Genomic DNA, 68,871 nt, shown 5'->3' with positions numbered 1-68,871 from the left:
CAAGACATTTCAGCTTTTCATTTTCTATTAATTTGTAAACATTTCTAAAAACATAATTCCACTTTGACATTATTGGGTATTGTGTGTAGGCCAATGACACAAAATCTCAATTTAATCAATTTAAAGTTCAGACTGTAACGCAACAAAATATGGAAAAAGTCAAGGGGTGTGAATACTTTCTGAACGCACTGTAATTACAGGCTTGATAACATGTAAGCTCTGTTGTCAAACCCCTCCTTTTAAAGGTCAACCAAAACATGAAGAATGGTCATTTTCATTTCACAGTGTTCATCAATGTTAATATAGGGTTAATTAGGGTTAGTGGTGAGGGATATGTGAAATAGGACTCACACAGGCCACAGAGGTGGAAATCTCAAACAGACCGGTTCCCAAGGCAACATGGCGCAACTGGTGGGTGGGGATCCTCGTCATATGGAACTCGTCAAATTAGTAAAGGCACATCTGAAGAGGAGCAAAATGACAAAGTTCATCACTCAGTCAATCAGACATACTGTATCTAATTGAAAAAACGTAAGATTCTAGGTAGGCTTTGATCAGAAAATGACATGACCATGCCATTCTACATTTGTATACCCTTTTGCTCACTCTATCTCTAAACACACTGATCGACTTCATGCATCAACTCACAGCATTGAAGGTGACGAGGACGGCGAGGAGTTGCCAGTGTACGGCCTGGTCCAGGATCAGGTCCACCACAGTGTGGCTGTGGACCCCCTTCAGGGAGGCGTGCTCCACTAGCATCTCCTCCACCTCCACACTGTGGTCTCTGCTGCTCCACAGCCTGCGGATGGCTACAGAGGGGAAAGGCCAAATAAGATACACAGGTGGAAAAGGACATAAAGACAGCTGAGTCAGGCATAATGATGATTGTGAGGATGACTATGATAACACTAATTGCAAGTACACTTTTGGTGAGGTAGTTTTCCTTAGGCAACCTGTTACCTGTCCATTTTCCTCACAGAGCTCCACCCAGGTGCTTACCTTTCTCACAGCCCTGGTGGTCGCCCCGGTCCAGCAGCAGGTATCGGGGTGACTCTGGGAGGAGGGACAGGGTGGCAGGCTAGAGAATGGCGGTCGCACCACTGAAGCCCAGCAACCACCTGTCCTCTGTCCCCAATAACTCACTGCAAGGACAGAAGGCTATCACATAGTGTTCATTCACCACGGGTTAAACTGATATAAGCATCCCTGACTGACACACTAGAACCGACAGCTCACCTGATCCCCAGAAGCTGAGAACTTCCCCATAGACACAAACCACCATTCCTCACAGCCGTTAAAGGGTACATTACATCACCACATTGGGTGGAGACTGAGGCTAACACCTGCAGCACACACTGGAAAGGACAAACCATATCACAGACACAGTTTGTCAGCATAATTCCTCTAGTGAGATATTAAAAGACAGGTATAAAGATGACCTTGTTTTGTGGCCTACAGTAAAATAATGATATCAATTCATAAGATGAAAATCAGCGAACCTGCATTAACGCCATAGAGGAAATGTCCAACCATGATCATCTCAAAGGACATGGCCGTTTTGCACAACAGCATCATCACAGCACTGCCAATGACAAACAGGTTGTTCAATAACAGGCATCTCTTTTTGGAAAGTGTGGTGGACAAAATCATCATAATTAATGTTCTACTACATCAAATAGTAACCACACCTTCAAATAAACAGAGACCTCTGGAGGACCCAGATGCAGACGATGAAGGACCAGATAAGTCACTTCCCACTGCTCCTAGGAGATCCTATGCTGCTGCCGGCATGTGGTGTTCACCAGCTCCTTTATGAACTGCAGTAACACCAAGAGGGTGGCCGTGACGCTATGGAGGTTGGGTCAGTCAAACATTTATGGTTCTCAAACCATTTCTCATTTTCATTGGCATGTATCCAACTGAAGTTGTTAGTTTGTTGAGAAAAAAAAGTTATTCAGAGCTATTACACTAATTTCCAAAACAATAAGGTAACAATAACTGCACTTGTTTTGTAAAGCCACATTTATCTGTTAATACTGACATGGTGGTCTACTCTTGACATTTTAATACTTTTGATGTGGATTTACAGTACTCACAGAAGTGAGGTCAGGACAGATACACAAAAAATATGTGGACACCTGCTTGTCGAACATCTCATTCCAAAATCATGGGCATTGATATGGAGTTGGTCCCCCCTTTGCTGCTATAACAGCCTCTACTCTGATGGGAAGGCTTTCCACTAGATGTTGGAACATTGCTGCCGGGACTTGCTTCCATTCAGCCACAAGAGCATTAGTGAGGTCGGGCACTGACGTTGGGCAATTAGACCTTGCTTGCAGTCGGCTTCACAATTCATCCCAAAGGCGTTCAAAGGGGTTGAGATCAGGTGTTCTGTGCAGGCCAGTCAGGTTCTTCCACGCGGATCTCGACAAACCATTTGGACCTCACTTTGTGCACAGGGGCATTGTCATGCTGAAACAGGAAAGGGCCTTGCCCAAAATGTTGCCAACGTTGGAAGATTGTCATTGTATGCTATAGCGTTAAGGTTTTCCTTCACTGGAACAAAGGGGCCTAGCCCAAGCCATGAAAAACAGCCCCAGAGTGTTATTCCTCCTCCACTAAACTTTAGATGGCACTATGCTTTCGGGCAGGTAGCGTTCTCCTGGTATCCTCCAAATCCAGATTCGTCCGTTGGTATTTTAAATAATAAATAATCCCACAGAGCAGCAGCAGCCCCCCCCCAACCCCCCTTTCTAGCCAACTTTGCTGATAGCTACTTGGAGAAAAAATGTACTTTATATGACTGTGATGTGGTTGTCCCACCTAGCTATCTTTAAATCGCTCTGGATAAGAGTGTCTGCTAAATGACTAAAATGTAAAAATGCATTAAAACTAAAATAGCACTAGCAATTATAATTCACAAACAAGCAGTGATATAGTTGGGCATTGCGTAGTTATCATTAGTCACAAATGGCCAATCCAAAATGAACGTACAAGATAATCACAGATATTGCCACAACAGGAGTGTCTAGGCATGTGATATGTATGTAGCTAGTCCCTGGTTCAATGTAATGTCTTGAATGAGGGCAAATGTGACATCCAAAATAAAGATGCCTAACTGAAACTGGTGAAATGTTAACTTATACAGCTAAAATTAGTAACCAACAGCATCAAACATCAAAGCAAACACACCATGCCCTTATAAAAACAAATGCACATCCTTGTAGGGAAGAACAAGATACAACTTATGTGCATCCTGCAATGTCAAGTGGTACCTGGAAAGAGATTCTTACACATTGCACACAATTGACATTCATATAATAATTGATCCAAAAGATTTGTTTAACTATTTTCTTTATATTTATTGCCTTTCTACCTGTATAAAACATGGTTGTTATGGACAAAGTCACATTGATGATACAATTAAAATGAGCTAATACAACAACCTTTGAATTTAAAAAAAGGTTGCATGTATGAAACTAAGTTCAAATACAAACCTCCACCCATCCCAAACAATTATTCTTCACTAGGCACATATATGTTTTGAGCCACAACCACTATTCTCAATATAATTATTTTCACCCCTCCCTCAGTCAATATGACAGATGTTGTAGCCGATCATGCTAGAGACAGAGGACAACTCAATGCATTCAGATCAAGCTCAGTGACAACCCCCCTTTCTCCATCTCTGCTCCTTTCACAGCAGGACGTAGCGTGTGATGCCTCCCCCTCGCTGTTCTCGCAGACGCTGGCAGTGACGCAGCATGCTGAGGATGCTCTGGAAGCGCTTGTCCACCTTCATCTGAGTGAACTCTTTAATGTCAGCCTCTACAATGAAAAACAGACCTGTAGGGAACACAGAGGAGTAGTGTGATAGTTTGTTTCCATTAGTATGCAGGTTGTCATAACAATGCCATCTGGGTCAGAGAAGATAATGGCCCTTGCTTAGAGACAATTACTCAATGCAATGACCAACCTTGTTGTGTGTCAAAGGACAGCAAAGCAGAGAGCCTTCTTTAGAACAGAGTAGTTTGACTGAGGTACCTTTTGTGTCCTTGTTCTCTTCCTCCTTAAATCGTTGATGAAGCTTGCGTGTGGCATTGTTAAGGGTTTTTGCTGGCTGGTTCAAGATCTTGTACTTCCCTGTTACGGCTGTGTTAATGCTTTCCACAGCAGTGTTTAGCTGTTCATATGTCAAACGGCCTTTCATGTACCTAGAGAGAGAGAGTTACAGAGGAAATATATCTTACAATAACAATAAAGAAAAAAAACATTTAAATAAATAAAGCTACATTGTAGTATGTGGATATAGTGCTGCTGAGGAAGACTCACTGAGGGATGGTATCAAACTCTGGGCTGGTGATGAATTCCATCTCTCTGATCTGTTTTTTTGAGGTTTTCCTGGGGTGAACCTGCTGGACTGGCTGCACATTCACAGGTCCACTCTGACCCACAGGCCCTATTCCGCTGGGATATCAAAGGAGGGGCAAAATAGAGGACAACACATTTACTTGGTTTGTACTCAGTAGCTTCTCCTCTGGGCTCCCAAGTGGCGCAGCGGTCTATGGCAACTGCATCTTAGTGCTAGAGGCGTCACTACAGATGCTGATTCGATTCCAGGCTGTATCACAACCGGCTGTGATTGGGAGTCCCATAGGGCGGCGCACAATTGGCCCAGCGTCGTAACGGTTTGGCCGTCATTGTAAATACGAATTTTTTCATAACTGACTTGCCTAGTTAAATAATAACAATTATGACATCCTCCAACACACACACACACACACACACACACACACACACACTCCTTACTGGACTGCTGGCTGTTCCTTCCTGGGCATGTGTGTGGGCATGTTGTCCCTAAGGTTCTTTCCATCCTGCACATCCTCCTCGAAGAAACCCTCTAGTTCCTGTGAAACAAAAAAACTAATTTCACACTGACATACAGTACAAATAGCATACTTAAAGATATTGCAATCCAGACAAGCTAAAAGGACCCATCTAAAAATGTATTGTGAAGAACGCATTAAATACCTTTAAATGCTTAAGTAGGTCTTTTTGGCGGCCAACACATTTCTCAAACTGGTCAAGGAGTCCATCTATCGCAAGGATATCTTGTCCTATCTTCCCTAGAATAACCCGCTTGTCTTGATCTTTTGCTGAAAATAGGGAATAAATCAAAGTTTAAAGTTTAAATTAAGTTATGCAAAACCATTGAGTTCCTGTTAGCTGAAACAGTGTTTAAATACATGAGATAACAAGCTATATATATTATTATGTACATACATACATACATACATACATACATACATACACAGATCTCAGTTCATCATACCAATTGTCCGCAGCTCCAAGACACGTCTTGTGGATGAAATCCTGTCATTCAAGTGCAGGGTTATATCCTCAAGCTCACAATGACTCATATTGCTGAAAAGAAGATGGGAAAAGGCCCAGCTGTTCAATAAAATGAAAAAAGGCACAGGCTGGAAGACTTCCTGCTGTTCAGCCAATGTTCATTTTGACAAATTAATCTTGAAGAATGCCTTAGCCTAAATGCCTCATGGGCTTATTAAATGTCTTCCACTATCATAACCCAAAATATAACGGTTAATTACCCCATTGTTTGTTTTTGTTATCGCTTGATGTCTTTTGTCTCAAAAAACAAAGCTTCAGGAAAAACATGCCTTTCTAAAAACGTTGCAAGTAACAGTTGCCAATAAAGAACGCGTTTGAAGCGTTACAACATTCTTACAGTAGCTAGTTATATGTAAAGTGTTTGGGGGGAAAAATGACTAGCTAGGAAGTGAAAATACATAATCAACCTCCTAGACTGTCAATCCTATCTAGCTCAATATATGAATTTCGAGAGTAGCTGGCTGCATTCAACCACATCGAGTTCAATCATGGACACTTACTGACAATTGTGGCTGCTTCGCGTGATGTATTGTTGTCTCTACCTTCTTGGCCTGTGGCAAATAATGTTTGTACCATGTTTTGTGCTGCTACAATGCTATGTTGTTGTCTTATGTCTTTACGTATATAGTAGTGTTGTGGTGTCTCTTGTCGTGATGCGTGTTTTGTCCTATAAATGTATTTTATTTTATATTTTTAACCCGAGCCACCGTCCCTGCAGGATGCCTTTTGGTAGACCGTCATTGCAAATAAGAATTTGTTCTTAACTGACTTGCCTAGTTAAATAATATTACATTTAAAAAATGTAGGTCACAACGATGGATAGCTAAGTTAGCTAACGTTAACTAGCTAGATAGTTAGCTAGCTTATCTGAATCCACACTGGCTCAACCGTCCAGTTAGTCAAAACCATGTACTGACGTTAAAAACCCAAGTAACACAGAGTAACTTACCCAAAGTTATCAACTCGTAGTTGACTGAGTGTTTCGAGATAGCTAATGTTCTGTTCTTCAACCTCACTCCCGCGGGCACAATTCGAATCTTACCGCTGTGTCCACAATGATCACTGCTGCAATGCAGTTGCGCAGCCAACCAGACGGAATGCCCTGCCAATCTTAAAAACAGTAACATTTCCTCAGCCTCATGGCAACGTTTGTAGAATAGCATGAGACTGGCTATACATCTGCAAATGGTCTCCCTGCCCCATGGAAACATTTGGAGAATTGCAGTAATTGTTTTCCTAAAACAAAATGTATTCTTAAAATGTTTTTAATAATTGGCATTGCGGGGCCTTGCGAAACTGCAGTACGCCACTGCAGCCATGGCTCTGAATACCGTGACAATCAACAACCGTGAGGACCCCTCCAGACGAATAGATAAAGCCCCAGTGATGCCTTCGGGAAGAAGGAAAAGACGGTGGAAGTGTATGCTGAGCTCGAATGACGCAGACCATCGAGCTACAGTGGCAAGAAAAAGTATGTGAACCCTTTGGAATTACCTGGATTTCTGCATAAATTGGTCATAAAATTTGATCTGAACTTCATCTAAGTCACAACAATAGACAAACACAGTCTGCTTAAACTAATAACAAACAATTATACATTTTCATGTCTTTATTGAACACACCGTGTAAACATTCACAGTGCAGGGTGGAAAAGGTAGGTGAACCCTTGGATTTAATAACTGGTTGACCCTCCTTTGGCAGCAATAAACTCAACCAAACCTTTTCTGTAGTTGCGGATCAGACCTGCAGGAGGAATTTTGGACCATTCATCTTTAAAAAACTGTTTCTGTTCAGCAATATTCTTAGGATGTCTGGTGTGAACCGCTCTCGAGGTCATGCCACAGAATTTTAAATCGGATTGAGGTCAGGTGTCTGATTACGCCTTCTGGAGTGGCCCATTTTCTTCTGTTGAAGCCATTCTGTTGTTGATTTACTTCTGTGTTTTGGGTCGTTGTTGATTTACTTCTGTGTTTTGGGTCGTTGTTGATTTACTTCTGTGTTTTGGGTCATTGTCCCGTTGCATCACCCAACTTCTGTTGAGCTTCAATAGCCTTACATTATCCTGCAAAATGTCTTGATAAACTTGTGAATTCATTTTTCTGTCGATGATAGCAAGCTGTCCAGGCCCTGAGGCAGCAAAGCAGCCCCAAACCATGATGCTCCCTCCACCATACTTTACAATTGGGATGAGGTTTTGATGTTGGTGTGCTGTGCCTTTTTTTCTCCACACAGTGTTGTGTGTTCCTTCCAAACATCTCAACTTTAGTTTAATCTGTCCACAGAATATTTTGCCAGAAGCACTGTGGAACATCTAGGTGCTCTTTTGTGAACTTCAGACATGCAGCAATGTTTTTTTTTGGACAGAAGTGAAATCTTCCGTGGTGTCCTCCCATGAACACCATTCTTGTTTAATGTTTTACCTATCGTAGACTCGTCAACAGAGATGTTAGCATGTTCCAGAGATTTCTGTAAGTCTATAGCTGACACTCTAGGATTCTTCTTAACCTCATTGAGCATTCTGCACTGTGCTCTTGCAGTCATCTTTGCAGGTCAGCCACTCCTAGGGAGAGTAGCAACAGTGCTGAACTTTCTCAATTTATAGACAATTTGTCTTACCGTGGACTGATGAACATCAAGGCTTTTAGAGATACTTTTGCAACCCTTTCCAGCTTTATTCAAGTAAACAATTCTTAATCTTAGGTCTTCTGAGATCTCTTTTGTTCGAGGCACGGTTCACATCAGGCAATGCTTCTTGTGAATAGCAAACTCACATTTTGTGAGTGTTTTTTATAGGGCAGGGCAGCTGTAACCAACATCCTCAATCTCGTCTCATTGATTGGACTCCAGGTTAGCTGACTCCTGATTCCAATTAGAGTGTATGTAAACTTCTGACCCACTGGGAATGCGATGAAAGAAATAAAAGCTGAAATAAATCACTCTCTCTCTACTATTATTCTGACATTTCACATTCTTAAAATAAAGTGGTGATCCTAACTGACCTAAGACAGGGAATTTTTACTAGGATAAAATGTCAGCAATTGTGAAGAACTGAGTTTAAATGTATTTGGTTAAGGTGTATGTAAACTTTTGACTTCAACTGTAAGTATTCAGACCCTTCACTCAGTACTTTGTTGAAGCACCTTTGGCAGCAATTACAGCCTTGAGTCTTCTTGGGTATGATGCTACAAGCTTGGTACACCTATATTTGGGGAGTTTCTCCCATACTCCGCAGATCCTCTCAAGCTCTGTCAAGTTGGATAGGGAGCGTTGCTGCACAGCTATTTTCAGGTCTCTCCAGAGATGTTAGATCGGGTTCAAGTCCAGGTTCTGGCTGCGCCACTCAAGGACATTCAGAGACTTGTCCCGAAGCCACTCCTGCGTTGTCTTGGCTGTGTGCTTAGGGTCGTTGTCCTATTGGAAGGTGAAACTTCGCCCCAGTCTGAGGTCCTGAGCACTCTGGAGCAGGTTTTCATCAAAGATCTCTGTACTTTGCTCCATTCATCTTTGTCTTGATCCTGACTAGTCACCCAGTCCCTGCCGCTGAAAAACATCCCCACAGCATGATGCTGCCACCTCCATGCTTCACCATAGGGATGGTGACATGTTTCCTCCAGACGTGAAGCTTGGCATTCAGGCCAAAGTGTTCAATCTTGGTTTCATCAGACCACAAAATCTTGTTTCTCATGGTCTGCTAGTCTTTAGGTACCTTTTGGCAAACTCCAAGCGGGCTGTCATGTGCCTTTTACTGAGGAGTGGTTTCCGTCTGGCCACTCTACCATAAAGGCCTGATTGGTAGAGTGGTGCAGAGATGGTTGTCTTTCTGGAAAGTTCTCCCATCTCCACAGAGGAACTCTGGAGCTCTGTCAGAGTGACCATCAGGTTCTTGGTCACCTCCCTGATCAATGCCCTTCTCCCCCGATTGCTCAGTTTGGCCGGGCAGCCAGCTCTAGGAAGAGTCTTGGTGGTTCCAAACTTCTTCCATTTAAGAATGATAGAGGGCACTGTGTTCTTGGGGACTTTCCATGCTACAGAAATGTTTTGCTACCCTTCCCCAGTCCTGTGTCTTGACACAATCCTGTCTCAGAGCTCTACAGACAATTCCTTCGACCTCATGGCTTGGTTTTTACTCTGACATGTACTGTCAACTGTGGGACCTTTTTCTAGACAGTGTGTGTGTCTTTCCAAATCATGTCCAATCAATTGAATTTACCACAGGTGGACTCCAGTCAAGTTGTACAAACATCAAGGATGATCAATGGAAACAGGATGCACCTGAGCTCAATTTCGAGCCTCATAGCAAAGGGTCTGAATACTTATGTAAATATGGTATTTCTGTTTTCTATTTAATACATTTGGTAAAATTTCTAAACCTGTTTTCCCTTTCATTATGGGGTATTGTGTGTAGATTGCTGAGGATTTGTTTTTATTTCATCAATATTATAAGGCTGTAACGTAACAAAATTTGAAAAGTCAAGGGGTCTGAATACTTTCCCAAGGCACTGTATGTGGGAAACCTGTTTTGAGGTGTTATGGTGGGGTACACACTGGGAAAAGTAGACTCTGTCAGAGTGACCAGGAGTGGTCTTATTTTGATCAATTGTATTTCTTAAGAACAGTGGAAGATTGCAGTGAGCCTCAAAATAATCCTTACATCCAAAGAAGTTTTGTGTTTTGAACTTCAGAGTAGAGGACCCGTCAAAGCAGTCATCTCAGGGGTGACGACAGATATTCAGGTTGAATACTTGAAGAAAATTCCTGGTGTGGTTGGTGCCCATCGTCTGACCCGCTGGGTCAATGGAGAAAAAGAAGAAAGTCTGTCGGTCCTGTTGTTTTTTGATGAAGATCAAATACCTACGCTTGTGAAGCTTGGTTATGTAAGATACGCCGTAAGAGCTTTCGTTCCCAAACCATTGCAATGTAAGAATTGTAAAGGATTTGGCCATGTTTCAATTGTGTGCAGACGGACAGAGTATATTGAAGAACGGTGTGTAGAAGGACGATGGTGTTGCAATTGTGGTGGGGATCATGATCCCGAGTTCCTTAGTGCCCTGTAAGGGTGAAGGAGATTGAGGTGGCAAAAGTTTGAGCGGTCAATCGAATCTCCTATGCGATGGAAGTTAAAAGAATTGAGAAAACAAGTGATGCTAGTGAAGACACAGTAGTGGATGCACCACAGCCTGTGGTAAATGTTTGCTGCCAGTCAAAAGACACCGTGTGTTAAAAATGTGGATTTTGAGGAATTCATTGCCATAGTTATAAACTGTACGGCACAATCCTCAATGAAGTCCAAGAAAATTTGTAGCTGTGGCAGAAAAGTTTTTGGGACTTAAGTATTTTACATCTGAAGACTTGCAAGAGGTACTGGCGCTGGAAGACCCGTCCTCCCAGGTTTCCTTTAAGCCTGTGTAGGGATCAGATCTGTTTTATTTTTTCACAGAGAAGTTGTTTATTTTAGTTATTTTTTGGTCGTTTTTTTGTGGTATTTTGTTCCATTTTTGGGAATCCTGTTTCCGTCCCGCACAGTAGGTGGTGGGATGCACATTCAATTGTGTGATCGCCAATATACCATAGAAAAAGATGCCTTCAGAAGGGAAGCCATGTACTCTGGTATCGAGTCCTCGTCTCCTGACAAATGAAATGCATCTAGTTTTACTGTCAGAGACCATGTTCATTGGCAGGCTATCTGAAAATGAACGCTGTTGTGTTGATATGAGCATACAAGGTACAGTATATTGTGGTTCATGTGAGAGTTAGGAGTGGGCAGTGAGCTCACCATCCTGGGACTGAGGCAGTCATGTCCTCTATAGAGTCCTTACAGCTTGATGACCTTCAATGTCCTGCAACATAAATGTGAAATAATTTTACTATTGGGCATATACACTCACATCTAGTGTATGAGCAACACAAGCTCAAAGGAAGCACACAAAAAAAGCACATAGCCTGGGTATGGCGGGTAACATTAGCAAAATGCTTGTGTGTAAACAGTTTCCCTCTCCTCACTGACCTTATGACAGCGGTCCTCTCCCTGCCTATCATTAAAGGGGTTGCATTCAATGTCGTGCAACATGACCACATAGGCTGAGGTCATGTTGATGGTCAGGTCTCCAGCCTTCGTAGACATTAAGAACACAAAGATGTCCAGCTCTGTCTTGCACTGGCCAATCAAAATGATTCTACAAGAGGATGGGAGAGACTTGGGAGCTAAAGAATCGGTTTGCTACCCCCCCCCCCCCGACATAAAGAGATTTCTACTAATAAGAAAAAATATTACAGTTTTTGTCAATTGCCAAAAGGCGTCAGACAATGCTGAAGTCACTTTTTCAAAAAACTTCAGTCTGCATTACCAACATTCATCTTGGCCAAACAGTTAATCTCAACTCCAAAACTCAAACCACCAAAACAATTCATACATGTCTCAAAATAAGCTTGTTTGACCATAACACTGGCAACAATTCTCACTCAGAAAGCATACATTGTCACTCATAACACACTGACCTAAAAAACACTAACGGAGCATTAAATAAACTAACTTTTCTCTTTTAAGTTTTAATGATTTTTCACATAAATCAGTATTTCATTATAGAACAAGAATAACACCTTTTCACTTTATTGACTGTACTAAAGTATATGTAACAAGAATGAATCAGAAATGCAGCAATTTGCTTCAATATACTTTTTTCTATACATCTTTACATATAGTCATTTACTTGTGAAAAATAAAAAGTTGAAACAAAAAAATTCCTGAAATTCCAAGGCTGCAATAATAATGACAAAAAACAACAACATGTATAATACTGTACAGCACTGTGAGGGTTCTAGTTCTTCCTCTCTCCTGTATTTGGCCACAAGTTCTCATCAACATCACATCTTATGTCTTCTCTGGCGAGGCATCTTGGAAAGTATCTTCTGGAATGTCTAATCCAACCCTGGCAGTCTTCAGGAGAAGTGTCTCCACACCCTGGCAGTCTTCAGGAGAAGTGTCTCCACACCCTGGCAGTCTTCAGGAGAAGTGTCTCCACACCCTGGCAGTCTTCAGGAGAAGTGTCACCACACCCTGGCAGTCTTCAGGAGAAGTGTCTCCACACCCTGGCAGTCTTCAGGAGAAGTGTCTCCACACCCCCGCATTCATGGCATCCAGAAAGGACATTGGTCATGTGGATGGTGGTCATTAACCTTCCACCTCCACGCTGAGAAAAACTCCTCTATGGGGTTTAGGAAGGGAGAGTATGGAGGCAGGAATAGTACTGACATCCTGGGATGTGCAGCTAACCAGTCTCTGACTGCAGCAGAGTGGTGGAATACCACATTATCCCACACAACAATGAAGGTAGGGGAGTTTCTTGCCCCTCTCTCCTCCGCTGGCACAAGTCGATTATGCAGGTCATCCAGAAAATAAATGAGCCTCTCTGTATTGTAGGGGCCAATGAGTGGTTTGTGTAACAGCACACTATCATTGGACAGTGCTGCACACATTGTGATGTTAGCTCCTTGTTGGCCTGGGACATCCACGGTTGCTCTCTGTTCAATCACATTTGTTCCCCTGGGGATTGTTTTTGCCAGGTTGAATCCAGCTCCATCCACAAAGATGAATGTATGTGCAGTTTGCCTGGCTTCCATCTCCATTACTCTCTAAAATACAGTAAATCCACAGTTTTACAGTACTTTACATTATGAATAGCTGTGTATGTACCCTGTTTGGTTATTGAACAGACATCTTACCTGGACATATTGATAACGGAGTTCTTTCACACGTTCACTGTTTCATCCTTATTTTATGTTTCTCTAGGACTCTGGCAATTGTCGTTGTGCTGACCGTATTCACATTCCCAAAAGTGATATTTTCTGCCAGCACTCTGTCCCACATTTCTAGCAGTTTTATTGTCAACAATGGCAATTTCCTGAGCATCTGATAATATTCTGCCTCTCCCTCCTGTGGGAGGCAACCCTTGGATCCTACTGAAAAACACAAAACAATCAATATATTTCAAAATGTCAGTACATGTAAAATTGTGAAAATACTGTATTGTATTGTAATATGTAGTTCAATTATCATTGAAGGATGCACATCTCACCTGTTGTTTTGCCGGAAAATTCGTACTATTGATGCAACTGTTGAACGCTGCAGATTTGGTTCCACCTTAAACCGGCCTCTCTCAAAGAGACCATGGTTTACAACATGGTCAATAATTGTGGCCCTTATCTCATCAGAGACCACCGCTCTTGGTCTTCCTCTCCTTTGTCCTCCACGCATTCTCCCTCTCCCTGCCACTCTTCTTTCCCCACCAACTTGTCTTCCTTGATCCATGTTTCCAAACTAAATCATTCCGAAGCCGTTCTCTTTTGTCTGTTTGGTAATGAGACTAAAAACAGGACACTTGGGTAGGCTTTCAGCTGAAATTGCCATCAACTGTGTTTAGAATGATTAAATATTCTGCTGAGATTTTCTATGTGTTTCAATCTGGTTACTGCAGAAATGCACATTTTCCATCATTCTGTTTTGAATGTGTTTTTAACAGTTCTGGAAACACTGTGTTAGCATTTGAAAATGTGCTGCAAATATAGTTTTGCATGTATAGGATAAAGTAATCTTTCTAACCCCCCCCCCCCCCCCCCCCCCTAAAAGATTTAGATGCACTATTGTAAAGTGGTTGTTCCACTGGATATCTTAAGGTGAATGCACCAATTTGTAAGTCGCTCTGGATAAGAGCGTCTGCTAAATGACTTAAATGTCAAATGTAAATGTAAAAGAGTTCATGGATTTCAGAGAATGTGGTCATTGAATGCATTTTGTGTGAAAACAATGAAAAATTATTCACAGATTGGTCCACATACACTTGTTTCACTGACTTTGTGAAGAGTTTTGACAATGTAACTTCAGTTTTGACCAATGCATGTTAGCAAATTTAAAAAACTAAGAATTTTTCTAAAATTGTGATTAACAGTTAATGTCCAGAGTCCCTGCCTGTGACCATTTTCAGTCCAAACTACTTATCAATCCATTCTTAAATGGCAAAAGCCTTTCATATTCTATTAGGGGGAAAGGTTAACAGCTCAATGAAACATAACTAATTTGATAGATTGTTTCTAAACATGTACAGCCTCTGCTATATGCACTCAATGAAAAGTATAGTATGGTAAGTCTGGTAAAAATTATTTGCCTTGCGAGATGTAGGGACAGAGTACAATGCCCTGATTCATCAGACAATTCTTACCTGTCAGACATGGGTGTTGACCCATCCAAACGAATGTAGCGATGCTTCACGTGCTTCAGGAACATCTCCTAGAATGTCCAGCATCATGGTGAACTGGCTGAAAAGCACCACTCTATACCCCTGACAGAGGAACACAGTCAGTGATTAATGACTACAGGACTGGAGGGATCAGAGAGAAATGTGGTTGACTGCAAGTTAGAAGAGGAAAAGCCAAGAGTGATTGTAATTGAAAGCAGGGAAGAGATGGAGTGTCTGACAAAGGTAGAGGAACGGGGAAGAAAAGGGTGACTGGTTTTATGGGGGGGCGAAGAAACCCCCAGGGAGGGAGATGGAGAAGGCTATAGCTGGTTCATTACGGGTGAGGCATACTAGTGTATAATAAAGAAGCTGTCGCCATTTGTTCAACTTCCACTCCACTTTCACTGTAGCTTTCTTACCTTGTTTTTGAGAGAGGACAGAAGCTGTGTGAGCAGGTTGAGTTTTCCTGAGTCCAGGAGCATGTCTGTGTTCAGCTGATAGCCTTGTACGGACGGGTACTGCAGACAGAGCCGGTGCAGCTCAAAGTCTGTCATGACGTCCATATCCTCCTTGATCAGCGCTGGGTCTGCGTGACGGTGGGTCGGGTCAAGGGTCAAAGCAATTAGACTGACCAAAACACACTGTAATCCCCTTAGCTTCCAGAAGCCCCATCAACAGCAGCTGCTGCAGTGGTAACAGTAGACGAAACAGCAGTAACTTTCATATTAGTGGTAGTGGAGGTAGAACTGCCAATAGCAGTTACAAACTCATTCAATAACTGTAATTCTCTTAAAACAGGTAAGTGTTCAGGTCTGACCTTGAGCATGAGTCGAGTCAGCAGTCAGTTTAGTAGTGGTATAATGCTACCGGTGCAGCAGTGGATGATTGACCATCTTTTTAACTGTTTTTATTTATTTCACCTTTATTTAACCAGGTAGGCTAGTTGAGAACAAGTTCTCATTTACAACTGCGACCTGGCCAAGATAAAGCAAAGCAGTGCGACACATACAACAACACACACAACTTGTTTTTCTTTTTAGTATTCCCTTAAGCATATTATCACTTTTCAAATGACCAAGATACCTTTATCTCATTATTCCTCTCCCTAACATACTCTCTCCATTGGTGGATCCCTACAGATTCTGCATCAAGGTGTTGTAGAGCTGCTGCTTCTTGTCACTCATGGCACAGAATGTTGGTCATACACTGCACAACTTCTAAAATCTTAACAACTTGGACGTGCTCACATTTCCTGATTTCCTTGTCCCAAATGTTTCATTCCATCCATCCTCAACCCCAGGACGTGGGTGCTCACAATACACAACGATTCCCTAGTTGATCCTGCCATGCTTTTCTCGGTTGTCATAGGGTGAAAAATGCTGACGTAAACAGTGAGCTGCTTTATTAGTGTGCAAATTCTCAGGTACAGAAACATCAAAAAGAGACAGAGGTGCAGAATATGGACTTAATAATGATAATATGAAATTATCATTTTGTTTTCTCTCATGGTAGGACACAGATCTTATATTGGTGGAGTTTGTTTTGCATGGACTGGTGGCCTAGGTGGGTGGAGATTTCACTTAAGGACCATGGTCTAAAATGCGCAAATTCAACCCATCTGGGGCACCGCGGGACATGTAAAACAAACTCACCCATTGAAAAGGAAGCAGCGTTCTCGCCACAGCTCCACTAATCTGTCTTCCGTTACTTCGGTCCACATGGTGCGTGTTGTTGTTGATTTCCTCTTCGCCATCATTGTTTTGGTCTCACATGCTGAGTGCTCATTGGCAGCAGTCCTTGCCCAATCGCGTCATAGCAGTGCTCATTCCACAAGCTGCACAACCCAAATTTCTAACATGTGAGAAAATTATCAGGACATCCGACAGGGGTCTGGAGAACGGAACAGCCATCATCATGGCGTCCTTGACCCGCTCGAACTATGCGAGTCCAGACATACTGATCCTAGCCCAAGTTCATAGGATTTCACACTGATCATGAACATTCATATAGTGTGCATCATATGATATCACAGTCCCAAATCATGCCATAACCATATCAGGTAATGAGTTTAGACCAAGCCGTTCACTACCTCACTCTTGACACGTCTGAGGATGAAGGGTTTCATGATAAGTTTGGCATAAGCGATCCTCTCCATCTCAAAGCTGCTCTGCTCCTCTGAAGATTTCCGACGGGAAATAAAGATTGTTGGATGAGTCAAACTTGCTGCGTATTAAGCTGAATATTTTGGAGTGATCCCATACCATGTGTTCTAGCCTCACCATGACAAACATGTTGGCAAGCTGTGCAGTGCTGCTGGAGAACATATTGGGCATTATGAAGTTGAGCAGTGACATGAGCTCCAGGAGGTTGTTTTGCACTGGGGTCCACGTCAGCAGCAGATGCTACTTGCCTTGAGATCAAATCAAAATCAAATCTGATTAGACTTATATAGTGCATACCATACAGCATTTTACAAAAGGTGTCAGAATACACTGCAGTGAAAATGAAGACAGTGGGGTGACTCACAGGAGATAAACAAGACATTGTTCAGGCAGGAAGAGGTACAGTTTAGAGGCCAAGGTAAACACCATTAAATGATGGGCCTCCCGAGTGGTGCAGCGGTCTAAGTGACTGCAACGCAGTGCTAAAGGCGTCACTACAGACCCGGGTTTGATCCCAGGCTGTGTCGCGGATATGGAAGGCAGATGGGAGGAGATAAGATCAGGTGGGAGTCGGACCATTCTAGACAATGAGAAGGCAGATACGCATGTGAACAAGAGGCCATACAAATAAATAGATATATGACTCATCTTTGTATCTGTGCCATTATAGCATCTGTGACAGCATGGGCACACTAATAAAGCAGCTCACTGTTTACGTCAGCATTTTCCCCCCTACGACAACCGAGAAAAGCATGGCAGGATCAACTAGGGAATCATTGTGTATTGTGAGCACCCACGTCCTGGGGTTGAGGATGGATGGAATTAAACATTTGGGACAAGGAAATCAGGAAATGTGAGCACGTCCAAGTTGTTAAGATTTTAGAAGTTGAGGCTATCTCCATTTTAAAATAGTACATTTCCTTCTTCTTCATTGGCTGATTGCTCCCAACTCATAGGAATCCCCACCCAGTTGACTATTTTAAAATGGTGGAAGCCCTCAATGCCAAAACATATTATATCTCTCTCTCATCAGTGCATTCGTAACAACCTAACCATTATGAAACTTCTATTCAATCAAATAAGCCTCACGTAGCAAATTAGCAATTCAATGTTTTGTTGACCAATTTCGACACTCTCCCATTGACCCCCATACAAAAATTCCTCACTTTGTGGGTTTATTTTCGTGGACAGATTTTGGGCAGAGTAAAACCTATCATTTTGCCTCTTCCTCTCTGCTGTTTCAACCAAGGTGACCAATGAAAGCCCTCCCTCCCCCGGTGCCCCCAGCAATGTACTGATGTTGATGGCCAAGAGGTGGCGGTAGAGCAGCGAAGCTCATGTTCTTCAGCTCATGTTCTTCCGCTCATGCTCGGCGTACAGAGCTTTCGGGACAGGCTGCGGTCATTGACGATAGTCAGAGCGTAGCTGGCAGCAGACACACAGCAGCTCAAGGAGCCACACAAGGTTCCCACAAGTAGTCTGTGAGGCATGGCAACCACTTGACTACCATGAATAATGAATGAGTCACAGGTTCAGCTTACAAAGACCTTTTCAGGTTCAGTCAAACGCTGAATATATTATCATTATTGGAGTGTTAGCAAAAGCCTGGCTGGGGTGACTTACACGGCTGATGGTTTTACAAGATCTCCACTAATTCCCCTGGATATTTCCAGAGGCACTTAGGCTAAGTGTCTCGCTCAGAAGACACACAGCAGTTAGCTAACATAGTAGGATGTGAACCTGTAGTCTACTAGACTCAAGTGTACTTCTGTGTATAGTCATTCTTGCATAACCGTCTTTCTTCGATTTTGGACTTACGGGAAATTATTATGTTGTAGTCGACCCGTTTGTTGAGAATATCATATCGAAGGAACCTGTGACCCTCCACAGACCCTAAACACACACAATATAAATAGGACAATCTAAACAATCTATATTTGGTAATCCTTTCACTTCTGGTGACTTAAACCAACAAGTTGAAATCTGTATAATCAAATCAATGTTAAGCCTTAACCATGATGGCTACAGTATGATGTGTCCCACCATTCAGAATGAACAGATGAGTCACTCACCACAGTCCACCAGAGAAGCAGTCTGTTAAAAACGAAGACTGGCACAATTACCGTATAACCGACGAAGACCGAACTAACAGCTGACTGAAGACGGGACAGCCGGGCATTCGTGCAGTTGACTGTTTCCATGGTAACGTGGAATCTTTACAATGTGATGGAACTTTGTTGTTCCTTGCTTTAACAAGGAAACAGGAAAGAGATGGCCTGGATGGTCTTCCCCCAAACCCTGCCAACAGAAGACAGGAGGTGGTTCATTACAAACACTGATTTACAGAGACTGAATTGGCACAACAAAAAGAGAGCCCTGCTTCCCAATCACAATAACACAGGATTTCATCTGTTGTCATGCCATGTGTGCCGAGTCTCAGAGGAGCTGAAATAAACTGTTGGAGACTGGTCAGGAATAACAAGTCACCATTTCATCAGCAAGGATTCCACTCGGGTTGTTCTGGTGTAGCAGAGTCAGCCTATTTTGACCAATTAGCTGATAAGGCTTCAACTGGAACCTGGAGAGGTCAAAGTAACAGAAGGATGTGTGTGTGCGTTCAAAACTGCCTATGTACATCAAATCAAATCATATTTTATTGGTCACATACACGTGTTTAGCAGATGTTATTGCGGGTGTAGCGAAATGCTTGTGTTTCTAGCTCCAACAGTGCAGTAATATCTAACAATTTCACAACATATACCCAATACACACAAATCTAAGTAAAGGAATGGAAGTAAGAATAGTTCTTTCCGGCTGTATGTAATAACACAAAAAATGTTCTGGGCTAACAATGTAAGGAATAATACATAAAAAAACGAAATACTGCATAGTTTACCAAGAGCTAAAAGCGAGGCAGTCCTCTCTGTCGGCGCTATTATCAATTATTTACATGTATTAGATTGTGTTTGTCTACGAAAATCATTCTACACAAATATCTGAATGTGTATGTCAGTGAGATGAGTATAAAAACAGCAGCTAAACCCACTTGCTGTTGAGGATCTCAGGCTGTTTCTAGAAGCCCTTGTCCCTCTCCACCACTTGAGTCACGTCCTGCATCATCTTGTTGGTGATGTTCTCACACTTGGTCAAGAGGCTGTGCGCCACGTCCTGTTCCCTCAGGACCGCACAACAGCCCTGCACCAGGTCAGTGGAGAGGCCGTTCCCTCCATCGAGAACAGCCACCTGAGGGTACACACACACTTTAGACCAATTAGCAAGTAAGGCTTCAACTGAAACTTGGAGAGGTCATAGTAACATGGGGAATTCAGTAAGGAATCACGATGAAAAGAAAACTGTGTGTGGGTTCATACAGGTTTTTTGTGCCACTCACCAGATTCTCCCACTCGTTAAATAGGCGCAGCTCGACAATCCTCTGGGCCTTCTTCACAGAGCAGCCAGAGATGAGAGACAGCTCAACCGGTGATGCCTCCTAGAAAAACCAGAGGATCTGGCCCTTCACATTAGACCCTGTTACAACCTCCTGATCTTAGCCTGAGGCATCCAAGTTCATCTCCATGCCCTCAGCAGACACATCAAAGTCATCACTGGCCTCGTCCTCAGAGCTGGTGCCTGGATCTGGAATCACCTTCCTCCTTTAGTCTGCTCCTTCAGTCAGCCTATTGAAGGTTTTAATTATGGTCCCATTGGTAGGCTTGTGAGGTAGTGATGGGGGATGACCAGGGGGTTTGGCTGCCTGGCATGCTGAGGTTTAGGGGGGGAAACTAGCTGATGATGATGCCTGGGTGTCCTCTTGACTGGACCTCCCTAAGGAAGGAAAAATAATCAGTCTACAGGACCTGGGAGGGAATTTGGACTACCTATTGCCTCAAATACTTTTTCTCAAATAAATCAAATTGATGCTATTCTTTTAACACAGGAAACTTTAGGGCTACAAGACAGCAAAGGATTTAACTAGCTACCTCAAATAATGTAAATGTTTTTGTTTTGTATAAACAGGCACACATAACAGACACACACACATGCACCATGAAACACAAAACTCTCACCCATTTACATTTTAGTCATTTAGCAGATGCTCTTATCCAGAGCGACTTACAGTAGTGAATGCATACATTTCATACATTTTTTCCCCGTACTGGTCCCCCGTGGGAATCGAACCCACAACCCTGGCGTTGCAAACACCATGCTCTACCAACTGAGCCACACGGGACCACCCTCCTCTGAAAACTTGCACAGTGCTTATAGGATTTCCTCAAAATGTCAACCATGCTCCAGAAGTGGTTCTCTAAGCTCTTGTGTGCATGCAAGAAAAGACAAATAGATACAGTTGTAAACCGAAACCACACATTTTTGTCAAAGGGATTATTAATAATTAATATGTAACTCCCACATTTCAAACAATTTTGGTTCACATTTGCCAACATTTAGGGCATTGATGAATGTGTTGTGGAACTGCAGTGACAGAGAACACAGGCACTGTAGAGAGTGATTCTACAGCCTTAGTCTGTAGAACGGGGATCTTAGTCTGCAGCTCTTCCAGCTGGGCTCTGGACCCTCGTCCTCAGAAACATCTGTTTGGTTGGACAAAAACACACTGGCGCGTGAAGTCCTAAGGCAGACAGGCCAATTAGAGTGTGAGCTCCTCCCCACGCAAGCCTACCCCTCTGTACTGGAGATGACAAATAACAAATGAACAAGCAAGGTGGCAGTATATCATCTTGGTCAGGGAAATAAACTGCTAACCTCAAGGTCAAAACTCCAGGTGGGGCACACGGCTCTTGTGCCCTTGAGTGCGGCACTTTAGCCAAATTACTTCAGTAAATCTCTAGCTCAACACAAATGACTCACACGTCAGGTGTAAACTGAGTATGCACCCCCACCCTGGTTTGGGGGTGTCATGGAGGCTGGAGGAGGTATTGGACTGCAGTCAGGTGGACTCGAGGACCCGGGACGATACCAATATTGCAATATTGTTTCCAACGCACAAATGTGGCACTGGATGACAACATGATGTGTGTTTCCAGCATTAGGGCTGTTTTCCTAAAGAAGTTAAATCTGCTTTGTGTTTTGTTTCCTTGCCTCGATACTAACGAGTATCGCGATACTGGTATTGTCCCGGCCCTAGTGGACTCACCACTAAATCATCCTGGAGGGCTGGTTTCTTGCTGGAGTTGGATGCCCCACTCTCCTGGGAGCTGTTACACACCTCTAGTCTCCTCTTACAGGCTGGGTCTAAAACAGGACATTAAGGGGGGCATATTAACACATCATGAACATCACCACACTGTCTCTAGTTTGTGTTGCTGGGAATAGAAACCCCAGAGATGAATTGTACTTAATTGCGCTTATCTCAGTTAAACTTATCTTTCATGTTCACGTTTCACTAACTCATTGAATTCCATGTCACAGAGCAGGCCACAGAACATGACACAGCAGATCCCATCCCATTCCATAGTATTGGTAGAGCATGGTGTTTGCAACGCCAGCATGGTGTGTACAACGCCAGGGTTGTGGGTTCGATTCCCACGGGGGGCCAGTACAAAAAAAACAAAAAAAGTATGCATTCACTACTGTAAGTCGCTCTGGATAAGAGTGTCTGCTAAATGACTAAAATGTAAATGAAAACATGAGAGCTTTGGTAAAATTGTCCTCAAAATCTTGAATAGTGTGTGTACAGTATGTGTGTAATGTATTTGGCATCAGATCCCCCTAATCACTTGTACATGCTTTGTGTTGAAGGTATGCTGCAGATAAGAGGGCTGATTTCCTCGGCCCTGTGTAAACCTAGAGTGGTCTACAGTATTTAGATGAGTTTGGTGACTAACTTACCTCCCAACAACATAATGGATGACCCAGATATCTCCTCATCTGATTCAGAGTCCAGTACCACACTGTTCATGCCTCTCATTGAGCCAGGCCTTGGGGGACGTTTGGGCGCTGAGGTCTCCAGGACAACAGTCTCTGCAAGTGAAAAATGTCAAAACAAAAGACTCAACACACAAGTGCCTACTGTGAGAGCATGTTGACTGTTTTGGGAGATGCTTTATTTTTCTATATATTTGGTGTGGTCAGGGTTTATGTAAGGGTTACATTTTTCCAAACGTGTCTTGGATTACATCCCAGTAAGTGTCAATACTGGGTCTGGTATCAGGCAATACAGGGACCACCCTTGCCAACCCCAACCCCAAAATATAACTTTCTTCGATAAATGTTACGTCTATGTCAGGGTTCCCCAAATGCGGTCCTGGAGCCTCCACTGGGTGCAAGTTTAGTTTTTTGCCCTAGTACTACACAGCTGACTTAAATAACCAACTCATCATCAAGCTTCGATTATTTGAATAATCTGTGTGGTGCTAGGGAAAATACAAAACCGTATTGTTCGCGCTAAACAAGCAATATCGTGAAATCAAACAAGCCGGCAAACATGACCGTTCGCTGTCAGCAAGAATCACAACCTACACAGCTAATGGATCTTTCACCAGACAGGATTTCAAACGTTGTTATTTTGTTTTCGATTGATGCTGATTAACTAGCGTTAGCTACCTAGCTTGCATTCCGTACATTGAGATAGAGATTACCCTGCTAATGTCGACACTAACTACTGTACGTGAATTAGTCTATATCTGACCTACACCAGTAAAATAGCTAGCTACACGCTTGCCATCAGGCGTCCTCTTTACTGATTACATATGTAGAACATTTGCAGATAGCTAGCTACATGCTTGCCATCAGGCGTCCTCTTTACTGATTACATATGTAGAACATTTGCAGATAGCTAGCTACAACTTTGTTTCCGCTGAATTCCAAAACCAGCACGTGGTCAGACAGACCAGCCAATCAGAGACAAGTGCGCATTGCGATCTCGTGCAAAAGAAAATCCCATTTTAAAGGGACAACGCTCAGTAGGTGATACATGAATTACATGTTCTTGAGCACCCTGGACAGCTCCAATCATTTCAAAGATTGAGTCACTGGTGCATAGGTGCTTTTTCTAAACTGGAGATGCCTTCTCTGACATAATTCAAAGGGGTTTGGAGTTTTATTAACCAAGTAGTGTAAAATGATCCCTATAATAATCTATTTTAACCACATCGCCTAAACAGGCTGTCAGGATTCAGATCATTCGGGATTCAGAAAATACAAGATTCAGTTTGAGAGAACAATGTTGGATGTTTCAAAAATACACATACAGATTGTATAATAATGTGTGGTTGCAGCAGTACCCGACACGTGTGGGTGATTGGGTTCAGGCTTTGCTTTATGGCTCCCAGATGCTCAATTTCGAGCAGTTGCCTATATTTCCTCCAGGTGACATAACTCCTCCACTCCATTAATAACACCGCTACCAGCGAACACATCAATCTGAGGATGGAGACGGCTGCCCCCAGTCTGGCTGGAATGCAAGTCACATGGCCTGTGAATGTAACCAAGATTAACAGGCACAGACCATGTGAATGAAATTGCTATCTCCGACATCTTGAGTGGCTCAATCAGCACATCAGCTACGCATTGGCTACTATCGATTGATAAAATACTTTTAAAAAATGGTTTTGAGCGATACAAGGAAGAGTAACTGCTGCTGTAATTGTAACTCATCCGGACTAAGCAACTAGTCAACCTATCACTTTCAATGTTCAAGAGTAGGCTACAGTATTAACCCGAGTAGCCTACACTTGATCAATTGAGAGGTTTGGTTGATGAAACAACCCACTGGGCAAAATAAATGGTTGAATCAACATTGGTAACACGTCATTTCAACAAAAGAAATATATGCGATGACTTGAAACAAGTGAAAATCTGATTGGATTTGCAAAAAGTCATCAATGTAAGGGAATTTCGTATTTTTTTTCACTCCACTTTTAACCTAAACCCAATAACATGGTGAAATGTTTTGTTGATTTCACGTTGAACTCACGTTAGTCGACAACTCAACCAAATGTAAATCAAAACGAGGCTTGTGCTTATCCTATCCAAGGGGTGGGGCTACATTTCTGGGCTCCCAATCGTGTCCAAGTGCAAGTCTTGGCAGCAGTTGATTTTTCGTAGATAATGAGAGAGATAACAACACCATGTAGCCTTTAATTCGCTAAAAACACATACTGATATGTTTTTCCAATGGTGCTGACGTTGCACATTTACCATCACCATTTTTTTTTATTTTAAAACGCGCTTTCGACGGCGGTAGCCAGTGAGTCCATTCAAACCTACCACCGCCAAAATGATTTGGTGGCCTATCAGTAGCCTAAACTACATCAAATGGACAAAACATGTTTTCATTATTATTATCTCTTACATTCGATACCAGCCTAAAGTAGTGCATGCTGATAAAAGGCATAGCAGGTTTTTGATCAGAAGAATATTGGACGATGGGAAAACTCCTGAACAAGATATGCTATCTTTTAGGCTATGTGTTTGTATTGCTTTACATTACGTTAGTTGTTATTTAATGACTGCAATGGATATAAGAGTGCATGTTGAATGTAATCCACGTTTTTATTGCCATAGACATTGTGTACACTCTTACAAATGGATAAGTCAAAACATCACACAATATGAGTTGATTTTGTGTAAATGGTAGGCTACCCCACTGGTATTTTACAGTGAACATCAGAGTGAACATCATTGAGAGGTCCCATGTATAGCAGTACGCCTAGGTTATGAGCATATGCCCTCAATGATTTTTTTTCCCTTATCTTGATGTTCATCGTTGAACAGTCTCACTTGTAAGACATTGTTTTTCTCTACTGACATGCTACTTTCCTTGAATGAATATTCGAAAACATTTTGCAACCTTTTCAATGACGTCAAGACGGTTGTTTTGGTCCTGTCTATCCAATTGGAGCCATCACTTACATTCTACAGGAGCCGAAATGGGTCTAATCTTGCTCCGTAGCTGTCCTCCAGGACATACCACAACGCCCTTCAGCGGGTGTATGGTGGTACCCGACTGCTGCTTTAAACAGCAGCACTGACATGGAAACCCCTTTGCAGTTGCAGAACGATTTCCTTCAAGAGCAGCAGTTCCAGCATCACTGTAAGTACCAGCACTACTGCGGACGAGAGGAACGGCTCACTAAGGAGCGTAACCAATGCTGCACCTGCAATAACTGTACATGTGATGCAAGAAAAAGCCTAGTTTTTCGCGGGACGTCGCCGACCACTCAAGGAACTTTAAGGACGCCATCCGTAACGTATTCGAGGCACGGTTCTCAGTTTAGCGTCTGTGAGTTCACGCCCTCCAGTCATGGTAGTTCATCCAGACATCATTACCATCAGCAGTGCCACAATCGGCAGTGGGGCAGCCCGAGCAGCAGCCACAGAGACAGTAACTCGTATAACGAAATAGCCATGAGTAGCTGCAGATACAACGGCGGCGTAATGCGACCGCTGAGCAACTTGAGCTCGTCCCGCAGAAACCTACACGAGTTTGATTCCGAATCCCAGCCTTTACAACCAATCTCTACCGCAGATGCGTCGGACACCCTAGCCTCTAAACCGGAGAACAATTCCACCACCCTAATGCCTTACGCATCGGGAGACGGAGGGGGTGGATGTAACAACAGTGGCAGTAAATCGGGTAAAAAGAAGAACCAGAACATTGGGCAAAAGCTTGGACATAGAAGGGCCTTGTTTGAGAAAAGGAAGCGTCTCAGCGACTATGCTTTGATCTTTGGGATGTTTGGGATCGTAGTTATGGTTATAGAGACTGAACTCTCATGGGGAGCCTATGGAAAGGTGCGTAACTCAAACCCGGTAGGCTGCAGGTCCATCTTGGTCAGAAGGATTCATTGACTGGCATGTCGAGTTTACCAGGAAAAACCGCAAGTTTAATTTTAAAGGGATTTAAACCAGTAGTAGCATAGTCGACTTGTTTTCTTTACACATCAAATATTTAGACAGTGAAGACTTAACCCATAAACCATCTGATCAGCCATAACTTGCATGGCTGATCTCTCTCTTGCAGCCTGGTCTCATAGACTAGACACAAAAATTGGTATGATATGTTACGTTTGGTGTGTTTACATAAGACAGCCGGTTACATAGGGTGATCAGTCAGGGTGAATGGGTGGGCATATAAAGCGAACCTCAAGCAACCGAAAGGTTGAGCGTTTGAATCTCATCACGGACAACTTTAGCTAATTAGCAACTTTTCAACTACTTACAGCTTTTTAGCTACTTTGCAACTACTTAGCTTGTTAGCTAACCCTAACCTTAACCCTATTAGCTAACTCCTAAACTTAACCCTCAACCATAGCCTAGCTAACGTTCGTCAACTAGCTAAACACCTAGCCACCTAACTAGAATTCGTAACGTAACATACATTTTTCAAATTCGTAATATATTGTACATTTACAAGTTAGAAACATTGTCATATTGCAAATTTATAACATATTGTGCATTTGGAAAATGTGTAACATAATGTACGTTTTGCAAATTCGTAACATATAATACGAATTGTAATTCTTAACATATCATATGAAATGAGTGATGGACATCCACAAATGAATAAATACCATACGAAACGTAACATATCATACTAAATGGACTGTCTCAGGTTTACATACCGAATAATACAAAATGCTTTGAGACCAGGTTACTCTTTGAGCCTAAGTGGGTTTACAAACTCCATTGACATAGTGACACATGATCTCTCAAGCATTAAAGGGATGTCCTCTGTTAGCCTTAAAGGAAAACTCCACTCAAAAACAATCTTTTGGTATTTTTTTCATTAGTCCACTGTTGATACAGTTCCAAAATGTTTTCCATGTCAGTATTCAAGTTTTCAAGATCTAGATCTTTCAAAATAAAGTGTTACAGTATGAAGTGCTTTGCTAGGTTTTACTAATATACTGTAGCCTTGTACTATATTGAACTAGCTATGTGCAAATCCAATATGTAGGCCTACCTTACAGGAGTTTCCTGAAATGTTAATGATTCAATATATAATAGTATATTTGTATTTTGTAAGATTAGTACTGTTTGTTGCATGAATACATGTGTTGTTGCATTACTATTGTTATTTTTCTCTTTACAGGAGTCATTGTATTCATTAGCTCTAAAATGCCTGATAAGCCTTTCTACAATCATTCTTCTTGGTCTGATTATCATATACCACGCAAGGGAGATTCAGGTAACATGGTTCTTTTTCATGTCATTGTCATTCACGTCCCTTGACAGGTTAGCTGTGGTTATAATAGTGTCATAATAGTGTTATTAGGCATTTGCTATCCAAGTGTACCATGCTGTCAAAGTGCACAGTGAGAAAAAGTATAAAAATCTATGCACTCACTACTGTCATTCCTTGCTCTGGATAAGGGCATCTGCTAAATGACTAAAACATTTCTTATCAATATGAGTTTGAGTTTGCAGAACAATTGTATCCAAGACATCAAAACCAAATCAAATTTTATTGGTCATGTACACATATTTTGCAGATGTTATCGCAGGTTCAGCTAAATGCTTATGTTTCTAGCTCCAACATTGATGCGATAAATCGATTTAACTGACTTTACTGAGTGCAATTACTCTGAAATGAAATGGATTATTTCCAAATTAAGTACATTTCCTCTTTAGCGGGTGACATAATCTAATTATGTGTCATTGAAAACTTAAACTGACTTATAAATTATCTTAATGAGATGAGTTGCTTTATCATAACCAAAACACTATTGCTCCATTGTTTGCTCCACAAACAATGACATATCTCTCTACCTTATTGCTCCAGGTTTTTCTTATCATTGGAGACTTTGTAAACAAATATCTTCAAAAAATGAATTTCTATGTTGCTCTAATGGAACGTCATTCCTTGCCCACTCTGATGGTTTATGCTTATCTAATCTGGAGAGTCTAGCTTTAAGAAGTTGTTATTCCAATGTCTACTTCTGTTATAATTTCTATTTCATTTGTAGTCTTTTAGGTATTTGTGATTTCAACAATAATTGATAACATATTAAAACACCCTAACAAGAAAGGTATTAAAACATATGAACATTTGTTTTAACATATTAAAACACCCAATGAGAAAGATCATCTTATTTATTGGAGAATACTTATTCTTATTTGTTTGAGAATCAGTGGGTAGAATAGGAGCAGTAGCCAAATCAATATTTTACTATGATAGTGGCTGGCACTTGCATCTCAAGATTGGCTCCTGCATCTTCCAAACCTTCAGGGGTTAACTGGTCTGGATTGTCAGCTTCCTTGAACGGTTCGAGCACTTGGACAAACTCAATTTTATGACCTTGCGTCAGAGCATTGTTGCATTACTTAACGTTTTTTTCTTCCTGCAATTCAGCACTTATGTCTCTCTCGGTTGTAGAACCACTTCATTAAAATAATGAATGGTGCTCCCTCAGTTGTGTGGCTTGTCGAGAGGTGGACATATATTACAGTATTGTCAGGGACCTATTATGTTGCCCCACCTGAGTAAAATTGACCAGAGAAGAAATACATTTGCCTATGCCAAGCATTTTCTTTTACAAATGCTGAGGCTGCATTAAAAACACTCTTCTTATGCAGTCTCCTTTCTTTGAAACAGCGAGAAAACATGAAGGCTATTTACATTATTTTCAAACACCATTGTAAAACAAAGTAGATTAACCTCATGTAGCGATAAAGATTATGTGCAAGGAAAATCCTGCCATTATCAAATAAATATTACTTGTGTCAAGTCCATGAAATAATCATACTTTCTCTCATGACTATATTCGGGTTCAATTTTGGACTAGAATTCATATGGTTTAGCTTGAGGGATACAGTGTGTGAATAGGCCACTAGTTCATTATCTTTTGTATTGTTGAATTACAATGGCCTGTATTCTTTAGCCTCTTTGTTATATTTAGGGCTTACAAGCCCCAGAGGGATATCAATCATTGAAACAGCTCAACAGTACAATGTGCCTCCTTTTCAAATGGCCTACTGTAAACTTAGAAAATGGACTGCTGTAAAGTTTTAAAATTGACTGCGGTAAAGTTTTCAAATGGCCTACTGTAAAATTTTCAAATTGCATACTGTAAAGTTTTCAAATGGCCTACTGTAAAGTTTTCTTTGCGAGGGATGATAGAAACGCATACTGATCAATACCATATTTTGATACATAACAAAACCATTTACATTTCCTTAGCAAAGGTTCTCTATTGCTGTTTACATAATAGAATGCAGTGTAAGCTTCCAAGAGGTTATCATTTCCAGGGTTCTCACTTAGGTTTCTGCCCTTTGGTTTCAGCCCTATGGCTTCAGCCCTTTGTGTTTGTGTTATTTAATAAACACGCTGTACATGTCATAAACTAGACTTCCTTTAGTCAACCAATTTGCTGACAATATCAAAGGGAATGGAGTATTTTGAATGACTATTACAACGATAGAAAAGCACAAATACGCTGAGGGGTTGTTATTAGAAATATCAGATTGATACGTTTTATGGCTTACATTCAGTTATTCGATTTTCATATCCTCCACAGACTTATTCAGACAGCTATATGACTCAATATAGCAATTCTCACCTTGATTAGTGACACTCACTTAAATTCCATATCTGCTGTTATTGCTGTTTGCAGCTATATTATTACACAATACTCTCCTTAGTCTGTTGATTGTCACCCCACTCAATCACACTTTTATTGCTACTTGCAGCTGTATCAGTAGTGGTGTTATTGGTATATATCTCTACCTAGGGAATCCTCTAACCAGGATTTCTGGAAAACCAAGGAATTTATTGAAAGTTCCCAGAATTTTCCAACCCTATCTCTACCACAGAGCGTGCACCCTATCCTGTCCTCTCAATATTGGCTGTTTTCCATCCTCATTGAGATAGATTATGCACATCCATCTGTACTCACAGACGCCTGTCAAATATAGATGCATAGTTCAGACTGAAGAGAGGTGCCCACACGCTGCTCCAGCTCCTTTGAAGTGATTTACTTATCCAAACTGTACAAACAGGGAAGAGTTGACTTCCACACTTTTTGGCTGCTTAGACAATATAGGGACACACCTCTTGATTTTAGTTTCTGTCCTCATAGTGCCGGAAATGTCCCTAGGTCAGGGGAGGCTTCAGGGACATGTCTTCTAGATTAAAGGGATTCTTCAGGATTTTGGCAATGAAGCCCTTTATCTATTTCCCCAGAGTCAAATGCACTAATATATACTATTTTTATGTCTCTGCATCCAGTGTGCTATGAAGGAAATTAGAGGTAGTTTTGCGAACCAATGCTAAATAGGGTAGCGCAAAGAATGGAAGTCTACGGTATCTACTAGCGTGCTAGCAGTTACCATAGACTTCCAGTCGTTGCGTTGAGTTCATCTGACTCTGGGGAAGCAGATAAAGGGCTCCATTGCCAAAATCCTGACGTATCCCTTTAAGATGGCAGTGATCGGTGACATGGTGCATTAGTAGGATTTCTCTCCATCTTCCTTGTGTGATGTCAAGACTCAAGACTCCTCTATCCAATTAGAAGCCATATAATGTTTTTATATACACTCATATTCTGTATGTAAATGCCAGCAATCGGCTAACAAATGTTGTAGGGCATGCTATTTCATGTTGAAGGTATGATACCGACGTCATACGTCTTTTGGTGACAGCTAGCGATCTATAATAATTGTGTCGTTTGTTTGCTCTTCTGTCTGATCCGGTGGCGGTCGGTGACGTTTAAGATGAGGGAGGATGATTATTTTTCTTATGAGCATGGTCTTATTTCTATTACAGCATATTGGATGACTGTCATTCAAATTCTATTTACCCAGCTCAATGTAACATCAATAGGTTTAGGCTAATTCATGATATTCAAAGTTTTCCTATACCCATCATGAGGTTGCTACAACCTAGCCTATGAATGAAAGTTTACAACGTACACTACTACTGTCCAGTGTCTGTGTTCTTTTGCCCATCTTAATATTTTATTTTTATTGGCCAGTCTGAGATATGGCTTTTTCTTTACAACTCTGCCTAGAAGGCCAGCATCCCGGAGCCGCCTCTTCACCGTTGACATTGAGACTGGTGTTTTGCGGGTACTATTTAATGAAGCTGCCAGTTGAGGACTTGTGAGGCGTCTGTTTCTCAAACTAGACACTAATGTACTTGTCCTCTTGCTAAATTGTGCACCGGGTCCTCCCACTCCTCTTTCTATTCTGGTTAGAGCCAGTTTGCACTGTTCTGTGAAGGGAGTAGTACACAGCGTTGTACGAGATCTTCAGTTACTTGGCAATTTCTCGCATGGAATAGCCTTAATTTCTCAGAACAAGAATAGACTGACGAGTTTCAGAAGAAAGTGCTTTGTTTCTAGCCATTTTGAGCCTGTAATCGAACCCACAAATGCTGATGCTCCAGATACTCAACTAGTCTAAGGAAGGCCAGTTTTATTGCTTCTTTAATGAGCACAACAGTTTTCAGCTGTACTAACATAATTGCAAAAGGGTTTTCTAATGATCAATTAGCCTTTTAAAATGATAAACTTGAATTAGCTAACACAACGTGCCATTGGAACACAGGAGTGATGGTTGCTGAAAATGGGCCTCTGTACACCTATGTATTCCATTAAAAATCAGCCATTTCCAGCTACAATAGTCATTTACAACATTAACTAACATTAACTAAATACATTAACTAAATACAGTCTGCACTGTATTTCTGATCAATTTTATGTTATTTTAATGGACAAAAAATGTGCTTTTCTTTTAAAAACAAGGACATTTCTAAGTGACCCCAAACTTTTGAACGTGTAGATGCAATGGTCGAGAGAAATTTGAGTGATCAATTTCATTGACAGACATTGACACATTCAATACCTTGCACACTCTTGCCTGCATCTAGCTAAGTGTAATCATTAGTCCAACAGTTGCAAACGGGAGTTTCTATTGGACAAATTCAGATATGTTTATTCCAGCTTTCTTCCGTTTGCTTCCGTTGAAGATTTTTTTTGAAACAACATCGGCAGAATGAATACACCCCTGATCATACGTAAACGCAGTTCACTTTCATAGCAGTCACATACAAACAGTATGATCCCTTTTATCGTTGTATAATTCCTTCTTGCTTTTACGAGCTCTCCTCCTTTCACTTTTTCCCTTCGCTTGTGGACTTCATATCATAACCGCTAACCGCTACACACAGCCTACATCGTTGTCAACATATTAGCTAACATCATAGTCAACATAGCTACTAACGTTAGAACTAGCACGTTAGTCAACCTGCTACAATCATGCAGTACAGTGTAGAGTCTGCAAGCAGTTACACCGGCGGGCCCTGGTGGCAATAAGTTAATAAAACCAAAAGCTTACCTTGACTTGGAAGAGTTCCATTGTTAGATAGCCATAGCCAGCTAGCTAACATAGCATCCCTCTCTGTTTGAGCCGGGTGTTTGAGTACGCTAAACTAGCAAGCTACATTCGCTAGGAAAGTAAGTGAAAGTGAAAAGAAATATTACCAACGAAATATAGCTATCTCTCTCTCTCGTACTCTCTCTCGCTCTCTCGCTCTCTCGTGGTCTCTTGCTTCTCCTATATTTCTGAAGAAATGTATTTGTTCAAAACTGTTCAACTATTGTCTTTCTCTCTCTTTGAGTCAACTACTCATCATATTTTATGCACTGCAGTGCTAGCTAGCTGTAGCTTATGCTTTCAGTACTAGATTCATTCTCTGATCCTTTGATTGGGTGGACAACTTATCAATTCATGCTGCAAGAGCTCTGATAGGTTGGAGGACGTCCTCTGGAAGTTATCATAATTACTGTGTAAATCTACGGAAGGGGGTGAGAACCACAAGCCTCCTAGGTTTTGTATTGAAGTCAATGTACCCAGCCCTGTCTAGCTTAGTTTGTTCTGGATGGTGTGTGTTTGTGCTGTGTGTGTGCGTGCCTCTCTGTGCGTATTAAAGACACGGTGTTGTAACTGCAGGAGAGGCTGTGCGTTTCTCACAGGGAAATCTGTCCTCTGCCTGAGATGCCAGACTGGAGTCAGATAACCATTGCTTGCTGGTGATCTCAATGTTTTCACTGAATAAACAGGCTTTCAAGGGCACATATACTCTGCCTCTGAACAGGATGAGAATCCACATGTATTAATTGATCATGTTTGCTACCCCATGATAAATTATATGATCAGAAACATAGATGTTATATATGAGAAACGGCTCCAGCTAGAGCACTCCAAACAAAGGGAGATTTACTTATGATATTATCTTTTCATATAGATTTTTTATTTTAGTTGAATGCTACGCATTCAGTGATCACTTGATTTCAGATGCAAAATAAAATGTAACATACAGCTTGAGATTTACTCAGCAAAGTAGCCTCTTAGTGCCTCACTTTGATATCATAAATAAACCATTGCATGAATTTCTAATTGGGCTGAACCTCTCAACCTAATTCACTAATGAGATTGAGCGATTTCTTTCGCTCAGTGACAAGATATATGTTCCCATCTCCACATTACACAGACAGATTAAATATTGAGCTGGACTCCATTAGTTATATTGAGCATACTGAAACCAGTAACCAACCCAGACTGCAACCAACACAGGGTGAGCTTCTATGGATACTTTAAGAAAGAAGGTCGACAGAGAGTCTAAGGAATGGGATGACCTCAAGTACATCCTTAATGGTGTGGTCTGGGCAAAAATGTCAGCACTGTGCCGTAGGCTCACCCTGGCTGGCGTGGGTGCAGCGTTCCCGTGATGAGCAGGGGAATAGTCCCTTAATGAATAAACAGTATTTGTATCCATCAGACGACAAGCCAACCATCTGAGAGCAGCCACTGAACCGTGACAGGAGGCTATATTTGAAGAGATTGGCCTTGGTTGGAACCGGTCACTCTGGGTCTTTGTGTCTATCATTGTGCGTTACAGGGGTTCTGCTTGTAGGACACCATGCGTAGCGACACTGCTCTTTCTCTCTGTTATAAAGATCATCTTCTGTGTGTGTTTGCGTTGGTGCGTGAGCATGGGTCAACAGGCCATTTTCTATGCGTCCCTCTCTGGTCCCTCTTGGGCATGCTCTTTATTAGGCTATGGATCATGGGATGGACTATTGTCGCAGCATTGAGGACCTTTTAAGCTTAGTAAGCCATAAACCCCTTCCGTATTTTTATTCTAGGAGGATATGACCTGGACACGTTATACGTGCGTATGATATACTGTAGAAAGAGACTTGACTGCTGTCCCTTCTTAAGCCACATGCATAATTCCAGGTTTTCCGCTGCAGATGTAATGTAACTGTAAGTTACTCCCCCGCTCCCTCATAACTAGTGCTTCTGCCACTAGCATGGAATATTTTTGATGCTCAGAGGTAAAGAGCTCTTGGGTATTGTATTTCAGGTCATGAATGACCATAATTGCTTTTACAGACCAATAGGCTTTTCTTATATGACCTGGTTTTAAATGTTTAATTACACTGTTTTAAAGCAAAACGCTTTCTTTTGTTACATTGAGTTGTTGTCTCAAATACAAATGAGAGCTTTCGTGCTGTGTGCAGACAATATTCTGTTCGGACTGTTTTGATGGCTTAGGTCTGTGAGTAAGATAGCGTCTGTCACATAGTGGAGTAACAGCTTGTGTTTCCATGTCTAAGTTACACTCCCTTGGAAAGACTTACCAATCAAGGCTATACCAACAGAGAGCCTGGTTAGTGTTACAGCATCTCTCAGCCTAGGAGTCTGACAGATGTCAGTGCTCTCAAGGAGCTAGATGTTGTTACAGTATGTATTTAATATAGGCATCAGGCACATAGTTGTGTGCTTTAGAATTATATTTGTGGGGTAACCTTCCAATGTGGTGTTTTGATGAATGAATTGGGTAGAGATGTTGTGTGGGAGGGTTTTGTATACGTAGCTGCAATGTAGTTTGAGCTAGAATGTGGGTCGTTCGTCTTGAAATCTGTATTACTCTGTCTCTGTGTTGTTTTCTTTGTGATGCTCTATGCTGCAATGGTTTTTACGGTTGGAATTTCCGGTAGCTTTCGATGGGAAGCGTTTGGCTTGCAGGCTAGCTTTAATGGGAGTGTGACATTTGCCAGGATGTTCTAGTGGAATGTTCTTTGTGTGGCAATGGGGTGTAGGTGGCTGTAGTGTCAGTGTGCCTGTGGGATTGGAAGGCTGTAGTATGTGCAGTGCTAGCCTGGTATCAACTGATAAGCGTCAGTCTGGTATACTTTTGCAGAAAGATATGCATCACGAGAGGTGACGCATAAATCAATACATTGGATTCAAGGCAAAAAAGTCTGTGAGTGTATATGTTTGTCTGTCTGTGAGTGTATATGTTTGTCTGTCTGTGAGTCTTTCACCAATTTACCCATTGTAGCTGTATCACCAACTTTCTTTTACCTTGAATGGAATGTATTGACTGATGCGTCAATGCCCTTGACGCACATCTAGAGGTGGAGGTGGGAGAGAGGAGGGAGGGAGAGGAATATAAAGAGAGATGAGAGGAGGGGGCGGGAGGGAAAGAAGGAGGGAGAGAAAGAGAAGGGGGCGCATGAGGGAGGGGGAGAGAGGGGGTGAATAAGGGAGTGGGAAGAGAGGAAGGAGAAAGAGAGATAGGAGAGAGAGATGGAGAGAGAGAGACAGGGACATGTCTGTCTGTGAGTTTATCTGCCTGCCTGCCTGCCTGCCTGCCTGCCTGCCTGCCTGCCTGCCTGCCTGCCTGCTTGTCTGAGTTTTTCACAATTTCACCCAATGCAGCTTTATCAGCAACTTTTGAATGCAATGTATTGACTTATGGGTCATGTCTCGTGATGCATATCTGTTTTCAGGGTGTCGTAGAGCTAGAGATGTGAAATTAAAGCTTTCTTTGGTCGTGGGAAATGTATATCTGTTTCATTGATTCAAGATTTAGTCATGTATTATGGCTAAATATATTATCTAGGTCATTGATGCCATTACGCTTTGAGGAATGGGACAGCATTTTTTTCTCTAATGAGGATCCTAGAGTTGTACTAAATGGGGGTTAGTTGGCAGGATGTCAAGTCATAATCTGTGACTTCACTTATTTATCTCAAAGTTTTTGTGCTCATAGAGAAATCTGAATTATTAAACGTTCTGGTGTTTTGACTGATCTGCTAACATATTTGGCTGATATGTGATAGATTTCAGACTTCTCATTTTGTTTGAGACTAATTGATCTTGAATATTTCATTTTCTTTTATTCTTATTCAGAGGTTTAGACAGTGGGGTGGACAGTAGGAGCCATGGGAAGCAAATACTTTACAGGACCAATTACTAAATCTCAAACAGAACTGTTGTTTGAAAAGTCAGACCAAAGACCAAAAACAGATTTGCATAATCATGTTCCCCACACACTGGAGGGACAGATATCTCTAGACGCAGCGCCAATAATTTAAGCATCATAGGATGGCTTCAGTTAAAATGTGTTACATTTCCCTTTATATTGAATGGCTGAGGTCACAGGGAATATTGCTCTGAAATTTGATAATGGCAACATTTTTGAAGTATCTCCCACCAGTTGTGACAGCCCGTATACAGCCCGTATACAACCCATAGACCTTGAGGTGATTGAGTGCAGGAGGGAGCGGATGAGGTGAACTTTCGGTATTGCGTGTCAGAGAGGGGAGTGATTTGACAACTGTAGAGAGGAAGCTAACGTTGCTCGATTTCATTTAGTCTGCAATCCATCTGCAGAGGAGTATGCCAGGTGCAAGGGAGGAAGCCATCTCTAGAGACAGAGGGTAGTAGTTTATCTGTAGATCATAAACACAGTCAGATAGATCACTTTGATCGAATTACACTAAGGGGTGTGTTTGGTCTGTCGGTAGGGGACGAGGCCAATGAGGGCATCACTTCAGGGTGGATGGAAGCATTGAGCAATAAACTGCGGGACTGGTGGATAGCTTTAGACTGGAGTGAGAGAGATGAAAGGTGTTTATAAGGAGAAAAAGTGGAAAGGAGTGGAGGCCGATGAGGAAAGAGGAGATGGAGAGGAGGTGTACAGCACGGCTGAGTGTGGATAGAGGAGGATAGGATAGAGGAGTGTCATTAAAGGGAGTGAAATCAGTCCACATCAAAGCCCCCAGTGGAGTGGCCTACCTTCTGCTCTGTGGCCAGGCGATAAGATACCTATGCTAATGTGGGAGGTGGCAGATGTTCTCATCAGTTTAATGCTTTGAAGTCGGAAATGTTATCCACATGCAGGAGGTCCCATAGACTTCCGTGGCAGAACAGGGTGAACAGTGTAGCGAACGCTAACAGTTAGTAATGGGAATCACTGAACGTCGATCAGTCAGAAACCTGAGTTCATTCATTTCCATTGATTGAGTGTGCTCGTAATGGTTTATGGTTTTTATCAATTTAGAATGATGCCATTGGGATTCAAATGCAAGGCTGCATTTAACCAGAGCTAGTTCAGTAACCTCCATCTGTTTCCCTCTCCCCCTCCATCCATGTTGTTATTCAGTTATTCATGGTAGACAATGCAGCAGATGACTGGAGGATAGCCATGACCTACGAGCGCATCTTCTTCATCTGCCTGGAGATCCTGGTGTGCGCCATCCACCCCATCCCAGGGAACTACACCTTCACCTGGACAGCGCGCCTGGCCTTCTCCTACACCCCGTCCAAGACGGACGCGGACGTGGACATCATCCTGTCCATCCCCATGTTCTTGCGGCTGTATCTCATCGCCCGCGTCATGCTGCTCCACAGCAAGCTCTTCACAGACGCCTCGTCCCGCAGCATCGGGGCGCTCAACAAGATCAACTTCAACACACGCTTCGTCATGAAGACCCTGATGACCATCTGCCCTGGCACCGTGTTGCTGGTCTTTACCATCTCGTTGTGGATCATCGCTGCGTGGACCGTGAGGGCCTGCGAGAGGTCTGGACCTGCTGCCCTATCGCTGTCACGCTATGCTGCACAAAGCACTGCATGAAACATAAATAAGACACCATGGTTTGGTCAGGGGGAACAGGCGTTAACTCGTTGTGCATCCTACTGGAGGCTTACATCCAGATATAGTGCTCCCTCCTCACATTCCCAGCCATACCACCATTTTTGTATGCAGATCTTCTGCTTGGGAATGTCAAGGGATAGACAATTATGGCCCATAGTTTACGTCTTGTTAGGCGATAGGAGAAACTGTTTACACCTTATTTATATTGCACATGAATGAGGCATGGATGTACTGTACGTATGATGTATAAGATGTGTAAGTATTTGGCAAGCTGACTCCAGGCTGACTCTATACCTTCCATTCCAGATACCATGACAACATGGACATAACCAGCAACTTCCTAGGAGCCATGTGGTTGATCTCAATCACTTTTCTAACCATTGGATATGGGGACATGGTCCCCAACACTTACTGTGGAAAAGGAGTCTGTCTCCTCACTGGTATTATGGTGAGCCCTACACTCTTACAAAAAAAGGTGCTATCTAAAACCTAAAATAAATCTTCAGCTGACCCCATAGGAGAACCCTTTGAAGAACCCTTTTTGGTTCCAGGAAGAACCCTTTCCAGGGTTCTACAGATGTCAGATCTTAATTTGACCCCTTTCATCGCAGGAGGAAAATAATCCTGCAGCAGGAGAATTTGAATATCTGAAGAAGTAGTTAGAATCGCCGCCAGGGGGGCAGCTGGAAGCAGAACTACATTGTAGGCTACCTTATGTCGGCTACGTACAGGCTACAGTGCGTCTCGTGTTAATTCTTATGTGGACTATCATAAATTAACATATTTGTAGGGTTAGATGTATTTTTCGTTAGGGAAAATCTTATTTTTGTAATCAATTGTTTTATTATATGTTGAAGGCAAGCAATAGGCAGAATACGTTATGTTGGTCGCCTCAGTGCCTGTGTGAACTTGCGGTTACACCCACTGACCGCAGCACACAAAGCCTATGCCAGAGTTAGTATGAGTTCGAATCTGGCCCACTGCCCTTTGACTCATGGATGAACGTCTATTTTTTATGAATTTATTCTGAGCGGTTACAGGGTTAAAACAGAAACAACTCAAAGGTTAACAGTTTAGGCGTTAATTCCGAGTTGTTAAGGTTAGGGCTATGGTTTGGGGAAGGCTTAAAACTAAATTATAAAATATTACACGCCTATGGATCATCAGTATTCATAGTATTCTTAGTGAACTGCCATAGAGCAGTGGTCTAAGCAGCACACTCCGAGCCTCATGAGTGCTGGGCGATATAGCGTCCAGCCTGAGTCTACATTGGGCCCACAAGTTAATTGCATTTATTTAAATGTTTTCAAGAAGTAAAACAAATAGTCTGATAATTTACACATCAGTGTCTCAGTTCAACAAAATCACCTTTGGGTAGGTTCAAATGCATAAACATTTTCATAGATTTACGAAATTAAATATTAAAGCCACACAATACAGGCTTTCAATCCAAAGACCAGAATACATAGCCTAACTATAAAGCGTGGACGAGCATCCACACTGGAGGAAAGTATATCGTTCTACAGTAGTGCTACATCTGTCAATCAACTGATGGCCCAAATCAGCTCATCAACTCTGACAGGGAAACACAGTAGCATATTATCCGTTTTCACATCTTTCATTAGGTGACAATGATAGGCTAACGGGTAGCCTACAGAATGTAGCCTATTGGAATATAATCAAATAAAAAGGGGCCTATTGCAGCCATCGATGGCACTAGATTATCGCCAGCTGATGTCTCGTTAAACCATCAATATGCTCTAAATTCACCTTCACAGCTGATCTCAATTGCAACCTTTATTGGTCACCTCTACTGCTGCCTGAAATATGACGTCGGTGTTACCTTAGTCCTGCTTGCAACCAAAGTAAATCGAGATATGTTCGCCCTCTGGCTGGTACTGTAATCAGAACAACTTAGTCCTTTTTAACAAACTAGGGGCAAATCATCTATTTGACAAGGATTCCGTACAATAATAATAAAGTGTTTCCTAGTTTACCACGGCAAATCTACCGTGGTAATTTACCCGACTCTTTGTATGAATGGAAACTAATGTTGGTGTAGACTATTGTTATTATTTTATTAGTTTCCTATTCATGTTATCCAAAAAGGTCTGGTAAGGTCATTTCTTATCAAGATCGGGGGTAAAATATACAGCGTACAACTGGTGACCGTATCAGCGTGTGTGCGCCCGGTCAAACCCTCCCCTAACCCTGGCTCCAGATAACACTGGGCCAATTGTGCGCCACCTCATGGGTCTCCCGGTCGTGGCTGGCAGCGACACAGCCCAGGATTGAACCCGGGTCTGTAGTAACGCCTCAGGCACTGCAACACAGTGCCTTAGACCGCTGTGCCACTTGGGAGGCAATTGAAATCAATTTTGACCTTAGGCTACACTTGACACTTAGCCTAGTGGAGACCAATATCTATCTGGTGTTATCAAGCTATGTAAAACAACGGTTATTGATGTTTATGGCTGCAATTCAGATACATTTTTGTACATTTTAATGTTGCTGTAATAGGACCCTAGGCCTAGCGTTTGAGCGAGGGAGAGAGAAAATGATTTTGATAGCAAGCCCTGATCCAAATGACTCGACTGCCCCCGCATGGAGAGAAAGAGAACTGCTCTTTATCAGGTACTCGCAAGGCTCAATTGAATTTCCTGATGCAGCAGGAAAATTCTCTGTGCCAAAAGAGTGATGAAGTTAAGATCCGACATCTGTACATGGAACCCAATGGGGTCCTATGGGGACAGCAGGATAACCATTTTGGAAACGTTTTTTTTCTTAGAGTTTATTGCAGAAATTATATTACATTCTCATGCCACTGCGGCTCTCTTTTTCAGTGCTGCTTATGAGGTAATTTTTAAAAATCTAGCCCTTGGGTATCTGACTTTTTTTTTAAACCTTACAATATTTATTTTTTTAAATCTCTGGTGGGGTGGCAGTGCAGATTCATGTATATTCAGAGGATATTGTTTTGAGAATCTTTTTTTAAAGCATCATTTCCTAATATTATGCTTCTAAAAGTAGGTTAAATCTTTTTAAACGTTCACAATAAAGTCAACCTCTGTAACAGTGTCTATTTATTTTTCCTCCCAGGGAGCTGGCTGCACAGCCTTGGTGGTGGCTGTGGTTGCAAAGAAACTGGAGTTAACCAAAGCTGAAAAACATGTTCATAATTTTATGATGGACACCCAGTTGACAAAAAGAGTAAGTAAATACTTTACTTGCATGTCGTTTTTCATTTAAAAATTTGAAAGAATAATCTCAGCTGCCCCGTTTCCCTATTGTGCAGCATTTCAGGAAGACCAAGCATGGTTGAACATGAGTACAGTATGTTTTCCATTACATTAGGAGTATTTTATTTACCATGAACGGTGTTTCTAACCCTACTCTTTGTGTGTCAGGTGAAAAACACAGCTGCAAATGTACTCAGGGAGACGTGGCTCATCTACAAGAACACCAAGCTGGTCAGGAAGATGGACCACGCCAGAGTCAGGAAGCACCAGAGGAAATTCCTCCAAGCCATTCATCAGTAGGTACCCTGCCTAAAACTCTGCTCCTGGCAGTGTGGTAAATACATATTCCACCTTGGTATCTGCAGTCTCACACTTTCTCATACATACAGTATCAAAGATCAGAATATGAACCTGAGATCTGAATTGTTTGACACCTGTAGCCCAAATCTATATTTACAATGTGGAATATTTACCGTTTTTCTTTTTTCTTGCTCATTTCACTCTATTGTTGTGTAATATTGATAAGTTGGAAGGGTGTCAGGAAGTGTTTAGCTCCAAAACATGTCAGATGTGCCCTCTTAACAGCTCAGTGGTCAATACTGTGGGATTTCTAAACGGCAGTTACACAAATTATGCAGATGATATGCAAATCGAATGTATTTACTTCTCTTTTGAGAAATAATGAATTATAGAAACAGTCATGCTAAATGAGTATGCACAAACATTTCCAGAAACCCTCATAGGTCAATGATCTAACTTTAAAGTTGACTTGGTAGTAAGATCATTCTGATGCTAACTGATCAATTCTATATCATTATATAATGACGTTTTAGTGGTGTTATTGTGCTACTGCAAAGTGGTGGGCTATAATTGCAAAGTAGTCATTCAATCTTTTTTATTGAAAGCAATTTACTCATTAGATCAGGAGAATGTAAAATGACTGGGAGATCTTTCTCAATTGCTGATAACTTATCTGCACTTAATTACTGGTTGTCTAATCTAGTATCTTCAAAGCAACTGTAAACCATGACAGGAAGGACCCAGACCCTTTTTACCATAACCTAAACTATTCATGATAAACTCTTGAGGACCATTTTCACTCCCCTGCCTTCTCAGCGGTGGCAGTAAAACCTCTCATCTTTCTCTCTCTCTCGCTCCCTCTTCCCTCCCCCTCTATCTCATCCTGCATCACCATGATGTAAGGAACTGCCAGTTCTATTGCGTGTCAAGATGACTGTGAGTGTCTTTGTTGTGTACCTAAAGTCTGAGTCAAATGTCATGCTGACCTCTGGGCCTACACTCTGAGTTGTTCCTTTAGCATGTATCCTTATGATTAGCCGGTTTACCTGTCAGGTAGTTTCTTAGACAGTCTACAGGGAGAATGCAAGTGCTCTCTCTAAAACCCTATTGATTTTCATGTCCTCTCCTCTTGGTGTACCGAAGCTGTCTTACAAGCCAAAGCCTACTTCTAACATTGTATTTTCCCCCTTTTATCTACGCAACTGACTATCATATCAAACGCAATGAGATATTTTTCCTCTTTTGAGATCAGATTTGGTTTACATTACTATGATGACTAGGGTCTGATTGTAATCATATGCTATGGTGAAAATGTTCTCTTGTTTGATATATTTTCTGTGATGTGTTAACGGGTCTGCGGGGTCTCCTGTGTGGAGCTTTTCATTTGCTCATGATTCGGTTCTTCGTGCGTCGTTTACCATGATGACATTAAGAGTTTCGATTTTTGAAAGGGATTCCAGGTAGAGAGTATTGGCTGCTTCTGCTGCAACCCCCATCCGAAATGCGGCTGTTATATAGGCTTCTGTCATAGTTGCGCAGGCAGAGTTACTATGTCCTTTATAGCTGAGTTCAGGCTATTTGTGGTAATGACAGCATATCATGTCATCCTCTTCTCTAGGATGAGCTAATAATGGGAAACCCTCAGAGCTTTGGCAGAATCTCCACAGGACCAGATTCAGTTGTAAAATGCCACTTCCACTACTTTGTTCATGGGCATGACCATCTCACCTTTTATACAGGCTCAGTAAGCTGTATGAAGAGGGAGTGGGTCTTAGCAGAGGAGTTGGGGTTCAGAAAGCACCTCCTGGTGTGTGTTTAGTGATGCCTGTGGCCTCAGCTGCAGGGTTCAGCTCCAAGTGTGGGCTGCCTGGGAGGATGTACATACACTGTGTTATGAAGAGTCAGTGGCCACAGAGAGGGTGTGCCTGGGAGCATGCTCATCCCTCAAATGGAGCTGTATCGCATTAGTGGAAACCAAGACTGTTCTCAGGGCAGGTCTGCCAGTTTTGACTAGCAGAAGCGACTTTTCATAGCAGGTTCGGATAATTAACGTGGTAGGTTAGGAGAATTAGGTTAGGGTTAGGAAAAGACTTAAGGTTAGCTAAAATTGTCCCTGACGCAACTCGAACATACCTAGCTACAACCAAACTGTCCTGAGAACAGTCTTGGTTTGCTCAAGTGGAGGGCTGGAGAGGGGTCAGTGACCTTTTCTTGAAGCAATAGTGGTGGGAAAGTATGAATAATCCCTATGCTTCCTCCTCTGGCCTGAGCCATATCAATCGCCCTCCACCAATAGCATTTAGGGGACAGGTCCGAGGGGAGGAGGAGGTAACTTTGTCTTTTTCCATGGTCTCTGCAGTGTTCCTGGGAAAACCAAGATAAATGTTAGCTAGAGAACGTGTCAGACTGCCACGGCTGTCTGTCTGGTCATTGGTTCGCTCAGTGAGGCTGGTCTGACAGTACTGCATGTCTGATAAACTGGGCTGGTCTGTAGGGGAGGATTAGGGCAGGACCTCGGGGAGTAGCTAGCAGGGGCCTGATCAGAATAATGTGACAGGAATATTGACGTTTTAAACCCCATGATTCCTTGGTTATCTGCTGTGAGGTAAAAAGATACTGCTGCCTCCCGAGTGGCGCAGTGGTCCGCCACTAGAGATCCTGGTTCGAGTCCAGGCTCTGTCGCAGCCGGCCGCGACCGGGAGACCCATGGGGTGGTGCACAATTGGCCCAGCGTAGTCCGGGTTAGGGGAGGGTTTGGCCGGCAGGGATGTTCTTGTCCCATTGCGCACTAGCGACTCCTGTGGCGGGCCGGGCGCAATGCACGCTGACATGGTCGCCAGATGTACGGTGTTTCCTCCGACACATTGGTGCGGCTGGTTAAGCGGACAGTGTGTCTTGGCTGGGTTGTGTTTTGGAGGATGCACGGCTCTCGACCTCTCGCTGCAACTCCGTATGGGAGTTGCAGCGATGGGACAAGACTGTAACTACCAATTGGATACCACGAAATTGGGGAGAAAAAGGGGGTAAAAAAAAGATGCTGCTGATAGTGATGATGGTATTAAGTCGATGTTAGGGTTGTTATTCAAAATGACAGCTGTGGGATTCAGGTTGCAGTACCCAGGCCTGAACTGGAGACTGATCCTGCCATCTGGATGCATTTATCTGATGTTGTAATAACTCATTTGTCAATTTTATGTTTCCTTTTTTTTCCTGTTTGTGTCGACAATGCAATAGAGCTCGAAAGTAAGTCTTCGCCTCACATGTAGCTACAGAAATGTTGTGTGCATGCAAATGAGAGCTTGCCTTTTTGACTCAGTGATGTGACAAAAAAATTACACTCCTTCATTTGATAAGTGAAATTCATACCATAGCTACACATTTCGATTTCCCATCGAGTAATGATTGATCACACAATGTCACATAATGTAAATTTGTCAGGAACACTATATTTCATTTGATATAGTTACACAACACCGTTAAAATTGGAATTTGTCTTTTAGATCATTACCTGAACAGCATGAGGATTAGGCCAAAATAAGTGAATATGATGAACTAGTGACTAGCCTACAAAAACTCAGCATGGTATATTTAGACAAAGCAAGACATCTCGATCAATTCTGCCCTACTTTTCTTCTATCAAAGCGTTACACATCTGCCAATTAAACATCAATGCTAATGTTTCCATGTATCTTCCTTTGATGAATTTCAATTATGGGTGATGGAGGGTGTTATTCTTTCCATTGTTGCATGAATTTGATATTTAATCAGAAAGCAAGCCGCTGATTAAACTCCAATGAACTGTGCTTTCATGAACCGAAGGATGACCACTAGTGCTTGAGGAGAGGCTTACTTTAATAACGACAGAATAGAATATATCTGTCTAGGTCAGTGTTTACTCCCCCTATCAATCTGCCTTGGCTACATTAACCAGGGCTTGGGGTCATCTTTCGCCTTGTGAAACCACTGTGACGTCGGTTACAGTTGCATTCCCTCCATTTCTCTCTTGGATGACTGGTAGCAACAAAGACAGTGTCCATTATGAATGCGCCAGTAGAATTCACAGATTTATTGAACCTTTATTTATCCAGTTAGTCTCATTGAGATAAAAATCTATTTTTCAACGGAGACCTGGTATGTAGCTCATAGCTGCACCGAGCTAGCCACACTCTCCTTAGTCTAGTGTAATGGCCTTAGTTTATCACATTGGTGTGACGCATTTGTCTAGCTACACCTAGCATGATGCATGTACACAGCCAGATGTTTTACAATATGTTGGAGGAGATGAGAGGATTATTTGGCAGGCACACAGACCATCCTCTGTATAATGCAGTTTGACAGTCCCCTGGAGCCTGCACCCATCCAGGAGGCAGGGATGAGAGGCAGGAGGGAGGTTGATGTACAGAAGGAAGCGGGACAGGAAGCAGCATGCGTCCGTTAGCTTGGTAACTCAGTGCAGGTGTGAGACAGGGACACGACCTTAGAGGGGAAGGTCGGGGTAAGCCTCCGGGATCTTGTCCTGCTTTAAAGACATTGTGCTATAACTGACACAGCATGAATGCCAGTAGTCAGGCCGGGGCAGGGCAGAGTCGGGCTGCAGAACGGCCTGTCCATTACACTGAAGACCATTTTTGGATCAGTCTTTTCACAGCGAGGTAAACAGGGGTCATGACAAAGAGCATCCCAGAGAAAATCTATGGTGCACCACTATTGAGATTGCCTTAAAGAATTCAAAAGGGCATTGAAAAGCTTAGTATAGCTGTTTTCCCCCTGATGAATAGCAAAGCAGATAAGCACCAATTGAAATACCAGGACCGCACAGGAACACTGAATCACAGAAGGACATAGAATATTGAGCATGAGTGGGCAGGATGCTTTCACATTATGACCCCAGCTTCCTGCCTGCCTTGTTCATCAACACCATTTGACAGCTATTGGTCATCCAACCGTGAAATGCAGAATTCTGACAAGTCTAACATCTTTACTGCACAAACATTTTAATGTTGATTCGCTCATGTCTTTCACTCTGGTAACTTTTCTCCTTTCAATTTGCCAGATTACTTGAACAATAAAAGTGCTATTTTTGCAATAACATTGGCTAGTTGTTTTAGAATGTGCTTCTTTTGGACCATACAGCTACCCCTCACTAGCCGTTGAGGCATCGTCCTTTGCCTGTAGTGTCCTTCAGTGGCTCCTGTAGTGCCCCTTGTTGCTCTGACCTGTCATCTAGCTCCACACATTTCTGCCTTTGTATTGCAATGCCTAACAATGATGCTCCATTGCATGAGACTAGATGAATCTGAGCCTATTAGCAGAGGGTCCCTGAAGACCCCTCGTGTTCTCCTCCTTGTTCTATGGTGCTGTACACCCTCAAATTCAGTCTAATTAGAGCCGCTAACTCAAAGCCCATCTCATCAGTTTATACAATTAGTCTGAGAGCATTGGGTTTTATCTGAAAGAAAAACTGGTCACAAGGGCTATGATACTGTCATGCCTCCAGCTCACTGTGTGTGTTGGTCTCATTCTGATTTAGCATGCAAAACGGGTGGTTGCAGGGTGGGGGGAAGAACTCTTGATATCCCGAGTACAGTTGCTGTTTTTGACTCCCCAGTGAGTGTGGGTGATAAACATTTGCTTTAGTAGCCTAATTAAACTGGATATTTGAATTATTTAAGCCAGCTGTATGGATTAAAGCAAGTTACTAATTTCACTCTGGCTCTTGAAGAAGTGTATTTTTGTGTTTTTAACTGGTCTGCATCACCAAGACAGAAAGGCCTCATACCAGCTGGATGAGTTTCTCACTATGTAACAATGTAGCATATCACTGTTAGTAACTAGGTCATTTTACATAAGATACAGTACCAGGTGGATGTTCTCTTTGATCAATAACTGGTATACTACATAAAGCTGCATCTTTACTGTAATCTTGATCCTTTTTATGATAACATTTTTCATATTTTATCATTAAATTATATTTTACAATGCTGTATTTATGTTGAACAATGAATTAATACCCGCTTTTGTGTGGAGTTTGGCTATCACAGCACTTTAGTTGGAATAGCTCAGATTGATTAAGTATCTTTCTATTTTGAGAATGAAAATAATCTAACTTGAATTACTTGAAGGTGGATTAAGTAATTCACAAGAATCAAACAGAAACGTCTTCCAGGTGTTTGGATGAAGCTTTTAGCATGTGTATAAATGTTTGCTATGGTTAGAAAACCAGGTCCCACAACTTAGTATAGTTTATATACTGCATTAATCGTTTATTTCAGCTAAATCCCATTGCAACAGATTGTATCTACCTAGTTGAGCCCTTGTATATGTCTTTGTTTCTAGAGTTCAGGGGCTGGAGATTTACTGCAGTAATAGACACATTCTCCTCTCTGGCAGCTTCTCCACTCTGGTCTTCACTTGCATGCAGTCAATCAAACTGTCTGAAACCAATCCTGCATTCTCTACACACATCCTGTGCATGTCCTAGGAGTGAGTGTATTCCTTCTGTGTGAACAGATTTGTTAAACCCATCTTTACCGAATAGATACATTTGTTGGGTTCTGAATGGTCTTCTGTTCAGATTGAGAAGTGTTAAAATGGAGCAACGCAAGCTGAATGACCAAGCAAACTCACTAGTGGACCTTGCAAAGGTAAGCTGGACTGACAAACGTCACATATTCCAGTTTATTTTGGTTGTGAAGTTTGGTTGTGCATTTGGATTGATCTCTATCTAACCCACTTTTTGATTTGAAGGATTCCATGTGATACATGTGATATCAATGCATTGGGGGAATTAATAACACATTTTCATATAAATAAACAAAGTCTACAGGTGTCAAATAAACAGACTTTCCATATGAATGTTAAGAAGAACCAGTTGTGTAATGTCATTGAAAGAAAATAAGATGCATTATATTTCTACTTCTTGAACTGGGTGCAGGACAGCCTGGTCCCAGATCTGTTTGTGCTCTTGCCAACTCATTGGCATGACAATGAGTGACAAGGAGTTGGCATGATGGCACATTAACAGACTGGCTCTCAGGCTAGATGCAGGAATGTTGTTGGTGGAAACATACAGTATCTTGGTTTCAAAGATTATAGAACGATATACATACTGTTAGGGGTGGAAAAGGGGGGGAAATCCCTATGGGAACCCTCCAATGTAAACTCAGTGCATTTGTACATGTCAAAATGATTAATGAAAATGAACTATATGTAAAAATGCACATTTTTGCATGTCAAAATAACTTCCCAGAGGGAACCTGGTTTCCCCAGGTTCCCTCCATCTCCACCCCTTGTTGTAGGTGAAAACCTACAGTATCTTTGTTTTAAAGATTATATAAAGGAATGCATATTATTTTATGCGATCAGGATACCCATCCTGATGGGTACATCAAACTAATGTACCTTTAGGTTTGGTTTCCCAGACTTAGATTAAGCCTAGTCCTGGATTAAAAAGCATGGTCAAGGAGAATCTTGAAATGGCTTTTTAGTCCAGGAGTTTTCTTCATTTGTGTCTGGGAAGCCACCCCTTGATGGTATTGAACACATTGCTATCTTTCAACAAATCTCTCTTTGGTGGTGATCTTGTGACTACAGACGTTGACACACCTTAGGGAAGGACTAGGCAGAGAGCTAGACTGACGCAACAAAAAAACACAGTATACTAACCTGGAAAGGGCGACACGCTGTGAGTCCGATGTGAGGATTCAGCCAGAAACAATGACAGAGGAAGGGAGAGAGAGAACTGACATTCAAATGTCCACCACGGTCAAATTGGTTTCAGGCCACCATGCCACATAATAAATTAGGTAGTTAATATCACCCTATCACAGAGTGCTACGAAGGCTCACAGTGAGTTAGGAGAGGGTTAAGATTGGGGAAGATGACTAGTACAGCCCATTCTGCCATCTTTAATCAATGTCATAAGTGGCTCTCGCCATCAGAGGGCAGCATAGCATTAATCATCACAGTACATGAGCTCCCCGTGGATAGATGGAGATGTATAATGGAACTTAAAATAACTTTGGCAGCTGCATAGCCTTTGCCAAGCTATGAGAAATCCCTCACATAGCAGTGGTTTCCCTACAGTTGTAGCAATTTCGGGCACAACATAAAGCATTTGGGGCTCCCGAGTGGCGCAGCGGTCAAAGGCACTGCATCTCAGAGCTTGAGGCGTCACAACAGACACCCTGGTTCAAATCCAAGCTGTATCACAACCGGCTGTGATTGGGAGTCCCATAGGGCGGTGCACAATTGGCCCAGCGTCGTCTGGGTTTGGCTGGTGTAGGCTGTCATTGAAATAAGAGTTTGTTCTTAACTGACTTGCCTAAATAAATAAATATATTAATACAGGATACATTAATAGTGTGGTAGGCCTACAATTACAGTATCCTAAACACTTTTTTCAGCATTTGTCCTCAAACTGAATTACCATTTCATTAATGAAAATGCAGGATATTTATTTATTTTAATTTTCTACACTTTGTTTTACGGAGTCAGTTGGTAGCCATTATAATTTCAGCTACTTGGGGTTTTGGGTATAAATTGGGTCAAAGGCCTATGTATACCCACACGTCCAGTTTCCTAGACCCAGAGTCGGCTAAATCTGGGTCAGTGAAATCAGCCCACAATTACACAAGCATTTCTGTGCCTCAACTGAATATACTTACAGTTCTGGTCTACCCTTCACTGAGTACTGGTCATATTTTATTAGTGTTATATTATAAAGATTGAATGCATTCCCAGTTTAATTTGTTTATGATGAACTGAGTCAAGAGTATGCCTCTGTTAATCTACAGTTGAAATAGGAAGTTTACATACACTTAGGTTGGAGTCATCAAAACTCGTTTTTCAACCACTCCACAAATTTCTTGTTAACAAACTATAGTTTTGGGGAGTCGGCTAGGACATCTACTTTGTGCATGACACAAGTAATTTTTCCTACAATTGTTTACAGACAGATTATTTCACTTATAATTCACTATCACAATTCCAGTGGGTCAGAAGTTTACATACGCTAAGTTGACTGTGCCTTTAAACAGCTTGGAAAATTCCAGAAAATGATGCCATGGCTTTAGAAAAGGCTGATAGGCTAATTGACATAATTTGAGTCAATTGGAGGTGTACCTGTGGATGTATTTCAAGGCCTACCTTCAAACTCAGTGCCTCTTTGCTTGACATCATGGGAAAATCAAAAGAAATCAGCCAAGACCGCAGAAAAACAATTGTAGACCTCCACAAGTCTGGTTCATCCTTGGGAGCAATTTCCAAACGCCTGAAGGTACCACGTTCATCTGTACAAACAATAGTACGCAAGTATGAACACCATGGGACCACGCAGCCGTCATACCGCTCAAGAAGGAGACGTAGTCTGTCTCCTCGAGATGGGTGTACTTTGGTGTGAAAAGTGCAAATCAATCCCAGAACAACAGCAAAGGACCTTGTGAAGATGCTGGAGGAAACAGGTACAAAAGTATCTATATTCACAGTAAAACGAGTCCTATAGCAACAACCTAAAAGGCCGCTCAGCAAGGAAGAAGCCAATGCCCCAAAACCGCCATAAAAAAGCCAGACTGGTTTGCAACTGCACATGGGGACAAAGATCATACTTTTTGGAGAAATGTCCTCTGGTCTGATGAAACAAAATTAGAACTGTTTGGCCATAATGACCATTGTTATGTTTGGAGGGGAAAGGGGGAGGCTTGCAAGCTGAAGAACACCATCCCAACCGTGAAGCACGGGGGTGGCAACATCATGTTGTGGGGGTGCTTTGCTGCAGGAGGGACTGGTGCACTTCACAAAATAGATGGCACCATGAGGAAGGAAAAATTGTGGATATATTGAAGCAACATCTCAAGACATCAGTCAGGAAGTTAAAGCTTGTTCACAAATGGGTCTTCCAAATTGACAATGACCCCAAGCATACTTCCAAAGTTGTGGCAAAATGGCTTAAGGACAACAAAGTCAAGGTATTAGAGTGGCCATCACAAAGCCCTGACCTCAATCCCATAGAAAGTTGGTGGGTAGAACTGAAAAAGCATGTGCGAGCAAGGAGGCCTACAAACCTGACTCAGGAATGGGCCAGAATTCACCCAACTTATTGTGGGAAGCTTGTGGAAGGCTACCTGTAACGTTTGACCCAAGTTAAACAATTTAAAGGAAATGCACCAAATACTAATTGAGTTTATGTAAACTTCTGACTCACTGGGAATGTGATGAAAGAAATAAAAGCTGAAATGAATCATTCTTTCTACTATTATTCTGGCATTTCACGTTCTTAAAATAAAGTGGTGATCCTAACTGACCTAAAACAGGGAACTTTTACTAGGATTAAATGTCAGGAACTGTGAAACTGAGTTTAAATGTATTTGGCTAAGGTTTATGTAAACTGCCGACTTCAACTGTATGTCTATCCACAATTCACTTCTTACAGAGCGAGGCTCAGATTGGTTTTGGCAGGGCAATAACTCTAAATGTTGCATTTTGCTGTCGCCTCAAGGTCCCATCCTTATTTTCATGAATTCAGAGTCAACCATAAAATTGGTTCCTCATTTCATGGGCAATACATCAAGATTTCCAATATAGGTTTAATCTCTCTAAGCATATAAATTCTAAATTCCTTGATCATCTGTGGAAAATGATTTCTTTTAAAACATCATAGGAAGTGGTTGTGGTAGTGATGCAACCCAGCGAAACGTTATCGTCCCCAGTTGGAGTGTGTGGTGAATAGCTGTCAGTGTTGTTTTGGTCCTCAGTGGATCACTGTGATTCTAAACAAGCCACCCAACCCATTATTCCTGCCCCAAATGAGAAAAGGACAAGATGAATGATGGATGGCATTGGCCACAGGCTGGCAGTGATTACGTTCATAGTGAACATTAGCTCGGTACACAGCAGCCCTCACTCCCACTCTCCAGCCCCCACAGAACTGGATATCTCACTGTTTGATAACATGCCATGTCTCGAGAGGAAGAAGATCAACTTCCTGGCGCAGAAGTTTAGTAAGTGTATACAGCAGAATTTCTCTGCAAGTTATCAATTCATATTTGATTTGCTTATCTTAAGCATCCGGTTTTCCCACTGGGCACATACATCAATTCAACGTCTGTTCCACGTTCGTTCAACATAGTTTCATTGTGATGACGTGGACACAACGTTGATTCAACCAGTGTGTGCCCAGTGGGTTGTTTGTTGTGATGATGAACCTCTGTAAAATGTTAATTAGGCTACCCGTGTCCAGACACACTATTTGTTATATTATGTTGATCTGTCTCTGTCTACATTGACTCAGCTGTGTGTTTCTAACACTCTTTCGATCACAGTGAATAATCATTTCATTTTGGAGGGCGCTTCAAGATTGTTCTCTTTTCAACAGTCACCTAGACAGTTGTGTTGTATCCCTTTTGTCTGAGAATAGCCGTAGACTGAGTTCAGTTCTGACAGGAGTGCAAACTAATAGCCTGTAAAATCAATATCTCCAGGGAACAGTTTAGTGTTGTAGTGGGGAACAGTGGCATGATTAGATACTTAGAATGATGCAACCCACGATCAAATGAATCACAAGCTGTATCTAGTCAGAAGTATTAATTTCGTGCTGTCTCTTCTCAGCTGAGGGGCAACTCCTAACTTCAATTTAAGTAAAATTTTAACTTAGCTTTTTGACATCAATGCATGACTAAGTGAAAATTTGACTAAGTCAGGATTTGCCCCTCAAATGTCTCTCAAATGCACTGTTGCCATGTGTGTCTGTCTATGTGTATTCTTGTGATGTCTTTGTTTTGTTCTCTTCGTCGCTGCTGTCTTCACCTCTGGACAGATCGTCATTGTAAATAAGAATTTGTTCTTATTTATTGACATGCCTGTGTAAATAAAGGTTCATAAAATATGCAAAATAAGGTAAATAAAACAAATAAATAATTTTACAACTGCCTGCAACCTCTCTAGCCTTAAGCACCCCATGCTCTGGGAGCCTCTCACCTTCTTACTCTGACTGTGTGTCCCTCCTCCTCCAGACTCAGAACATCATGTATGACCTGATCTCAGACCTGAACGAGAGAGGGGAGGACATGGAGAAGAGGATCGCCATGCTGGAGACCAAGCTGGAGACTCTGCTGGGGAACCTGCAGGCCTTGCCCGGACTCATCAGCCAGGTCATCAGCCAGCAGCACAGGGACTTCCTGGAGGTGCAGCTCCAGCCATACGACAAACACAGCCCTGAGCGCTCACAGTCTGTCTCCAGACGGAGGTCGTCCTCCACGGCACCACCCACCTCCTCCGAGAGCAGCTAGAGTCCAAGTGGAACACCTACAAAGAAGACTTTTGCCATCATATGGCCAAGTTGCATTTATTGTAAAGCCTTATGGTTTCAATAAGTGTTATCCAAATTCTGATGACAGAATCCAAGGTACCGGGACAATGGATTTTAAACTGATGCTGTTTGTTTTTTATTATCTCAAAAGATGTTGTTTTCCTTGCTCTGGTGACAGGACTGTAGAAAAATATGCTTTCCTCAGTAAAAACTATTAGGCCTATCGATGGGGGCTGTGATCAGAACTATACTCCATCTCTATGCAGAGGTAGCCAGTTTTAGGACAGCAAGGTTACCGGCCGGGTGTAAAGATATGGCACTAAAATAGTGCTTCTTCTCACAGACTTTGTGCTTCCGCTGGCTTGATTCAGATGCCGTGTTCCTTAAAGCAAGCTGAGAAATCATGGGACCTGTCAATCAGCAAGCATTACAGCAATACTTTTTATTGAGGAAAAAGTATTTGATGGAGATGAACTGCAGACAAAGGGCAGCACAAGAAGGCACCCACATACTGTCACTCAGAGGTACCATATGCAGCTTGAAATATGAGGAAAAAACATATCTTTTAGGTTAGAAACGGCATCAACTATAGCGTTTTTTTTGTTGTTGTTGAGTGCCCCTGTAGAATGACTATTTTTGGGGCCACACTGCAAACAATTTAGTCCTCTTATCAAAATGAATGCATCTAAATCTGTACTTGCACTTACTTTTTAATCAATGCACTTCAATACTGACTGACATATTATATACATTTTTGTTGCTCCTTAAAATAAGAACAATTTAGATGTTCGGGCATGGATTTATGGTCATTGCTCAATTAATAAATTGTGAATTAGTGAGGGTGACTCAAGTCAAAGCCCTCATGCTATGTACCACAAAGGGACCTCAATATCAAACTGCTAGGTTACTGGAATTAATACTTTCAATTATCATAAACACAGTTTGTTCTTTCCTCAGAATATCTCAACTCTTGTCCTGGAGGCACTTAGTATTTATACTGTTTTTTGCCTCAGCTGAGCAGCGCTAGTTGGTTGCAATGCAAACCAATAACTCACAAGAACTGTAACTCACTTTTAAAAGAAAATTCATATTTTTATATGTTCATGAGGATAAGCACACCTCCGCACACCTCTTACAATATGTCTTTCACACAATATTTACAAGTAAATGATGATGGAGAGATATGAACAGAATAAATGATGCAACACATTGCATTGGTCGAGATGAAATCCAGCATATTCAACATATCTCCCAGTAAACCTCCAGGACCAGGGTTAAGAAACCGTGTTGAAGGTGCCTCCCATGATCCCTACCATGATCAGGCCTGTCTTGTTTCTGAAACGATAGCTTACTTCAGAAGAGGTTCAATATATCTCTTTCAAAAACCATAGGAATATATACATTGTTAGTTCAAGAGGAATGTAATAGAAGATGATATAGCAACTTACGGTATGATCACTAACCACATATCCTTAATAATGAGTGGTGGTTATCAGATTGAGAAGTAAAATGTCAAAACCTAACTGCAAAAAAGTAATCTCTGACACATATAATTGTGAAAATATTGTATGTGCTCAAGATTATAGCATTATTATCAACAAAGCTTTGTAACTTTGTTTTGAACAGCAATAGCTTGGCCACTGGCCAGTCACAAAGGGAAATAAAGGTAACCTTCCACCATTTATGCACATTTTGGCAATATGCACCCTCCCTCCTGCAAGGTTTTCAGAAGTCAAAGGAGTGTGCCACATTCATCTGATGGGCACTTATCTAGTCAACTTTCTGCAATGACCTTGTCCAACCAACCAAAAGCTCAATCCCATCTACAGTGTTGAATGTACTGTTGTTGGTATTAGAGCTTTAAAACAATGACAGTCGATCCAGAAATTTTAGCAACATAGATACTTTTGAGATATTATGTACTGTATGCGATAGAAATATTAAACAATAAAAACTACTACTTACCAGATGCGTGTGCATTACTAATACCATCCATTTGACTTGGGGGGGGCACAGACGGAAGGAAAGAGAGAGACGGGGACAGACTGAGGGAGGGAGGGGGAGAGAGAGAGGGGTGGGGGGGACAAAAGGAGGGAGAGGGGAAGGAGAGAGAGAGACGGGGACAGACTGAGGGAGGGAGGGGGAGAGAGAGAGGGGTGGGGGGGACAGAAGGTGGGAGGGAAAGAGCAAACGAGAGAGAGCAAACGAGAGAGAGGGGGGGCGGACGGACGGAAGGAGGGAGGGAGGGAGGGAAGGAGAGAGAGAGACGGGGACGGACTGAGGGCGGGAGGGGGAGAGAGAGAGGGGTGGGGGGGACAGAAGGTGGGAGGGAAAGAGCGAACGAGAGAGAGCAAACGAGAGAGAGGGGGGGCGGACGGACGGAAGGAGGGAGGGAGGGAGGGGAGAGAGAGACAGGGACGGACTGAGAGAGGGAGAGAGGGAGGGGGAGAGGGGGGTGGGGGGACGAGAGGAGGGAGGGAAGGAGAGAAAGAGACGGGGACGGACTGAGGGAGGGAGGGGGGAGGGAGGGAGAGAGAGCGAGCGAGAGAGAGAGAGGGGCGGACAGAAGGAGGGAGGGAGGGCATGAGAGAATGATGGGGATGGACTGAGGGAAGAAGGGGGGAGAGAGAGAGAGAGAGAGAGAGAGTGAGTGTGTGTGTTGAATTATGCAGCATCAGATACATTTAATTTATGATTTGGCAAAACCAAGCATGAATCTTGTATTTGAAATGTGTTAAATTACATAATTTCTGCAACATTTGTCATTGCTGTTGCACGAAATATGTCATATCAGCTAACTTGTTTTATTTGTATTTTTGTATTCTTCTTTTTTTATGCCAGATAGCTAATAAAAATCTGCAAACTACTTCATTCCAGTAGGTGGCGCCAACTACATCGCCTTTTCTGAGTTTGCCCGGTAGGCCATCGAGTTTCTTTGGTTTGCTTCCCTCTTCCTCCTCGCGAGAGCCGCCAAGACTCTGAGACCCCAGCCACAGGTTGAAAGCATGGGTGCTAGCTGTTGCTAGCTAGTCTTGTTTGATTGCGTGATAAAACAAAAAAATTGAACAACTTTGCTATTAAACTTGTTTAATCGTTATAGTGATATCATCTAAGGACCAGCAACAAGATGAGTTTACTCGCCAAAATAGCAGAAATTGAGGCCGAGGTAAGTTCGTTAACGGTCGCGAATGCTAGCTAACGCGTTAGCAGTGAATCACGTTTTGTTTGGCCAATTGACTAGATGGCTAGCTAGTTGGCTAAATTTAACTTGGCTTATCAAGGCCTTACAATGGATTTCTCCTCTAAAAAATGAATAGAACCATAATATGATGTCAGACACCCGAGTCTGAGCATAGCTGTGTGTTATTGTGGTTTTAATGTAAGCTAGTTGGCCACTGTAAATAAGCTAGCTAACGTTATGTAGTTGGTAGATTAACTAACTAGCTATTATACACCAGTAGCATGCTAACCGGCGCCGGTACGTATAGAACCACGCCGGAGTTCACCAGCTTTGACAGATTGTAATTAACCCCGGTGTCGTGATGTCAATGTTTTCTTTGTGATCAGTCGAAAGCCAGCCATCGGAACAACTTGGCTCTGGACAAGTAGGCCTAGCTAATATTATAGTTCTGGCTGTTGTCGTATTGTGTTGAATATGAATGATTTAAACATCCCCTGTCTGTGTTGGGTAGATGGCTCGGACTCAGAAGAACAAGGCCACGTCTAACCACTTGGGGTTGCTCAAAGCTCGTCTGGCCAAGATGAGGAGAGAACTTATCACACCAAAGGGAGGCAGTGGAGGAGGCACAGGGGAAGGCGAGTCCTGACCGCTACACAACAGTGCAGTGGAGATAAGTTGAGGTGGACAAGATCTTGTCATATTGTAATGAATACTAATGTGTCACTCTTTGTTGTATAGGTTTTGATGTGGCAAAAACAGGTGATGCCCGTATCGGGTTTGTAGGGTTCCCCTCAGTGGGCAAGTCTACTTTGCTAAGTAACCTGGCAGGGGTGTACTCTGAGGTGGCGGCCTATGAGTTCACCACCCTCACCACAGTACCAGGAGTGATCCGCTACAAGGGTGCCAAAATACAGGTACTTTATGTGCATCTTACACCTCAGCTTAAAGGGAAAATCCACTCTAAAACTATGTGGAACTTTCAAGAAGACAAGTGTCACTTCCACATCATCATGATGATGTGGAAGTGACACTTGTCTTCTTGAAAGTCCAATATCTTGAAAACTTGACTACGTGTAAAACATTTTGGGACTGTATCAACAGGGGACTAATGAAGAAAATACCAAAATATGTATTTTAGGTGGAGTTTTCCTTTACGGCCAATAGAGGACAATCTGTACTAACAGTGATAATTGGTATTTTTGTTACTTGTAATTTTTACTTAATTTGTGGTTGTTTTTAAGTTGTTTTGCAGGAGATGTTTCAGTATTTGTATGTTTATTCCACTTTTGTGTCTCCAAGCTCCTGGATCTCCCAGGTATCATCGAGGGGGCCAAAGATGGCAAGGGTAGAGGACGACAGGTCATCGCAGGTGAGAGCCATCAGTGAACCATCAGAACCATACACAAACATGTCACACTCACACACCTTGAAGGTAGTTTGTAACTGTGGTCTTTCTTTTCCCAGTGGCTCGAACCTGCAACCTGATCCTCATAGTGTTGGATGTTCTAAAGCCTCTGGGCCACAAGAAGCTGATTGAACACGAGCTGGAGGGCTTTGGAATCCGCCTCAACAAGAAGCCGCCCAACATCGGCTTCAAGAAGAAGGACAAAGGAGGCATCAACTTCACCGTCACAGTACGTCTGTTTTAATACAACACTTTCACGTCCAGCTCAACCTGTTCCTATTTCTCTCTCTCTTCACAGTTATCTATCTCTGGAAGTAGTATCTTCTTTTATCCCTCTCATTTGATTTCAATGAGCTTACGCTGGTGTTCTTCCTTCCTTGCTCCTTCTCCAGTGTCCACAGAGTGAGCTGGACGGTGACGCAGTGAAGAGCATCCTGGCCGAGTACAAGATCCACAACGCTGACATCACCCTGCGCAGTGACTCCACGGCTGATGACCTCATCGACGTGGTGGAGGGAAACCGGTAAGCAGCTGAGCACTTCTACAAACTCGGATGTCATTTTTTATTTAGTTTTTTAAATTCTTAATCCTTAATCGATAATTGGATCCAACCTATACCCCCTAGCCAAAGTTCCGCTATACCCCATTCCAAAGTAAGGTCAACGCTCCCCTACAGACCTGCTGACATTACAGTTCTGTTTAATCCCACCAGAGTGTACATCCCCTGCATTTATGTGCTCAACAAAATTGACCAGATCTCCATTGAAGAGCTGGACATCATCTACAAGGTGCCCCACTGCGTGCCCATCTCTGCCCACTCCCGCTGGAACTTTGATGACCTTCTGGAGAAGATGTGGGACTACCTGCACCTAGTGCGCATGTAAGGAAACACACTCAACCTAACAGCCCTTAGATGGGACATTGGAACCCTATATGAAATATAATTCCTATTACACACAGAACTGTTTTGTACTGCTTGGATAAATGTTGTTTTTGTGAATTAATCATTTGAATGTGTTGTCCCCCAGATACACCAAACCCAAAGGCCAGCTTCCTGACTACACATCTCCAGTTGTTCTACCTACTGAACATACTGCAGTGGAGGACTTCTGTTTGAAGATTCATAAAAGCCTCCTCAAAGAATTAAAATAGTGAGTACTAACTATACTGTTGATGAATGGCTTTTGTGCATCTTGTTGATGTTTATGAAAAGACTGGGGTACACTCCGAGTATTTAACCGATTTAAAGCCACAATCAGCAAGACATAATGCACTTTTAAAAACGATATACTATATATATAAAAAATATAATATATATATATATATATATAATATTTATCCATTTTCTTTTCTTTTCTTTTTACTTTCAAAATTCACATGGGTACCCAATTCTGATATGTTTTCCTCTAATTGGTCTTTTGACCAATCACATCAGAGCTGATCTGATTGGTCAAAAGACCAGTTAGTGAAAAAAAGATCAGAATTGGGCTGCCTGTTTAAACGCAGCCTTAGCTGCCGCTGTGTCCAGCACACAGACAGATATGATTCAATGTTGCAGTTGGTTGGTATTGTTCTAACACTGCGTCTTCCTGTCTTTTCAGTGCTCTGGTGTGGGGTGCTTCAGTGAAACACAACCCCCAGAAGGTGGGAAAAGACCATGTCATGGAGGATGAGGATGTTATCCAGTTGGTGAAAAAGTAAAAAGACTCCTGATTGCTTAATTTTCTCATCACAGGGAATAGTCTGCTGCTCATGAAGACCCCTCTCAAACATATCCACGAGAACATCTGTGTCTTGTGGTTCTCAATTTTATTTTGGAATTTGAAAAACGGAAAGAAAAAATATGAATGTCCATGTTGCGTTTACCTCTCATTTATGCCGACATGTGATTCATTAAATCCATCAAAGAGTATTATCCTTGAATCTCAAAAATATCAAATAAACACCATAAATATGACTTATGGGATCGTCTTTTATTTTACGTCATAAAGGTCATTGGGTTTATGCCTTGAAAGATGCACTGTAATTGGTATGTTGAACAACACTGACAAATATAACTTCATAACGTTCACATTTCCCTCACAAAATCCTGCCCCACATGGGTGTGTCCTGCTCCATCTCTCTGTACTTTCAATGGTGAGACTGTACCTGTGACTCGCTCAATACGGAAGTGGTCAGATGACGCGGATGCTACGCTACAGGACTGTTTTGCAAGCACAGACTGGAATAAATTCCGGGGTTCATCCAATGGCATTGAGGAATACTCCACCTCAGTCATCGGCTTCATCAATAAGAGAATCAATGACGACGTCCCCACAGTGACCGTACATACAGTTCCCAACCAGAAGCCATTGACTACTGCAACATCCGCACTGAGCTAAAGGCTAGAGCTGCCGCTTTCAAGGAGCGGGATCTTAACACGGAAGCTTATAAGAAATCCCTCTATGCCCTCAGACGAACCATCAAACAGGCAAAGCGTCAATACAGGACTAAGATCAAATCGTACTAGACCGGCACTGACGCTCGTTGGATGTGGCAGGACTTGTAAACCATTACAAACTACAAAGGGAAGCACAGCCGAGAGCTGCCCAGTGACACGAGCTTACCAGACGAGCTAAACTACTTCTATGCTCGCTTCGAGGCAAATAACACTGAAATATGTATGAGAGCACCAGCTGTTCCGGAAGACTATGATCACGCTCTCTGCAGCCGATGTGAGTAAGATCTTTAAACAGTTAAACATTCACAAGGCCGCAGGGCCAGACGGATTACCAGGAAGTGTACTGCAAGCATGCGCTGACCAACTGGCAAGTGTCTTCACTGACATTTTCAACCTCTCCCTGTCCGAGTCTGTAATACCAACATGTTTTAAGCAGACCACCGTAGGGCCTGTGCCCAAGAACACTAGGGTAACTTGCCTAAATGACTACTGACCCGTAGCACTCACGTCCGTAGCCATGAAGTGCTTTGAAAGGTTGGTAATGGCTCACATCAACACCATTATCCCAGAAACCCTAGACCCACTCCAATTTGCATACCGCCCTAACAGATCCACAGATGATGCAATCTCTATTGCACTCCACACTGCCCTTTCCCACCTGGACAAAAGGAATACCTAAACGTCCCTTTTTCAGGACCCTGTCTTTCAAAGATAATTCGTAAAAACCCAAATAACTTCAGATCTTCATTGTAAAGGGTTTAAACACTGTTTCCCATGCTTGTTCAATGAACCATAAACAATTAATGAACATGCACCTGTCGAACGGTCGTTAAGACACTAACAGCTTACAGACGGTAGGCAATTAAGGTCACATTTATAAAAACGTAGGACACTTGATAGGCCTTTCTACTGACTCTGAATAACACCAAAAGAAAGATGCCCAGGGTCCCTGCTCATCTGTGTGAACGTGCCTTAGGCATCCTGCAAGGAGGCATGAGGACTGCAGATGTGGCCAGGGCAATAAATTGCAATGTCCGTACTGTGAGACGCCTAAGATGGCGCTACAGAGAGACAGGACGGACACCTGATCTTCTTCGCAGTGGCAGACCATGTGTAACAACACCTGCACAGGATCGGTACATCCAAACATCACACCTGAGGGACAGGTACAGGATGGCAACAACCACTGTCCGAGATACACCAGGAAAGCACAATCCCTACCTACATCAGTGCTCAGACTGTCCGCAATAGGCTGAGAGAGACTGGACTGAGGGCTTGTAGACCTGTTGTATGGTAGATCCTCACCAGACATCACCGGCAACAACGTCTCCTATGGGCACAAAGTCACCGACGTTGGACCAGACAGGACTGGCAAAAAGTGCTCTTCACTGACGAGTTGCGGTTTTGTCTCACCAGGGGTGATGATAAACGCGAATCTGACCATCGAAGGAATGAGCGTTACACCGAGGCCTGTACTCTGGAGCGGGATCGATTTGAAGGTGGAGGGTCCGTCATGGTCTGGGGCGGTATGTCATAGCATCATCGGACTGAGCTTGTTGTCATTCCAGGCAATCTCAATGCTGTGAGTTACAGGGAAGACATCCTCCTCCCTCATGTGGTACCCTTCCTGCAGGCTCATCCTGACATGACCCTCCAGCATGACAATTCCACCAGCCATATTGCTCGTTCTGTGCGTGATTTCCTGCAAGACAGGAATGTCAGTTTTCTGCCATGGCCAGCGAAGAGCCTGGATCTCAATCCCATTGAGCAAGTCTGGGACCTGTTGGATCGGAGGGCTAGGGCCATTCCCCCCAGAAATGTCCGGGAACTTGCAGGTGCCTTGGTGGAAGAGTGAGGTAACATCTCACAGCAAGAACTGGCAAATCTGGTGCAGTCCATGAGGAGAAGATGCACTTCAGTACTTAATGCAGCTGATGGCCACACCAGATACTGACTGTTACTTTTGATTTTGACCCCCCCTTTGTTCAGGGACACATTACTCCATTACTGTTAGTCATAAGTCTGTGGAATTTGTTCAGTTTGTCTCAGTTGTTGAATCTTGTTATGTTCATACAAATATTTACACGTTAAGTTTGCTGAAAATAACAGTTGACAGTGAGAGGACATTTCTTTTTATTCTGAGTTTATGTGAGAATGCTATTCATTGACTACAGCTCAGCTTTCAACACCATAGTGCCCTCAAAGCTCATCAATAAGCTAAGGACCCTGGACTAAACACCTCCCTCTGCAACTGGATCCTGGACTTCCTGACCTCAGGTGGTAAGGGTAGGTAACAACACAACCAGAAATAACTTTAGATTTTAAGGTTCATGAAAAAAGCTCAAATTGGATATGTCTTTTCATCGTGTTAAATAAATTAGACCATGACCATTTCAAGTTTACCTTTCTACAAAATAAAAATGTATTTAAAAAAACATATTTAGGCAAGTTAGCTGGCTAACTATCCTGCTTTGTAGTATACCCCTCTGGACTACACATTACTTACCCAGAGACTGTCTCACTGTGTCCAATACAAAGGCTTTATTTGAAAGGCCTGTTGGCCACTGATTTATATGACATTGACGATACAGGCAGTCAGTCAGGCTGGCATCCCACCCCCTCTCTCCAACATGGGTGGTTATTCAGGTTAATCAGTTCATTCACTCAAGACACAGTCTGGGGACATTCTACCCCATCTGTTCAGAAACACAGATAACCCACCAGTGAATAGCATTTCATCAGATCTTGAAGCACTTTGGCATGTATACATTATCTAATGCCATTGTGTAGTAACCCAGCTGTATGAGATGGATCAGACATTTTGTGTCAGAGCACTCTCCAGTTGCCACACGTTAGCAGTTACGAAGACAAGGAGTTTTTTTTTTTTTTTGCGCTTGATTAGATGGATATCATGATAGGGTCATATCGGAAATTTGCTCAGGACACTTTCAATAAAGTGCCTCCGTGTGTTAATGATCACAGAATGTTTCACAGAACAGGACACATCTGATCAAATCTGATTTCAAAATAGCTTTTTATAACCAAATAAAAGATACATGTCACGTTCTAAGGAGGAGGATTTTATCTGAATCCATAAGCATGTCTGTCTATGATGTACAGCGAGTAAGGGAGGGTGGTATGGACATGGCCTAGTCAGCAAATGGTGCATTTTGAATTGATCACTGCCTTTTACTATATTGGCCAAGTAATGTCACAACTGAACACCAATATTGTCAAAGCATACATTATGGTACACAGCCTTATCGCTCACACAAAATATATAATTTTTTAATTGAAATGTTTCCATGTGTTTGGTTCTTATTTTGTGTCTTTTTTAGATAACACTAATGTGTTCACTCTAAAGTAGCATTTCAATATATTGCTTTAATTACATGTTTATAACAGGCATCCAATGACAACAGATCTAGTCAATAACACATGTATTTGCAAGAAAGTATCCTTTTCAGTTGTTCAAGTGAGGGAAAAATCTGCCACAAGGGGAAAAGCCCTCAACACTTCCTGTAACAACTCTCCAATGCTATGAAGAGGACTTTATCTAGAGTGTATTCAATGTTGGAGATAGTTTTCAGTCTTTGAGACAGAATGGCCACTCTTTCTGAGAAAAGCTGCAGAGGTTTAGACAGAGCAGTGGCTGGCTGGTCATCAGCGGCATGAGCGATGCTCCTTGGGACAGTGCCCCTCCCCCACCCTTCCCCTCTGTAAATTATAGCAGCACTTTAGGTAATGAAAGAGTTGAAGACCGGCCACTAATAAAAGCCATTAAGTGAATAAAGCACTTCCCCCTCTAACGAAATTAAAGAATCTGCCCCTTCGGAGAGGGGAGGACTCTCTATTAATATTTATGAAATGCGGAACCAACCCCTCCAAACTCCCCATACCACATACAATCCCACCCTGCCCGAGTCCTCGCCAGTCCACCTATCCCAGGAGAAAATCCCTAACCCCTCCTAACTTGAAGGAGGGGCTGGGGGTATGGGCTTTGGGGGTGTTGGAGAAGACGCAGTCATGACAGTCTGTCTCCAGTTGAGCAAGAGGCGAGACACCCAGCTCAGAGGAGCACCTGCTCTTCCTCACGACCCTCAACTCTACCCCACCAAGCTGGACGTCCCACCATCGGCTCTGGGGCAGGAAGGATGGAGACTGAGGGTCTCCATGGACAGACCAGGTTGGAGGGAGTGACTTTCCAGTGACACCAGTCGGAGTGCTTCAAAGACGGCTAAGGTATAATGGACGTGAGGTATAACGGGTAATGTATATTGAAATTCTGAACGTTCTAGTGTTTCGATGTTTTATATTTGCCTAATTGTCTTGAGATCCTCTGACAGCTTCTATGACCCTTGGTCCACAGTACCCCTGGGTTTACAGCTATTTTCTGTAGTCTTGCCTTCAGTGGAAGAGGACAAAGATGATGGTTCATCCAAGTCCTGTGGACGAAGAGAGACAAATTAAACTTTCTCCCGTCTAATATACAGTGTATTCTATAAATTGTGAAGTTTATAGTTTAGAAAAATATAGCTTAGTTTGAAAGACCTTAGTTTAGGACACTCAGAGAAATTCAAATTGTTAAAACAGCATGTGTGAAATCATATATCCATGCATAAAAACCATGACACCATCCCACCAACCATAATACCATCGCGCCACCTTTGTCCACCTGAAACAATGAAATACTCAGATGGACAGCTCTGTCTTTGCAGTGCAGTATTCCCTGAACATGTCAACCTTCCATAGTCCATTTTTTCCCTTCTAGTCTGTTACCAAAACCCCACTGCTCATCGATCTATACACAAGTTGTCACACTCTTCCATGCATGCATATCTTTTCTCATTTCATCACACAAAGTGGTTCAGTTGTCGGAGCTTAACTTGATTATCACTGAAACCCTTCCCATTTCAATAAGATATCCCAGGGGATATAGTAAAGAATGGAAGTAACAATATTTCCAAAGCCGCTGATGGGGCTGTCCTCTGTGGAGGGCATTATTACATACTGACTGACCGCTGAGTTCAGTGACCGATAACCAGGTTTGAGCTATCATGTCAAAAGTGGTTGAGTCTCAGGTCTGATGAGATGGCAAATGTCTACAGATGGACACTGGTGATATGGCTGGCTGTATCTGCTGTTCCCGAGCTGTTCCATCTTTGTCCTTGGACATTGAGACTATTCTTTGTCCATTAGCTGGAGGACCTAAGAGCTGGAGATATTGATGTACTTTAACAAGATAACCATCATTCCACCAAACTCTGTTTTCATTGATTCCCCATAACGTAGTAGTAATTTCATTAACAAACTCTTCCTGTTGTTCTGTTTTGATTCATATTATGTCGATTTAAAAACACCCTGAGTTAAACGGTGAAAATGTATGTGTTTTAGGTATCCTATGGGGTGGGGTACGAAGGATGGGAGGGCGGGGTTTGTCGCAGTCTATGCGCAGGAAGGGCGGTGCCCGCTTTCACTGCAGTGAGTGTGACCTATGACTAATCCTTTTTTGTAATTTTCTTGATGTCCCTAGCCACACTGTATTACGAACACTGCCCCTATCTCAATAGTGTGTAAGTCGGTGTCATTTGGGTCCATCACTCCCCAGGTCTGCAACCCTCCCTGATGCCAATGGACATCCACCACTTCTCCTCCTGGGCTATCAATGCCGTAGAGCTGTGGTGTTGTCCTCGGAACACAAACAGAGTTGTTGGAAGACCAAAGCATCAAGAAATAGCATATTCTGGTGGCGGATTGTTCCTTTCATGATTTTAGAGCGGATTACAATATTCACTCATAATGGACTGACTGGCTCCAGTCATGCATTTTTCTATCAAAGTGATCAAAATGTACTTTTTACAGGATTCTACTTTTTTAGCTCTACCATCCCACCTTTAATTGACCAGATTGAACCTGGTCCCACATAACCTCAGATGGCTGTACATCTCTGCCCAGGACCCCATTGTGCTTGATCTAACCATGCAGTACTTCTTCTGTCCATGGTGGTGCCAAGCACTTTGGAGTCTTGTGAGCACTCTCCCCACTACATGCTTAACTGGATGTAAAAAAGAATCCTACATCTTTATCCATAGTTATGACAGAGTTTTGTCCAATTCGGATTCTCACCATTCTTCTCTGAGGTGTGCCCTCGTTCACCCCTCCTCAAGGACTTAAAGGGGTTGGATTGGTATAGACAGTGTATGTAGATGGACTTTCAGTACAATATTTCTTTCACCCATCCTATGCGTTTTAATACTTGAGGGTGAACGAGTACATACTTTAAAGAGGAGGAGAATTAGTCTCCATTGATGCACTAGTCTAGTGTGAGGTCAAAAGTCACATCTGCACATTTTCCATTGGGTAAGATCTGAAGCCATTTTTGATTTGAAGGACAATTTTTTAACCCCTTATATTCTGACAAGTATGTTGTTTCTGTGGGTCCAAATAAATTAAACAAAAAGACTGTGTGAATCTCTGAAATTTAAATGAATGTGTCAGTGTTAAATTGACAGGGATTGGACAGGACAAAAGGAGAGACTTATTGAATTATTGTGAATAAAGCAGTTTTGTGGTTTCCTACAAGCTGGCTGCAGCGTGGCAGATTTATGGCCACAATCAATTAGCGCAAGTGTCTCCACATTTGACTAAGGCACTTAATCTCCACCAGTAGGTCAGACTTTACGGTATCAAAGTACTCAAGACTGTGGACATATTGGCTCTGAAAACCATACTGCCGAGACATTAATTTACCATATGTCATTTGGCACAATGTTACTTATGCCAACGAGTTTTCAATCCCAGAGATAATGGGCATATAGACTGATAACACGTGTATACTCGGCTTTCTTTTTATCCAGTTTTGTGGTCTGAATTTACAATGGAGGGTATTTTATGCAGTCTCTGTGTGGTGTGAAAGGAATTACCTTAACATCACATTCGCTAATTTGAATAAACTCTCAAAAACATTGTCAGCCTCTGATTTTAATGTTCAAAGAAGTTTTATCCAAAGGTACACGTTCTTCAGACTTTTATGGTTCATTTGTATCATAAAATGCTTTATGATTTGTATCAACTGGGTTTGTCAACCAGATGATTCAGTCTAAGCACAAATAAAACATCCGATGTCATCATATATGGAAGCAATGAGGAAATGGCTTCCCCCCTCTAAAACAGAACTGACCACGTTCCCGCTCAGACAGAGAACGTTTTATTTACCCACTTATCTGTCATGCCATGAAAACCAAACCTTGCTTTCTTTGTCTAGGAAAAATTATCTTGT

At 42.3% G+C, this 68,871-nt stretch overlaps 3 protein-coding genes, 1 long non-coding RNA gene and 2 pseudogenes across 7 annotated transcripts; 2 read left to right on the top strand and 4 right to left on the bottom strand.

Moving 5' to 3' along the window:
- Positions 1–639: 639 nt before the first annotated feature.
- LOC115160269 (solute carrier family 2, facilitated glucose transporter member 11-like) lies at positions 640–2,065 on the bottom strand (annotated as a pseudogene).
- Positions 2,066–3,340: 1,275 nt separating this feature from the next.
- ska1 (spindle and kinetochore associated complex subunit 1) lies at positions 3,341–6,675 on the bottom strand. The gene is made up of 7 exons (XM_029709181.1): positions 6,365–6,675; positions 5,336–5,427; positions 5,035–5,159; positions 4,813–4,910; positions 4,336–4,470; positions 4,048–4,217; positions 3,341–3,849 (listed from the first exon to the last, which is right to left on the bottom strand). Exons 2-7 carry the CDS (start codon positions 5,421–5,423, stop codon positions 3,701–3,703), a joined length of 765 nt encoding a protein of 254 aa, XP_029565041.1. The 5' UTR covers positions 5,424–5,427; positions 6,365–6,675; the 3' UTR covers positions 3,341–3,700.
- A 6,005-nt stretch (positions 6,676–12,680) lies between these two features.
- On the bottom strand, positions 12,681–13,862 carry LOC115159458 (uncharacterized). Its single transcript, XR_003868890.1, has 3 exons — positions 13,488–13,862; positions 13,135–13,371; positions 12,681–13,044 (listed from the first exon to the last, which is right to left on the bottom strand). It is a non-coding gene; the product is annotated as an uncharacterized LOC115159458 (long non-coding RNA).
- Positions 13,863–14,623: 761 nt separating this feature from the next.
- LOC115160268 (SWI/SNF-related matrix-associated actin-dependent regulator of chromatin subfamily A containing DEAD/H box 1B-like) lies at positions 14,624–20,878 on the bottom strand (annotated as a pseudogene).
- A 4,258-nt stretch (positions 20,879–25,136) lies between these two features.
- On the top strand, positions 25,137–56,533 carry kcnn2 (potassium calcium-activated channel subfamily N member 2). 4 transcript variants are annotated; one of them, XM_029709176.1, is made up of 9 exons: positions 25,137–26,563; positions 27,864–27,959; positions 38,229–38,647; positions 39,030–39,171; positions 41,823–41,933; positions 42,131–42,258; positions 45,497–45,505; positions 48,837–48,906; positions 54,271–56,533. In XM_029709176.1, exons 1-9 carry the CDS (start codon positions 25,802–25,804, stop codon positions 54,544–54,546), a joined length of 2,013 nt encoding a protein of 670 aa, XP_029565036.1. In that variant the 5' UTR covers positions 25,137–25,801; the 3' UTR covers positions 54,547–56,533. The 4 variants fall into 4 exon arrangements, with proteins under 4 accessions (XP_029565036.1, XP_029565035.1, XP_029565037.1 ...); XM_029709175.1 differs by having other exon boundaries at positions 48,801–48,906; XM_029709177.1 differs by lacking the exon at positions 48,837–48,906 and having other exon boundaries at positions 54,271–54,424.
- Positions 56,534–57,505: 972 nt separating this feature from the next.
- On the top strand, positions 57,506–61,109 carry LOC115159457 (developmentally-regulated GTP-binding protein 1). The gene is made up of 9 exons (XM_029709179.1): positions 57,506–57,732; positions 58,259–58,382; positions 58,486–58,661; positions 59,047–59,116; positions 59,212–59,381; positions 59,545–59,675; positions 59,865–60,032; positions 60,181–60,303; positions 60,754–61,109. The coding sequence occupies exons 1-9, from the start codon at positions 57,694–57,696 to the stop codon at positions 60,851–60,853; spliced, it is 1,101 nt and encodes a 366-aa protein (XP_029565039.1). The 5' UTR covers positions 57,506–57,693; the 3' UTR covers positions 60,854–61,109.
- Positions 61,110–68,871: the final 7,762 nt, after the last annotated feature.

This window comes from Salmo trutta, chromosome 23 (genome assembly GCF_901001165.1).
Source record: "Salmo trutta chromosome 23, fSalTru1.1, whole genome shotgun sequence".
Lineage (NCBI taxonomy): Eukaryota > Metazoa > Chordata > Actinopteri > Salmoniformes > Salmonidae > Salmo > Salmo trutta.
The sequence above is the reverse complement of the archived record's forward strand: the minus strand, read 5'-3'. Positions and strand labels throughout refer to the sequence as shown.

What these genes read in the sequence shown, in the direction of transcription:
- kcnn2 (XM_029709175.1), top strand. Translation starts at nt 25,802, where the DNA reads ATGGAAACCCCTTTGCAGTTGCAGAACGATTTCCTTCAAGAGCAGCAG. An exon ending in CATGGGGAGCCTATGGAAAG is followed by an intron (nt 26,564 to 27,863) that starts GTGCGTAACTCA and finishes TTCTCTTTACAG; the next exon opens with GAGTCATTGTATTCATTAGC. An exon ending in CACTAGTGGACCTTGCAAAG is followed by an intron (nt 48,907 to 54,270) that starts GTAAGCTGGACT and finishes CTCCTCCTCCAG; the next exon opens with ACTCAGAACATCATGTATGA.
- ska1 (XM_029709181.1), bottom strand. Translation starts at nt 5,423, where the DNA reads ATGAGTCATTGTGAGCTTGAGGATATAACCCTGCACTTGAATGACAGG. An exon ending in CTTGGAGCTGCGGACAATTG is followed by an intron (nt 5,160 to 5,335) that starts GTATGATGAACT and finishes CCCTATTTTCAG; the next exon opens with CAAAAGATCAAGACAAGCGG. An exon ending in AGAGAACAAGGACACAAAAG is followed by an intron (nt 3,850 to 4,047) that starts GTACCTCAGTCA and finishes TGTTCCCTACAG; the next exon opens with GTCTGTTTTTCATTGTAGAG.
- LOC115159457 (XM_029709179.1), top strand. Translation starts at nt 57,694, where the DNA reads ATGAGTTTACTCGCCAAAATAGCAGAAATTGAGGCCGAG. An exon ending in ACAAGGGTGCCAAAATACAG is followed by an intron (nt 58,662 to 59,046) that starts GTACTTTATGTG and finishes TGTGTCTCCAAG; the next exon opens with CTCCTGGATCTCCCAGGTAT. An exon ending in TACCTGCACCTAGTGCGCAT is followed by an intron (nt 60,033 to 60,180) that starts GTAAGGAAACAC and finishes GTTGTCCCCCAG; the next exon opens with ATACACCAAACCCAAAGGCC.